At 41.5% G+C, this 72,089-nt stretch overlaps 1 protein-coding gene and 1 pseudogene across 2 annotated transcripts; both read right to left on the reverse strand.

The window, feature by feature from the left end:
- Window positions 1-9,948: 9,948 nt before the first annotated feature.
- LOC130874595 (zinc finger protein 844-like) lies at window positions 9,949-29,275 on the reverse strand (annotated as a pseudogene).
- Window positions 28,766-49,765, reverse strand: LOC130874504 (zinc finger protein 120-like). 2 transcript variants are annotated; one of them, XM_057769867.1, is made up of 4 exons: window positions 49,657-49,765; window positions 30,266-30,392; window positions 30,015-30,075; window positions 28,766-29,480 (listed from the first exon to the last, which is right to left on the reverse strand). In XM_057769867.1, the coding sequence occupies exons 1-4, from the start codon at window positions 49,681-49,683 to the stop codon at window positions 29,396-29,398; spliced, it is 300 nt and encodes a 99-aa protein (XP_057625850.1). In that variant the 5' UTR covers window positions 49,684-49,765; the 3' UTR covers window positions 28,766-29,395. The 2 variants fall into 2 exon arrangements, with proteins under 2 accessions (XP_057625850.1, XP_057625851.1); XM_057769868.1 differs by lacking the exon at window positions 28,766-29,480 and having other exon boundaries at window positions 29,912-30,075.
- Window positions 49,766-72,089: the final 22,324 nt, after the last annotated feature.

The following is a 72,089-nucleotide window of genomic DNA, read 5'->3' on the forward strand; positions in this document are numbered from 1 at the left end:
ATATTTTTCAAATAAATTTTCAGCTGATTATGCAGGTATTTTCTTCTCTGTTATTTGCCTTTTAAATTATATAGTTATACAAAATAAATTTAAGTTTTGAATATTTTAATTGATTTTTTTAAAAAAAAAATCTGTATATCTTTCTAAGAAACCTTAGCTTGATTTGCTGAGATTTGCCTCCGAGTGCTTGGGGGAGATTGTCTTGCTTTTTAATGTTTCAATTATTGTATATTGTGTGAGTCGCGGTTCCTGTCTCCCCTTTTGTATGTGTTGTTATAATTTTGCAATACTTGTTGAAACATTACCTTTTCCGTGTTAAATTACTTTGATACTTTTTATTTAAAAAAAAAAAACTCAATGGACATACGCCACATACCTATGAAAACTGACAACATTTCGAGACTCAGCAATCTGAAGGGTTGAGGAAGACTTGGGGCAACAGGCACCTGAGTTCTTTACTATGGCAGTGCACTGGGGTGTCACCGTTTTGGCAGTTTCTGACAAAATGAAGCCTGTTCTTACATATGATCCAGGAGTTGGCCTTCTTGGTATTTACACAAAGAAATCAAACTATATTCCTGTAAAACCACATACGGAGAAGCTGTTAGTAGCTTTGTTCACAGTTTCTAAACCTCAGACACCATTATGTCTTTCAGTGAGTCAGTAAATAAACTGCATCCAGGTGCTAAATGGAACTGAGCTGTCAACCTACACGAAAACACGGAGGAATCACAAGTGCATGGCATAAAGTGAAGGGAGCCGATCTGAAAGGCTGTGTGAAAATCTATGACATGTAAAAGAAAATGATGGATACAGGACGAGACAAAGAATCTGCGATTGTGAGGCTTAGTGGAGAAAGAGAAAAAATTAACCAGAACACTGAACGCTCAGGACAGTGAAGGCCTGTGTGCCCCACAGTGGGACGTGTGTGCTCTCTGCAGTAGTCACAGCGAGCAGACAGCACGGTGGCAGCCAGCACCTCTAGGTATGAGTGACAGTCATGCCGCATCCCTAACAGAAGTACCACTCACGCAGACGGGAGAGCGGTCCGGTGGAAGGGATCTTGAGAACTACTTAGTCCTTACTCTGATTTTGCTGTGAATGGATGTAACACCCGATTTTGTGTTACACCCTCGGTATAGTTTGTGCGCCACTGTACCTTGTGAGTTGAGCAAGGGCCTGGAGATTAAACATACAAAGAGACCAGGGTCATTTGAAAGGAGATTAGCCGAATATCGTTTATTTAGACTTGGGGAAGTCCTTAAGTACTTAACTGTTGCACAAGGACCCCTGCCCAGGCAGGTGGGAAGTTACCATATTAACAATGGAGTCAATGTCCTACAGTTAACCACCAGGCGGGGCAGGGAGAGCACAGAAACAGACCGGATGCTTAGTTAGCTGACCATAAACTGTCCCCGCAAATGCACCCCAGGAACAAGGGCAGATCCGGGCCCTACAAATGGAAAACTTGTGAAACATAAAGATGTGTGGAAGATACCAATTGACCACTTTCCTGGGGTTGCTATTCTCTAGACTGTGGATATCCAGTTTCTTAGCACCGTTCATGGAGATGCTTATCTTTACACCAAGTGTACTGCCGGAGGATAAAATCAGGCACGGTTCACACAGCCAGTTTCTTCCCTCATTCATCTGTTGGCATGCTGGTAGCCGGGGTCCTTAGTTTTGCATGTGTGAGGTGGGCAGCTGGAGCCCTGTGCTGTTTACTTTCTGTCAGCTTCCCTTCTGTCTTCCTTTGTGCTTTCTGATGTTGTTCTCCTCTCTGGAATAATCTACTCTGTTATCCCTACTGTTCCTGCTCACTGCAGCACATAGCATACCACAGAGGACACAGTGTCAGACTCTGCCACCATCCAGTGAACTCTTGTGATGCATTACTTTCGAGTCTTAGGACCTGCATGCACATCCACAGGCCTGCAGTGCTGTTACACAGCCTGCATTTGCATTTCCTCGCTGGGCAGGGCACTCCACAGTTTGCACCAGTGGTTAGTAACATTCCTTCAGGTTTTCTTTCAGTTACTGTGTTGAATGATTAATAGAGATATTGAAATCTTTTGTGAATTTATTCTTTTCATCCTCACTGCCCTTGAATTGGAGTGCTTAGCTCATTTGTGTTTAATGTTATTGATATGACCAGACTTAATTTTACCTTTAATCTTTCTTCCTTATAATATTTATGTGTTTCCATGTTCTCCAATTCTTGCCTTATTTTGGCTACTGAACTTTTTAAAAATAGCTTTTGAAAGATTTATTTATTTTTGTGAGTGTGTTTTACCTTCATGTATGATACATACCATGTACATGCCTCGTCCCCTTGGATCCTGTTGTTGGATCCCGAGAGTTGGGGTTACATGTGGTTGTAAGTGCCATATGGGTGCTGGGAGCCAAACTCAGGTCCTTTGCAAGAGCAGCAAGTGCTCTTGGCCTCTGCCCATCTGTCCAGCCCCTTGTTTGTTGTTTTATAAACAGTATCTTACTATATAGCCCAGGCTGGTCTGGAAATTAAAAGCCTCTCGCCTCTGTACCATGAGTGTTGGTTCCTGGTGTGCCCTGACATGCCTGTTTCCCCTTAGTTTTGAAAGCTAATTTCCTTAGTTACTGAGTTTTAATGACTTTTCCAGTGCTTTAAAGGCATGCTGGCACTGTTGAAAGCAGTATCTACAAGGAGGACCAATAAAGATCAATAGTAAAATCCCTTGAAGATACAGGAAAGGAAAGGATTTATTGCTGCATTATATAATGGCTTCCTTTGTTCCTGATTAGAAAACCTGCTCTTATTCTTCTCTTTATTCCATCTAATGTGTCCGCTTTATTTTCGTATCCTTGCTTTTAAATTTTGTTACTACTTCCTAGCTACTTCAATATATTTTGGAGTTCTGGGGAATTTTTGAATTTTTGATTTGTTTTTCAGCTTAGAGTTATTCACTATTTGTGGTTTTCATGAGATTTAGACCTTACTCTCCTGTTAGGCAAAAAGTAGTTTTTGTTCCTTCTTTTTGTGGGATTTCATCACGGCCTTTGGATGCTGTCAATCCTGCCTCTGCTCATAGGTGGGGTGGCTGCACTCCTGCTGGCCTGTATCCCAGGGGTTTCTCTGGCTCTAACTTCTTTTTCTAATCATTCCAGTACATTTTTTTTCAATGTATGCAATGTTCTGCCTGCATGTAGCCTGCAGGCCAGAAGAGGGCTCCAGATCTCTTTACAGATGGCTGTGAGCCACCATGTGGTTGCTGAGAATTGAACTCAGGACCTCTGGAAGAGCAGCCAGTGCTCTTTACTACTGAGCCATCTCTCCAGCCCCGGACACAATTCTTTTTTTTTTTTTTTTTTTTTTTTTTTGATTTTCGAGACAGGGTTTCTCCGTAGCTTTTTTGGTTCCTGTCCTGGAACTAGCTCTTCTAGACCAGGCTGGCCTCGAACTCCCAGAGATCCACCTGCCTCTGCCTCCCGAGTGCTGGGATTAAAGGCGTGTGCCACCACCGCCCGGCCCGACACAATTCTTATTTCAGATATCTTCTGTTTCATCTCTTTGAGTTGGAGTTGGATACTTTTAGGAACTGTCTTTATCTTCATAAGACTTTGTTTTTGAACAAATGAGACATTGTCATGGCCTGTTTTACTGTATTTGTCATTGGTGCTATTTCAAGGTATTTTGATATTTTTCTTTTTATAGATCATAGTCTAGCTTTGCTTTTTATTTTTCTTAGATTACAATTTTTATGCCATGTAATACTGATGCTTTTGTTTACTGCTTTAGATATTTGTTTCTTCTCTCAGCCTTCCTAATTTCTTCATGTCTGCATGCTGATTAGAACCAGCTTCTCTGAGACCGCCAGAATTCTCAAACTCTCTACAGCCTCTGTCTCTGAGTTCTTAGTCTCAGCAATTCTAGTTGCTCTGGCCCCTCCCACTCTAAAATCTTACCGTCTTGCCTCCATAAGACCCATGCCTGCTGTTGGCATTCTCTGTTAAGAGCAAGTGCATTCACAGGGCTCCCCTCTTGCCGCTTTGAAGGTGGTTTCTGTCCTATATTGCATGTGCTCTGCTGTCTAAAGGTTTTGCTTCATTCATTCATTCATTCATTCATTCGCTTTCTGTTTTCTTATTAGGGTCGGTCATGGTCTCTGCTCTCCTATATAGCTCAAACTAACTTGCTTTCCTCCTTCTCTCTCCTCCTTTCTAAACACAAAGGTAATTCCAGTCTTAGATAGAACAGATAATTCTGCACCTCGTTAAAGCATACATTTTTCTATACTGTGAGCCAAGTCATATGGTAAAAATGACATATTTTTGCATTCTGTTGTTTCAACAGTTTACAGTGTTATTTTCTTTTTTAAAAGCAAAATGGACAGTTCGGTTTTTGTTGTTTGTTTGTTTGGTTGGTTGGTTTTTCGAGACAGGGTTTCTCTGTGGCTTTGGAGCCTGTCCTGGAACTAGCTCTTGTAGACCAGGCTGGTCTCGAACTCACAGAGATTCACCTGCCTCTGCCTCCCAAGTGCTGGGATTAAAGGCGTGCACCACCACTGCCCGGCGGACAGTTCGGTTTTTAAGTGGCATTATCAACTTTATCTTCTTCAGAGAAGCATGCCAGGAGACGTATTCAGAATTTCTTTTGCAAAATGTAAGATTTAAGTATATTTGCTAGATACATACACATCAGATCAGCAATCTCATGTACAAATTATGAGTCTGCTTTGAAATTTTGTCACAGGTCCAATTATTGGATAATTGTTAAAATTGGATTTTGTTTTATATTTATACAAAGTAGACTTTAGTTTGGGAATGATATTTTGAAATGATATATTCTTGATAATACAGAAGATAGAATTTGATTGTAATGTTGTAGTTGAGACATTAAGAAATAGTTTTTTTTCAAAGTTTGCAAAGGTGCATAGTGTTCTTCAAATAACTGAGATATTTGAAATTTGCTTGTTTTTTAAGCAAGGTCAGGTTGGACTGTTATTCTTCTGCCTGGCCTCACAGATGCCATTCAATACTAAAACTTTATAACAGATGGATTTTTTTTTCATTGTACAACTGATATACTCTGTGGAGCTTATGGATGATTATTGGGGGCCTCATTCTCCTTACTCTTTATGTGCAAGTGCTGACCTCTTAGAAAATAACCAGGTAACATGAACCAGATCTGAGATTCAGCTACTTGGAACTGGATAGATTCTTAATTCAAGTAGGCTAAGTTTACACTCCTGAACCTGAAGACTCTCCAGGCATACACACACACGGTTGCATATACACTCACACCCAAGTATACACACACTCACACTTTCATTTGCCTATTTACTCTCATTTTTTAAAGACACAACACAGGCATTTCATTTCTAAGAAACCCGAGGGACCGCCCTTCCTGCCACGCCTGTGTTGGGACAGGTGTCATGGTCTCTGTTCCCATTACATTCAGTGCTTTAGTTAGTTGGTGTCATAGCTTTCCATTCATGACTGATGGCTTAAAGAAATAGAACTATGTTCAGGATCAAAAATATTCTTTTCTTGAAAATTACCAGCATCTAACACAGTGCCTAGCCATAGTAAGATGTATCTAGCAACAGTTGTGTCAGGTAAAGAAATTCTTGGGAATACGCTCAGAGGTTGCACCTAACCTGCACAGGACCCTGAGTTTACTGCCCAGCATTTTTAAAAGGAGCGGAAAAACTGTTCCTAACTTGTTTGTCATAAATGCCTGAACTTATTGTTATCATGTGTGTTGGGTGAGAGGTGTGTGTGTGTGTGGTACTTGCTCCTGAGTGTGTGGGTACATGCCCAAGAGGGTAGAGGCATGAGAGCTCCTCAGGTGTCTTTTTCAATCATACTGCTAGCCTCTCTATCTTATTTATTTGTTTATATATTTATTCATTTATTTTGGTTTTTCAAGACAGGGTTTCTCTGTGTAGCTTTGTAGCCTGTCCTGAAACTCTCTCTGTAGACCAGGCTGACCTTGAACACACAGAGATCCACTTGCTTCTGTCTCCTGAGAGCTAGCCAATGCCCGGCTTTCCTCTCTACCTTATACAACAAGGTCTCTCTGTGGACTAGAAGCTTGCGATTTGGGCTAATCTAACTGAGTATAGGTCTCTCTGGATTAGCCTGTGTATGAATATGGCCACCGGTCCTAGGGTTACAGGCATGTTCAAACTCTAGGTTCTGGGAATTCATTCTGAAGTTCTTATCTTATGGTTGCAGATCAAATGGGGCCTGGCTCTAACTTCTAACTTTTTATCTTTCTTTCTTTCTTTCTTTCTTTCTTTCTTTCTTTCTTTCTTTCTTCCTTTTTTTTCTTTCTTTCTTCTTGATGGTGGATAAATATTTTGCAGTCTGTAGTTTTTTTTTAATGCATTCTTACCTGTTAAAACATGCTAATACAAGATTAAATTGCATTCATAGAAGTCCTCTATGGACAAAATGCAGCAGTTGAACAGTGTGAACCAGGAAGCCATGATGAAGCTGGAGAAACTCAAGGAAGTGGGAGCTTTACAAATAAGACGAATCCAGCTTCTGGGTGCGAACCAAGCGGTGAGTAGTTGATTTCAGTGCCACCATCCACAGCCTCAGTTTCACTGTCTGCCTGAATAAATGGGAGGCTGTTTCAGTCCCCCTTTCTAAAAACAAATCTGTGTTTTCCTTCCCTGGCTCTGAGTTGTCACTGGTTCTTTCTTGTTAGTGCGTTGTCCACCTGCCCCACTGCGTACAATAGTGCAGCAAAGCTTTGCCCTGTGTGGAGGGTTGTTCACTCTCCAACCAGCGGGAGTCCCAGCATCACCCCTACTGCTCGCTGTGCAAAAGGATCAAAATCGGAAGTACAGCCAACTGAGTGTGTGCTGTTTTTCGCTATTGTAGAATGAAGTTGTTCTGCGGAGCCGTCATAGATTGAGGGCTGCCTGCCCTGACTGTGACAGTCAGATGTGGTTGGCTTGATTCTAGTCTACTGATGTCTTAGAGGTTGTCTGCTTAAGGTCTCTGGTAAAATTGCCTTTATAGGCAGCAGTAAATTAAGAGACTGGGAGTGAGAGACACATATTACAATTTAGCATGATAAAAATAAATCCCAAACTAAATCTCAGGACAATGAGAGCTGGGAGAGTGTCTGCAGCGTACAATGCAAAGCATTGCTAAGCTGGTGGCAGGGCTCATATTGTGTTCCTAGTATGTGAAGAGTTCTTATAGACGGGGAGAATAAATGTTAACTTTATAGAAACACAGGCAAAGGCAGAATCAAAATAAATGGCTAAAACTGTTGGGGGAGCCTGCTTGTTTGTTCCCGGCTGCTCAAAGCAGAAATAACCACACATAATCTATATTATTTGTAATATTGTTTGGCCAATAGCTTAAGAGTAATTTTAGCTAACTCTTATATCTTAAATTAACCCATTTCTATTAATCTGTATATTGCCACTTGGCTGTGGCTTACTGGGTAAAGTCCTGTTCCTGGTGGGGCTACTTGGCTTCTCACTGACTCTGCCTTCTTTCTCCTCCTCTGTCTGCTTGGAACTCCTGCCTTGCCCTATTTTGCTAAGCCACTGGCCAAAGGAGCTTTATTCATTAACCAATAAAAGGAACACATAGAAGGACTTCCCACACTACTTCCCCTTTTTTGTTTAAATAAAAAGGAAGGTTTTAACTTTAACAAAGTAAAATTATATATAACAAAACAGGTATCATTTGTGCCTAGCTCTATTCTGCCCCATCACAGGCCAAAGCAGTTTCTTTATTCATTAACCAATAAAAGCAACACATATACAGCAGGACTTCCCACACCATAATACCTTAGATAGTCTAAAGTAAAACTCAGACCTTTGGATATTGTCGTAGTTAGGGTTTCTATTGCTGCAAGGAAACACCACGACCAAAGAGCAAGTTGGGGAGGAAAGGGTTTATTTGGCTTACACTTCAGCATTGCTGTTCATCACTGAAGGAATTCAGGACAGGAACTCTTAACAGGGCAGGATCCCGGAGGCAGGAGCTGATGCAGAGGCCATGGATGGAGTGCTGCTTAGTGACCTGCTTCTCATTGCTCAGCCCCACCTTCCTACAGAATTCAGGACCAGCAGCCCAGGGATGGCACCACACACCATTGGATGGGTCCTCCCCCACTGATGACTAAATGAGAAAATGCCTTACAACTGGGTGTCAAGGAGGCATTTCCTCAGCTGAGACTCCTTCCTCTGATGACTTTATAGCTTGTGTCAAGTTAAGACAGAACCACTGAGTACAGATAAGTAGGTGCTGACGGAAAGGATGGTAGCATAGGAGAGTGGCTGGTCCCACACTGGGAAGTGTGTGGTGCTGAGAGCCAAGCAAGGCCCAGTTATGGAAACTAGCATTGACATCATAGGAATACTGTGGTCATCCTGGTGGGCGGGACGGTGGATGGGTGTGTGCATGTGGGGCCGATGAGATGGTATAAAATTGAAGGCTTTCATCTGATTATTTTTATTCCAGTAGAAGATAAAAGTCATCTATTAAATGGTTATCTTGAAGGTATATAATTCAGAAACAAGGGATCAGACCCTTTACTTCATTATTATATTTAAATTTAGGAATGCACACACTGTTTTGATCTTTTTTTGTGTTTAGTTCGGTTCCAGTTGAAGAGCAAGAAGAGTTCAAGCAGTATATGGATGACATTCAGGAGCTGCAGCACTTGCTGAACCAGGAGTTTAGGCAGAAAGCGGTATGTAGCTGGGGGGGGGGTACAGCTGTCTTTCAGTTACTGAAGAAGCCATCAACGTGTTGTTGTGCCTGTTTGCATTGCCAGGCTATATGCATTCTGGATGCATAGATTCTTGAGCATTCTCTTGTGTTTGGTTCTGCTGTGGCTGTGGTACCCTGGGCACTGCAGCAAATGCTCAAGGGGCATTGGGTCAGTTTGTGTATTTGTGGGAAATACGGTAGCATTCTACATCTAGCTTGCACTAGCTCAAAATACTTAGTTTCCGACTTCAGGTTAGCCTGTGGTACTTTCCCTGTATTTCTGTGAAGCTGGGGTTTGGGAGGTTTGTCATGATTTTAAAAAAAAAAATGCAAAAGGTGCAAATCAATGAGAAAAATATGATAATTTTCAGGTCTCAGCTGACTCTAAGTTGCCTGAGTTTTTGTGCTGCTCAGTAGATGCCACAAACATCTAATAATAATAAGTTACTGTTTAAAAAGGAACTTTCCCTGTCAATATGCATATTAATTTTTGAAGTGTTTCGGTGTTGCTAGGACAGATTATGCAGTTCTTTATTTTTTATGGCTAGAGTATTAGCGTTAGACAAGGGGAAGGTTGATTTGGGCTCACAGTCTCAGAGGGTTCAGTTCATCATGACAGGAAAGCACGGCAGAGTAGCTTATTGAATGGGAACAGGAAGCCGAAAGGAGTGCTCCCAGATGCCAAGGCAGTGCGCATCCTCCTGGGGCCTGCTTTCTGGGGCAGGTAGCTCTGCAGCCTCCTGACAGCCTGTTCAGGTTTGATCCATCCATTAGGTCAGAGGCCTCGTGAGTTAGTTGTCTCCAGAATCACCCTCACAGGCACAGCGACGAGCGAGCCTCACCAGTCCAAGGCTTTCTTAATCCATTTGTGCTTCTGCAAGACTCCCCATCAGGCCTGAGGATAAAGAAAGTTGAAACCATCTGATCTCCTCACTTCCTCTTTTTCTTACCTTTATTGAATGAGGAAGTAGCTAGTGGTTTAATTTTGGGGTTTCGAATCATTATAACACAGTTGTTTTTTTTTCTCTTAGACAGTGCTGCAAGAGGGGCATGCCCCCAAAAAATCAGATATTTAAGAGAAAACCAAGCGTTTGGTAAGCATCCCCTCTGTTACCTCGCTCACATTTGAAGTTTGAGTACCCTGCAGTGTTTGAGCTGTGTGACTGTCAGTAGTTCTCTGTCACCTTTTCCCTTCAAAGGTGTCCCACCACCTGGCAACTTTTCTCAACTTAAATCCAGAAACTGTTATAAAAGAAAAAAGAATAACATCAACACATAGAAATGTATGAAGAGAATAAAACGTACCCAAAGTTAACCAATAGGAATGCACTACACACACACACACACACACACACACACACACACCCTTTAGGTATTACTTTGGGTACCAGCAGAATAAAAGTAACTTTTTCAAACTCCAGCCAGGGCATGCAGTTAATATGAAAACACATCAAATACATTATGATTAAATACATGTAATATAATACATATAATAAATACATAATTAAAAATTATGATTTTTACATTGTGTGTTGTGCTGCTTATGGAAGGGATGTAGAGGATGAGAGGAGATTTTCAAGGATCCATTGATATTCTTAGGAACAGGATGTTGTGGATCTCAGAGATGCCCCTGAGGGTGTAGAAGGAGCTGCTGGCCATTTCCTGCCGCCCGGCTCCCACACGGCTAGCTTTACCCAAAATAATTACACAAAAAACTGTATTCATTTAAACACTGCCTGGCCCATTAGCTCTAGCCTCTTACTGGCTAACTCTCACATCTTGATTAACCCATTTCTATTAATGTGTGTATGTGTGTAGCACCACGAGGTGGTGGCTTACCGGGAAGATTCTAACCTACATCCATCTTGGGCCGGAGCTTCATGGCAACTGCCTTCTTCCTCCCAGCATTCTGTTCTGTCTACTCTGCCTACCTATGTTCTGACCTATCAGACCAAGCAGTTTTCTTTATTAACCAATGAAAGCAACAGATAGATAGAAGACACTCCTACATCTTGAGGGTGTTAAGTGTCACACAAAGGAGCTTGATCTGTAGCCACAGCCATAAAGCAGGCCAGGGTGGTCAGAATTCAGTTTTACCTGGTTATAGCAGGCATGAGCAATGCTGTTGGATTATTCAAACAGTAGTAACCAGTGTTGTTGTCTGGCCTGATTGGTGAAAATGTCTCTCAACAGAATGAACTAAAGTTGTCAATGGTTTCTTTGAAAGAAGCCCAAGACAGCTTAAAGAGTAAAATTGTGGACTCTCCCAAGAGAAGATGAAAGACACTGTCCAGAAGCTCCGGAACTCCCGGGTGAGCGCCCTGTGTCGTGTTACTTTCTGAATTACCTAGTGTCTGTACAGATTGTTCTCTTTGGTGGAGTGGAAAGGACACAGCTCCAAGGTAACTGCTGACTCACTGCAGCAGCTATGGCTCTGTGATGCTGGGCCTCGTGGAAGTGCTGTTGTGTTCCTGTGAGAACAAATCACTCCATTTTAGAGAAGAAAGGTAGTAAACAATTTTGCAAATAATTAGTAACTAAAAATTACAGTGTGAACTATGAAATTATACAGTGTGTTGGTGAGCACAAGGATGTAAGAAATCTTTGTTTCTCCTGATCAATTTTGCTTCAAATATAAAAGTGCTATAAAAAGTTAAGTCAGTTTTCAAAGTAGCATTAAAATAGAGGATGCTTGAAATAAGGAAACAAGAGAGCTCAGTCTGTATCTGTGGGACTCTGGTAGGAGAGGGCATGGGAATTTGTTTTAGCGTCTGATCACTCAAGGCAGAAGAAACATGTTCAAGACCAGGGGCTCCCATGAGAGGAGGAGTGAAGTGAGAAGGGACAAAGCTAAAGGTGCACAGACAACTTCAGTTCTGTTTTGAATCAATATTTTAAAGTTATCATATCCAAGTAATTCCCAATAGTGAAAATTGTCACTGATTATAAAGGAAAAAATCATCAGAACAGAAATGGAGCCCAGGAATAGATTTGACAGTTTCTGGAGAATGGCTTCCGTATTTAAAGCTAATGGATCTCAAGCCCTGGACCTGACCCCACCCTCTAATGAGAAGGGTTGTCTGTTCCTCTAGGAGAAAATAGCTGGTTATTTATGAAAACCAATCTTTATGTGGATTAGAATTTTAAAATTTAACAGATTTATAACATTCATATAATCTTTGACCAAATGAACACACACACCCTACCTCCACAGTCTGACGTTTTAGCCAAGACTAACCTGGAACTCCTGATTCTCCTGCCTCAGCCTCCTGATGGCTTAGATTATAGGCTAAATGTTTTTAGATTGACATGAAAACCTAAAGCCTATAGAGACACAAGACCTGCTGAAACAGTTTCTGTGCCTGTAAAGAGTTTTGTTTAGGTTTTATCAACTGAACACAAACCTGGACATATTTGGGAAGAAAGAATCTCAACTGAGGAAATGTCTCCATCAGATTAGCTTGTAGGACATTTTCTTTACTAGTGATGGATGTGGGAGGGTCCAGATTCACTGTGGGCAGTGCCAGCCCAAGGCAGATAGTTCCTGGGTTTTATAAGAAAGCAGGCTGAATAAGTCAGTAAGCAGTGGTTTGTAGCATTAGGTCCTGCTTGTTGGGATTTCTGTCCTGCCCAGTTCCCACAGCCAGCAAGTCCCAAAGAAAATCACACAGTGGTTTCCATAACTTATAAACTGATTGGCCCATTAGCTCAGGCTTCTTATTAGCTCTTGTAGTTTATATTAACCCATTATTCTAATCTATGTTAGCCACATGGCTCAGTGCCGTTTTCAGCGGGTAGGTCATATCCTGCTTCTTAGGTGGTCTGGGCAGGACTGTAGAAAGAGCTTCCTTCTTCCCAGAATTCTCCTGTTCTCATTGCCCCGCCTCTACTTCCTGTCTGGTTTTCCCACCTATACTTCCTACCTGGCTACCGGCCAATCAGCGTTTATTTAAAATATGACTGACAGACCACTGTGGTTCATGGCCTCTCCTTCAGTTCCTGCCTTTAGGTTCTTGCCTTGAGTTCCTGCCCAGACTTCCTTCCCTTCATGGTTGACTGTAAGATGTAGGCTAAAATTAACTCTTTCCTCCCTAGGTTGCCTTTAAAATTTATTTGTTTGTTTGTTTGTTTGTATTTTGTGTGTATGGGTGTTTTGACTGCATGTATCTCTGTGGACTGTGGGCCCGGTGCCTTTGGAAGCCAAAAGAGGGCATCAGACCTCCTGGGATTGACATTGCAGACAGTTGTGAGTCATCATGTAGCAGTTGGGAATTGAATGCAGTTCCGCTGGAAAAACTAGCGCTCTTACCCACTAAGCCATGTCACTAGACAACCCCAGGTTGCTTTTGATTGTGGTCTTTATTACAGCAACAGGAAGCAAACTAAGACTTGAAGGAATATTAGATCCATTATACACAAAGAGTGTTTAGAAATTCATAAAGTAAATAGAAATGAAAGGTGAGCAATACAATTAGGTCCTTTTCTGAGGAGAAATTTAACTGGTTAAACAGGTAAGGCAGGGAGTTGCTTAATGGGGATAAGGAAAGATGTCTGCAGTGGTATGTAGTTTGAGTAAATATACATTCCTTTTGTATTTTAAATGAAATTATCTTTTTTAAAGAATCTTCAGATGCTAATAATAGTCATTATATAAACAACTAGAAAGATATTAATAGATAATGTGGCTTCCCTAAAATATGAGGAGTAGTTCAAGAATGATTAGAACATGCCTGTGGATTGTTTTGATGGTGCTTACAGACAACCACGGGACTTTGTAGGCACAGACAAGCATTTGCAAGCTAAGCTGTGCCCAACCAGAGTAAGCTCTTCCCTACACACACAAAGAATCTTTGGAAAACTAGTAGTGAGTGATCAAGTATTCAGAGGTTGCCAGCCCAGCCAGGGAGTTGCAAGGATCACTTGGACTATTTAGGACGAGGCAGGACCAGGCAGGATGAGGCAGGAACACACTAAACTCTGTGTCTGTCCACTGGCTCCCACCCAGCCAGGGGATGACCCATCACACCAGCCGCGAGCCTCAGCAGGCCGCTCCACCTAGTCTGGGGACAGGGGCCCCTCACTCGCCAAGCCCAGCCACTCCACTACACATGGGGACAGCAGCCCCTCACTCACCAAGGCCGGCCACTCCTCCACACTAGGGACATTGGCCCCTTACTCACCTTGGCCCACACTTCCTCCCGTCTGTGGAGAGCAACCCCTCACTCACCATGGTGCAGCTGCTGAGCTGACATGCTCTCTCCCCACAAGGAAGCCCAAGAAGCAGCACATGAGAGAGATTGTGATTTCTTCATGAAGAGCTGAACTGGAAGCCTGGCTCCCAAAAGAACCCTCCCATTTGACTGGTTGGGTCTGCTGGAGGCTCTAATTGGCTTGTGAGGTCTGAGCCAGGTGAGCAGAAGGGACACAGCATTGTGTTCCCATCCCTGGCTGCTAATTTAAAGACAGACCTATCCTAGATTGGCTTGAGATTTATGCCAAATTCAACAGCAAGTCTCTTGTTCAGTTGTATAAGGAAGTATACAAATTCAGAAAGAGGCTAATCAGACAATGTTGTACAAGAGGAACTTTGGGTAACTCAAGAACAGTATAAACAAAGTCCGCAGCAGTGTTGGGACTGATAATGACAGCCCCTTCTGTGAAAAGTCTTGGATTCTAAGGCTCTGAAGCAACCCTTTCCCAAAGGCCCTGGCCCCAAATCATTACCAGCTCTCCCAAGAATATTCCCAAGATTAGAGGCAGAGCTCTAATTTGCTCTGTACATCAGGGTCTCAGAGAAACCTCTCAAAGCCTAGGCAGGTTGCCAAACTCATGGAGGCCTAGTTTCAAGTATCTTCTAGAAGTTCTGCACTTAGCGTTTGATATTTAAGTTTAAGGTCCATTTGGAGTTAATTTGTGGGAAGTGTAAATGGCACCTCACGTACTGTGTAATATACTACTAAGTTGCAACACAGAAGAGTAAAACTGGTGATATAAAGGATTGGCCAATGCCTAGGAGATAGTAAGTCACACAGAGTAGAATTTGGCTGAGGGAGGGCTGCCTCTGAAATCCCCCAAAGACAAGTAGTATGTTAATCAGGAATGTTAGAGATTTGGATGCTAAAATGTTAATGTTTATTTACCTTTTGTGTATACAGGTCTGTAGTGAAAACAACAAGTGAGAGACACCCTGTGTAAAGGATACTCTAGAGTAAGCTAGAGCATCATAGTTTTAAGAGGGATTTCTTAGTTATGTTGTACTGGATGCTGTAAACATCAATTCCATGAAGTTTTGTTATATATTTGTTGTTTCTTGGTATCAACTACATACATTAAAATCCAAAAGCATGGTTATAGGAGTGATGTCATGTATCATACAAAGAATGTCTTGTGTTTTACTCAAGGTTTAATACCTACAAATACAGTTTGTACCTAAGAAATATTAATTTGTTATATTATCTTTTATAGTTTTGATTCATCTTTCTTTCATTTAATTGTTATTACTCAGAACTAGCTGAAGACAATCAGTACCTTCCTGTGATCAATTGTGCCTGCTTACAAAGGATGACCACGACCAGGCTTGCTGACTGTTGATATTCTGACATGAAAGGTTTCCCCTCCAGCAAGTGTATAGTCTCTTTTCCAGGCAAATGTATACAATTCATCACTAATGATATGTGACCTTGTGGTTTTAGGGATGAGCAGAGTACACAGCTTGGGAAAGACTTGGGAGGATGTAGATTCTGTGTATGCACCTATGAGAAAGCCATCTTTAGAAGTGGGAATTTACCTTGAGTGCTATCAGGCTTACTTCCTACATCCACTGAGAAAAGTAATATTATAGAGAGTGTATGGCCAGTGGAAGAGTAGAGAGAAGGTAAGCTCCACATATGCAGCCATGGGAGAGCCACTGTACATACTGGGTGGAGATATTCCTGTGTGGCTGCTTTTAGGTATTTCAGTTAGAGTTTCTATTGCTGTGAAGAGACACCATGACCACAGCAAAACTTAGAAAGGAAAATATTTGATTGATGCTGGCTTACAGTTTCAGAGGGTTTAGTCCATTATCATCATGACAGAAAGCATGGTGGATACAGGTAGACACAGTGCTGGAGAAAGAGCTGAGAGTTCTACATCCAGATCAACAGGCAGCAGGAAGTGACTATGACATACATCCTCCAGCAAGGCCACACCTCCTAATAGTACCACTCTCCACAGGACACTGGGGGTCATTTTGACTAAAATCACTATCATATCAAAATCCTTGTGTCTTTTCAAGCATGCTCAGTAAGTGAGCTCAGTAAACTCCTTGGTTCCCCAGGATGGACTTTGGTGAAATTGTACTTTGCATCTTCATTGGGACTTACAGTTGGGATAGACATTGCTTCCCCCTCCTCCACAGGGGAGAAAAATCTCATGACAGATCATAGACATATATGTCAATGTTTCTATTTCTTATGATATTAGAAAAAGGAAGCAGTACATAAAAGAACATGTTAGAAGAACATAAATGTGTAAATGCCCTTAATGAAAAAAAGACTTAGATATATGAAGATAATGATGACTAGGTGGCTCCAGAATAAACAAGACAGGAAAGGTTTTGCAAGCTATGATGGTCTGAGTAAATTGTTTAAGGTATATAAAGGATGAGACTTAGAGATCATATATTTATTGAAGTTGGCAAGGTCAGATATCAACTGTTTCAAGGACTTGCTAAAATATATATCAAAGTTTATTAAGATGTATCTGGCTATTGAAATATTATAAAGTAGTTAAAAGTACAAAACTGGTGTAAAACCGACCTTCTAGGTGTTTAATAATCATTCTTAGAGGCTATTTTAATTCTCCCCTTTCCATACAAGGTCAATGAGGTCCCTAGGAACAAAGGCCATTGATCACTTATTGTCCAGCTCATGGAGGCCATGGAGAACCCAGTCAATGAATCTGAAACATCAAGTCTAAAATGGAGGATCAATGTGTAAAATATTTCCTCAAGGCTTTAAAGAAAGCCACAGTACATAAAGCACAGCCTTTCCATTATTCTCACATTGATAGACAAATGATAAAAGAGAGACTTGAAGAGTCTGAGATTCCTTCCAAGCCCAAGTGACCTCTGAGGACTAGTTGTTCAACTGGCCTTGACAACACAGAAAGATTAATTTTGGCAACCTGCATTGTTCTTCAGTACTCAAGGAGAAAATTTAATCAAAGACTAAGAGAATTGGTAATAACACAAGGGATTGCATTCCACGGATATTAGATATAAGTCTATATGAGATGTTATTTAGATAACAAATTTCACTAATACTTTCTTCTTGATAAAAAAGATATTGTCCAGATGTGAGACATCAGACCTTGGCTCCAGAAACACGTTCCCACAGCAAAGAAGGACAGGGCATTTTTTTTTTACCACTGAGTAGTACTCTAATGTGTATATATTCCACACTTTCTTTATCCATTCTTCCATTGAGGGGCATCTAGGTTGTTTCCACGTTCTGGCTATTACAAATAATGCTGCTATGAACATAGTTGAAGAAATGCTTTTGTAGTATGATTGGGCATCTCTTGGGTATATTCCCAAGAGTGGTATTGCTGGATCCTGAGGGAGGTTGATTCCCAATTTACTGAGAAACCACCACACTGATTTCCAAAGTGGTTCCACCCAAAAAGATGAATATGGTATGTACTCACTCATTAGTGGACTCTAGCCATAAACAAAGGGCATTAAGTCTATAGCTCACAAGCTTAGAGAAGTCAAATAACAAGGTGAGCCCAAAGAAAAACATATATAGATCCTCCTGGAAATTGGAAGCAAACAAGATTGCGGGGCAAAAGTTGGGAGCATGGGGGTGAGGGTAGGGGTGGGGTGAGGCTGGGGAAGTAGAGAGGGGGAGAGAGAAGGGAGAAGGGAAAGACTGGGGAGAGCTTGGGGGAGTGGGAGGATGGAGATTGAGGAAGGGCGGATATAGGAGCAGGGAAGAAGGTATCTACATTAAGGGAGTCATTTTAGGGGTGGCAAGAGACTTGGCTCTAGAGGGGATCCCAGGTGTCCACGGGGATGTCCCCAGCTAGGTCCTTGGGCAGCAGAGTAGAGGGTGCCTGAACTGGCCTTGCCCCACTATCACACGGATGATTATCTCAAATATCACCATAGAATCTTCGTTCGGCGATGGATGGAGATAGAGGCCCTCATCAGAGCAACGGACTGAGCTCCCAAGGTCCAGTTGAAGAGCAGAAGGAGGGAGAAGATGAACAAGGAAGTCAGGACCGCGAGGGGTTGGTCCACCCACTGAGGCAGTGTGCCTGTTCTAATGGGAGCTCACCAAATCCAGCTGAACCGGGACTGAACAAGCATGTGATCAAACTGGATTCTCTGAATGTGGCTGACAATGGGGGATGACTGAGAAGCCATTGATAAAGCCACTGGGACTTGTTTCTACTGCATGTACTGGCTTTTTGGGACCCTAGTCTATTTGGATGCACAGCTTCCTAGGCCTGGATGTAGGAGGGAGGGCCTTGGACTTCCCACAGGGCAGGGTTTCCTGCCCTCTCTTAAGGAGGGAGGGGGACAGAAGGGGGGAGGAGGGTAAGTGGGGGAGCGGGAGGGGAATAGGAGGAGGGGAAGAAGTGTAAATTTTTGAATGGAAAAATTAAAAAAATAAAAGAATATGTCAAGTCTAGTGCAAAAGTTGGCAATATGTAAACACTTTCGTATGCTTTTACTACTTGAATTTAGGATCACTGAAAGAAGCTCTGTTTTTCCACAATGCTTCCAAATACTTCTTTTCTTGTTTCCTAATTCCCAGTCATCTTACAGAGATATTTTCTTTAGAGTTCCAATGTTGAAACACCCCTTATCCAACCACCATATATTATCATCAATTCGTAGCACCATCACACAACTTCTTTTTTGTTCTTTGTTTGATTGTTTGTTTGTTTGAGACTGGGTTTTCCTGTAGCTTTGAAGCCTGTCCTGGATCTAGCTCTTGTAGAGCAAGCTGGCCATGAACTCACAGAGATCTGCCTGCTTCTGCCTCCTGAGTGCTGGAATTAAAACCGTGAGCCACCACTGGCCAACTTCACACAACTTCTTAAATCACACACCAGGACATATTAACAAACCATTGTGCATGCACTTGAAAAGCATAAAACAATGTTTGTGAAGAAACTGATATATTCAAGTCCATTTCTTCATTGTACCTTTTAAGTTCATAGTTTATTAAGTACATAGATAATTTAGCTCGTTTTTTAGGTGTCACATAATACCATTTTGAAACAACTTCTGAAAGTAGTAGTGAGGATAGATATCTCACAGTTCTTAAGTCAGGTATTCCTGTAGCCTTTCTACTAGAACCTAAACCCATTTGACCTTTTCTATGATTTTTCCATGGAAGAATCCAATGGGACAAAATAAAATTGAATTGATCTTTAAACTGCCCCACCATTGTTTTAACATGACTTCTCTTTCTGTAATAAATACCGAACTCTCTCTCTCAGGTGAATGAAAAGGGGTATTTATTATTTTAATTTAAGGAATATTTGTCAATGTCAGGGAACAGTATGCCATATCTCATTCATAAGCTGTATTTTATGGCATTACTATCTTGGATTATCTGTTGTGTGCTATAACTGCTTTTTATTCAACACTTGTGGTCACTGTGTGGTCCTATAAGAGTAACCTCTCAGTGCCAGGCACTCTATTTGGAAATCTAAGGTCAGTGAACAAGTTTTTAATCATCTCTGGTAGCTTCTGCTTGGAGACATGCTTCTGACCAGAAAAGTATCGCTCACACATATGACCAAGGCTACCTGATTCAACATAAAAAAGTTTGTCTCCAATGCTGGAGGTACTGCTATTCTAGAATTAATATGCCTTCCCAGGGATAAATCATTCACACACTTAAAGTTTAATAGACATAAATTCCTTTAATAACAGTATGCATTCAGCGGTGGTTAATGCTAAAAGAGGAGACAACCTGGGCCAGATTTTGCATTCCACATATGCTGTCATCCTTAAGTCTTTTTTAGGTTCAGGCCTGAGGTTATACATTGAACAGTGTAAATAGGGACAGGAGAAAGCAAGTCTAGCCACTTAGGCAGATGGAGATTTGCAAAGCAAAACTATCTTTTAGATTATGCATTATGATCAAAATAAAAATATATCATAATATATGATTTAAAAGATATATAGATCTTAATATATGATCTAAAAGATACATTTAAAAGATGTCTTGATGCCACAATCCTCACACACACAAAGGACATAGAACATAAATTTTAAAAAAATGTTATGGGAAAGTCACCTCTCCACATTGTGATTGTTCTTAAATCAACAGCTATTCTGAGCCATTCTAACCTCAGAATAAGCCTTCTTTTGCCTCCAAGCAAGCTGGCTCAGAGAAAGGCCACAGATGCTTCTTTGATGGACAGCCATGACTGATGTTTATCTCAAGTCTGTGATTTCTGTACAGAATTTTATTTTTTTAAAGTTTTATTTTATGTACATGGGTGTTTGCCCACAGGTGTCTGTGTGCAGTGCCTGCAGAGGCCAGATGAGTGAATCAGAATCCTTGGAACTGGAGTTACAGGAGATGGTTAGCAACCATGGTTTCTGGCAATGTAACCCGTGTCCTCCGCAACAGCATCCAATGTTCTTAATTGCTAAGCTATCTCAATCTTTAAATGAAAAGCTAAGCTGCATTTTCATTTAAAATTTATTTTTATACATTTTAATTAAAACATATTGTATAACTTTCCTCCTTCCTTGTCCTCTCCTTCTGTTCCCAAATTTTCCCCTTCTAATTCCTTCCTTGTGAAGTCTGTGTGAATAAGTAAGTGCAAATATATGAATAAAACCTGCTGGGTCCATTTCTGTTGGTTTTGTGTTATGGTTTTAGAATTGAACGTGCTGCTTCAGATACACCAAGAGGGATTTCATCCCTGCCTGAGGCTAATTCACCGAACTGTGGAATTTAATTCTTTATTGAGCAACATGAATCTGACCCTTAAGTGATCTAGGTTGACTTGGCCAGAAAACATTATCAAGAATAGAAAACTTGGATTGGTACATACCTCAGCTAACATTTGCTGGTGTCACAGCCCTGAAGTTCTAGGGCAGCAGGAATGACTATGGACACTATCCTGAGCAAATCACAGGCTCCCTAGGTTCAATGGGCCTCCCACCATACCCTACTGACCATTCTCATTTTGGATACTTTGAAATCCTGACATTCCTACCTCTACTTTCTAAGTATCATGGCTACACGTCTGTGCCAGCATGCTTGGCTTAGTTGGCTTCAACTTCATTTAATCAGTCATTAGAATAATGGGATGAGTAAGATGAGCAGTTAAACTTAATTATATTAAAACTCCACCCATCTCCGTGAGCCTGGGTTTCAACTATAAACAATAAATAAAGACAGTACTGTGCTCTAGTCCCTTGATAAATTATAATACAAAGATAAAGAAAAACAATATTGCTCATAGTTGGAAGACAGTAGACTTTAAGACTGGAAGGCTGCATTTGATGGAAGTCTTCTTCTGTTACTGGAGTTAGGACCATAGCCTGTGTCTTTGCTACCCCCAACAAGTCAGGCTCAGTCACTCACTCTTATCAAACCAATGAAAAAACCAAATTACATTAGTACATTACCCTTAGTGGTGGTACATATCTTTAATCCCTAACGCTTGGGAGGCAGAGGCATATGGATCTCTGTAAATTCAAGGCCAGCCTGGACTACACAGCTAGTTCTAGGACAGCCAAGGCTACACACAAAAAAAAGAAAAACCTTTCTTGAAAAGCCAAAAAAAAAAAAAAAGTCAGTTATCTGTGATGCACCCATCTATAATTCAGGTACACTGGAGACAAGGTGGGCAAATCTTTCTGATGTCTAGAAGAGCCTAGTCTATATAGTGAGTTCCAGGCCACCCAGAGTTTCATAGTGTGAAGAAAGATACCCTAATTTAATGTGGGAGTCCCTTCTGTTTGCTGTGATTACCATTAATAAACAAAGAAACTGCCTTGGTCTGTTGATAGGGCAGAACTTAGGTAGGCAGGGAAAACTGAACTGAATGCTGGGAGAAAGGTACCCTCACTATCATGTCAGGACATACCTACAGCTGTGAAGGAAAGTATACTGGACACCTACAGCTGTGAGGAGAAAGGAATCCTGACTGTTGAGAAGTCTGTCTAGAACTGAAGCTATGGAGGGAAGGTAGCCTGATACCTAGGGCTCTGAAGAAAAAGGTACCCTGACTGTTAGAAGTCAGGCCATACCTACAGCTATGAAGAGAAAAGGTACCTTTGTGGAGGTCCAAAACCTTGAACCTATTTCCACCTTTCCTGGAGGTCAGAGTTTGAGGTTGCTCAAAGTTGTTAACAGGCATGGCTACACACTCTGACCTAAGGTGTGGATGTTTTGCCTTTTGGACTTTAAAAGGGTCCATACAGATATATCTACTCCCCCTTGAGCAAAGGTGAGAGAATTCAAACATCCTTCTGCTCTTTCTTTTCAATTAAGAGATTTGACCCAGGGAATGACTCCCTTTAGGATTCACTGCCTGAATAACAGAATGTTTTTCTCAGTAATTAAGGACTTGATGGCTCAAAGTATTGAAGCAAGTAACTGTTCTAGCTGTCCTTTGCATCATGTTAAAGCAGTCTTTTGTCTTCTTCCCCCTGCTGTAATGGGTATAAATATATATGGAAAATTAAATGCAGGCAGATGTACAGTATTCACTGGAACTCCCTCCCGGTACTATCCTATGCTTCTGTTTTATTATTTTCACTTGTGTCTTCATCCTCTTATTTTTTTAATCCCTATGCCCCTACCCTGGTAAGTGGTATACTTGTCAAAGATGGTCCCTGACATATACTGACTATTGGGAAGTCTGGCTATACCCAAGGCTGTGTTCCAGTGGGAGATGTTCTCCCTGCAGGATGTAGCAATGCTGCTCCTCTCCAAGAGAGCCATCACAGCTGGGACCTGCTTCATTCTGCTAAGAGAGCTTCAAAGCAGAGACATCCATTGCTGTTCTGCTCCACTTCCCTAAGGGAATTTCCTAGCAGAGGTGTCCAATGCTTCTGTGTTCCACCCCACTAGGGAGTTTCCTAACAGAGATGTTAATTTTTTTTCTCAGCTTCAGCCCAAATTGTTACTTCTCTGCTTCACTGGAGTTAATGAGAAACTGTTGCAGAAATGTTGCAATCTCTGGTGAAGAACTGCTACGTCTGCTCTGCTCCTTTAAGGGAATTTGCCAGCAGAGGTGACCAAAGCTTCTCTGTTCCAATCCACTACAGAGTTTCTTATCACTCCGGTGAAAGTTCTTCACCCAAAACTCATTCAAGAAATTTATTTGGAAGGGAAGAATCCAGGAGAGGGGCTGCCTCTGCCAGGGCAGAAATGGGCAGATGCCAACTGAACAGGTACAAAACTTATACAGGAATTCCTAGGGGCAGAGTTTTCCCAGGGAGAAGATTCTCAGGGTGGGAACTAGTTAGATGTCTGATGGAGGTGGGTCTTGTATTAATCTGTTGTTTTCATTGGTTAATTAATAAAGAAACTGCCTAGGCCCATTTGATAGGCCAACCCTTAGGTGGGCGGAGTAAACAGAAGAGAATGCTGGGAGAAAGAAGCCGAGTCAGGAGTCGCCATGATTCTCCCACTCCAGACAGACGCAGGTTAAGATCTTTCCTGGTAATATTCTGGTGCTACACAGAATATTAAAAATGGGTTAGATCAAAATGTAAGAGCTAGCCAATAAGAGGCCGGAACTAATGGGCCAGGCAGTGATCAAAAAAATAGTTTCCGTGTAATTATTTCGGGTAAAGCTAGCCGGGTGGTGGGACGCAGCCCTGCCACAGCTCTTATTACTACAGAGTGGCACCCAACGTGCTAATGAACTCCACGTAAAACCTGAGAGGGCTTGAAAAGGAGAGAGAGAGAATTTAACACAGCTTTTTGCTGTTTGTGGGTTGCGTGCTGCAAAGAAATTGTCCTGACTCACCAGCAGAAAAAAACTGGCTGTTTTAAAATGCTGGCTTTCTGGGCTGTGCCGCCATCGTGATCTCTGTCTGGCTCCTGCAGGAGACAGAGCTTTTGAATGGAGCATTTGGAGTAAAGTGCTATGGCTTGCTTGATGGCAATGTGGACTGCTGTGTGCCTGGAACTGTGTGTGGCTCAGGGGCACCAAATGGCTCTGAGGCAGAAGGGCTCAGCTCCGCCATGCTGAACTGTGCTGGTCTCAGGCAGGAACTACCATAATTACCATAATAACAGCGCAATTAAGGTTTCGACTGGGCAGGACACAGGTGGTACCGTATTATCTATACATGGTGCAACTTAAGTTTTTAAGAAATGCTTAACATTTTAAAAAATGCTCCTGGATAGTAAAAAAAATTACAGATTCACAATAAAACTGATTCAGACACTGTTGGATAAATGTACGTAGGCTTGAGAAAAAAAATATATATATATATAAAAAAATAAAGTTAATGCCCTTAAAAAAAGGGGGATAAAGTCTTTAGAGAGTACAGATAATTATAGATTAAAAAAAATAAAAAAAAAATAAGCCACGTAAAAATGAAAAATTTACAGAGAGTCTGGATTATGTACATTGTGTTTTCTTTAAAATTTTTGACTACAAAGGAGCTAAGTACAGAGAGACATTTCATTATGTGGTCTGCCAAACTACATGTATGTTCTAAAAGTATCATGACTTCAAAATTTGCGTCTAAGGATATGATGCTTTGGAGAGTGGAGAGGGTCTTCTTTTGTTTTCACAGAGGATGAGACCCTGTGTATTGTGTCTATCCCAATATGGTATGATAGACCACGCCCTCCTAAAAGGTTGCTGTAAACACCTTCAAAAAATTACTTCACTCAACTGCCAACTGAGATGACTCTGACACACAGGTTACACCATGAAAGATCTGAATACAGCGCCCCCATTCAACAGGAAGCAGTTTGGAGAGAAAAAAACTGCGCCCATGTTCCCAAATATGGTTTATAAATGTTCTTTTACATTTAAAGGGGGATATGATATAGACATGAATAATTTACATTGGTGTGGATTTTAAGGTCAATTTTGTTATATGCATATGTATTTCTAATCCTGATTAAGGTATTGTGATTGTGTAGTTCATTTAAAAATGTAATGTATAATTAGGAAATATAGGTTGTTAATGGATAATCATCAATAATAGTCAAATTTGTAGTCATGTTAGTTAGATTTTCTAGATATATAGAGATATATTTCAGTTGGATAGGCATTCTTCATATCTTTCAAAGACTACAGAATATGGCATTTTAAATATTTTAATAACTTAGGGTTTTTCATGACAATGAGACACGTCTGCTCATGGCAGCACCAAGCTACTTCAAGAGGAAGATGGGCATCGAAGAGGCTCCTTATGGAGTTTGATAGCCATTTGGGCATGAAACTGCTCTTGCCTGGACTGATGCATAAACGACACAGAGTACCCTCAGAGAGAGGACTACTAAACTTGCCTAAAGGTGAGATGGTCTTTCGGGGTTCCTGACTCATGAGTCTGCGAGACATTCTGCAGGACACAGCAAAAAGTGACTGAACTGTCTTTGGAATTTCCTGCTTGATGAAAATGTCTGCTGGATACTATGGGCCTAAAGGCTAAAAATGGATGCCCCAACAGTACAAAAGAACTTTGGGTGACTGTCCAGGCAATGAGATGTCTCTGTCATTTCTACAGTTTTGGATCTCTTGTTTGCTTAGGTAATATTATATCCTTCTGGAGTCTTTGATAAAGTTAAAGAATGGTTAGTTATAGTTATAGTTTTCCTTAGTTATGATAAGAGAAAATAGATGTAAATATTGTAACTGTAATTCTTACTTGATAACTGTTTTGCTATATGTAATCTTACTATGTTAAAGTAAAAGCCTTTCTTTTTTGTTTAAACAGAAAAAAGGGAAATGATGGAGGTGGGTCTTGTATTAATCTGTTGTTTTCATTGGTTAATTAATAAAGAAACTGCCTAGGCCCATTTGATAGGCCAACCCTTAGGTGGGTGGAGTAGACAGAACAGAATGCTGGGAGAAAGAAGCCGAGTCAGGAGTCGCCATGATTCTCCCACTCCAGACAGACGCAGGTTAAGATCTTTCCTGGTAAGCTAGCTCATGGTGCTACACAGAATATTAAAAATGGGTTAGATCAATATGTAAGAGCTAGTTAATAAGAGGCTGGAACTAATGGGCTAGGCAGTGTTCAAAAGAATACAGTTTCTGTGTAATTATTTCGGGGCATAAGCTAGCCGTGCGGGCAGCTGGGTGCCGGGGAAGCAGCCCTGCCGCTCTTATTACAACAGATGTCAATCCCTGATTTTGAACAATGCAGAGATAGGCTGGATTTCATGCTCAGGGGTTGGTAGAGCTCAAGCTTAGGGATTAGCTAGTGTTGTGCTCAGTCAGTCAAGGGTAGAGTATGTTTCTTTAGCTCTTGTTTCAGGGCCAAAATGTGTTCTTTCACTGGCCTCTTATAACCTTTTGAGTCTGGTTTCAGGGTCAGGTGTTTATTTCATTGGCTCTGGATTCAGGAACAAAGTGCGTTTCTTTATCTTGGTTTTAGAGTCAGGATGTATTTCTCTGGCTCCAGTTTCAGAGTCAAAAATTATATATTTCACAGGCTCTGGTTTCAGGGTCAGGATGTGTTTCTTTGGCTGGCCCATTTACCCGACACATAGAGCTTCATAAATTCATTTTACCATGAGTTTGTAAGTATAAACAGTATAAAAAGGACATCATAATGCTTGAAAAGATTGTTAACACTGTCAAATTTATTTCTACAGAAGAAAAAGTCTTGTGTTGTGGGCGGAGGACTCTTGTTCATTCCTGGCTGCCCAGACCCGAAATAATCACACAGAAACTATACTAAGTAAAGCACTGCTTGGCCTTAGCTCAGGATTCTTATGAACTAACTCTGACATCTTAAATTGACCCATTCCTATTATTTTGTATTTTACCACAAGACTTGTGATTTACCAGTAAGGTTCCAGAGCATCTGTCTCCTTCAGCAGATACATGGAGTCTGACTCCACTTTCTTTTCTCCTCTATCTCTGTTTGGAATTCCTGCCTTGCTCTATTCTGCCCTGCCAGAGGCCCAAAGCAGCTTCTTTATTAAACAAGGTAACAAAATACATTCACAGAATACAGAGGGGAATCCCAAATCATTGTGTAGTCGATTATAAGTGTTTTGGCTAAAGATCTTACCAAATACTTTATAATAAGAAGTCCTCAGTATCTTTTTCAGGTTGTCAATGTCCATTGCAATATGCAAACATTTTAACAGATTGTTGCACACAAAAAGTTTTACTCTTATATAAAGTACAAAACTTTATCACACTGGATACATTTATAGGGTTTCTCTGCAGTATGAATTTTTTCTCATGATTTAGATTATTCATATATGCAAAGGTTTTACCACACTGATTATATTCATAGAGTTTATCTCCAGTGTGTGATCTTTTATGCATTTGAAGAGTACTGTGAAGTGAAAAGGCTTTACCACACTCATTACATTCATAGGGTTTCTCTCCAGCATGTGTTAGTTCATGTCTTTGAAGATGACTATGACAAACAAAAGCTTTACCACACTAATTACATTCATAATGTTTCTCTCCAGTATGGGTTCTTTCATGCCTTTGTAGATGACTGTGCTGTGCAAAGGCTTTACCACACTGATTACATTTATAGGGTTTCTCTCCAGTATGGCTTCTTTCATGAATTTGTAGATAATTGTGATAAACAAATGCTTTACCACACTGATTACATTTATAGGGTTTCTCTCCAGTATGGATTCTTTCATGACTTTGAAGATTACTGTGTTGTGCAAAGGCCTTACCACACTGATTACATTTATAGGGTTTCTCTCCAGTATGTAGTCTTTCATGCCTTTGAAGATTACTGTGATGAGCAAAAGTTTTACAACATTGATTACATTCATAGGGTTTCTCTCCAGTATGCCTTTTTTCATGACTTTGTAGAGAACTATGACATGCAAAGGCTTTACCACAATGATTACATTTATAGGGTTTCTCTCCAGTATGGCTTCTTTCATGAATTTTTAGAGAACTGTGACATGCAAAGGCTTTACCACAATGATTACATTTATAGGGTTTCTCTCCAGTATGGCTTCTTTCATGAATTTGTAGATAACTGTGCTGTGCAAAGGCTTTACCACACTGATTACATTCATAGGGTTTCTCTCCAGTATGGATTCTTTCATGGATTTGTAGATAACTGTGCTGTGCAAAGGCTTTACCACAATGATTACATTCATAGGGTTTCTCTCCAGTATGGATTCTTTCATGAATTTGTAGATAACTGTGCTGTGCAAAGGCTTTACCACAATGATTACATTTATAGGGTTTCTCTCCAGTATGGCGTCTTTCATGATTTTGTAGATTACTGTACTGTACAAAGGCTTTACCACACTGATTACATTCATAGGGTTTCTCTCCAGTATGGATTCTTTCATGATTTTGTAGATAACTGTGCTGTGCAAAGGCTTTACCACACTGTTTACATTCATAGGGTTTCTCTCCAGTATGGTTTCTTTGATGATTTTGTAGATTACTGTGCTGTGCAAAGGCCTTACCACACTGATTACATTTATAGGGTTTCTCTCCAGTATGTAGTCTTTCATGACTTTGTAGATGACTATGACGTGCAAAGGCCTTACCACACTGATTACATTTATAGGGTTTCTCTCCAGTATGGCTTCTTTCATGCCTTTGTAGATGACTATGACGTGTAAAGGCTTTACCACACTGAGTACATTCATAGGGCTTCTCTCCAGTATGGGTTCTTTCATGACGTTGAAGATTATTGTGCTGTGCAAAGGCTTTACCACACTGATTACATTTATAGGGTTTCTCTCCAGTATGGCTTCTTTCATGTATTTGTAGATAACTCTGATAAACAAATGCTTTACCACACTGATTACATTCATAGGGTTTCTCTCCAGTGTATGTTCTTTTATGCATTTGAAGATGACTGCAATGTAAAAAGGCTTTAACACACTCATTTTCTTCATAAGGTCTTAATCTAGTATCTGTTTTTTTATAACTGTGAAGATGACTGTCATATGCAAAGGCTTTAACACACTGAGTATATACAGAAGTTTTCTCTCTAGTTTGACTTTTTTCATGCCTACAATGATAATGGTATATGTGAAAGCATTACTACATTTAATACATTGTTGACTATTTTATCTGTATAAATTAATTTTACAATTTAGTACTATTTTAAAGAGGAATTATATGTTTATAATCTTGTTTTTCCCCTTCATTAAGGCTTGCTTTTTCATCTTTGAAGAGAACAGATAACAGTCTTTATTACATGGTTCACATTTACAGAATCTTTTTATCTGCACAAGAATTTTCATGTATTTGAAGAGAACTGAAAAAACTCAGAGCTTTACCACTCTTATTGCATTCATAAAGTTTCCTATACTGTGAGTGATACTACATTTGCTAAGTGAACCAGGGCAAACAGAAATATTTACACAGTCCGAGTACTCATGGTGCTTTTCTGAAATGTGAGTTTGTTGATATCTTAACAAGGAGACTAGAAAACCAATTACTTTTATACTTGTACATCAATTCAACAAGTATACTCAACATGGGGACTGCTACATATCTTCTATTGGTTCTGAGGGAGAGGTATGTTATATCTTTTCACATCCCTATGCTCATGTAGCTTGTATCCAGAGTAACATATGATATACCTAGTAAAGGAAGAATAACAAATATAAGGTTTCCACACTGAGTTCACTCAGTTTGACTTTCTGTCCTCATAGATATGTGGTATCTGGATTAAGGCTTCTCTACAACAGTTACCCCTTGATTTGTGACTCAAACTGCCTTCTCACTAAACTTAATAAATATATAGGTTAAACGACCCTTTCTATAGACTAATAGTGTATTAGAGAGTTTTAGATATACTTATCACCTTTTCAAAATGTATCTTTTATAATATGAATAATATGAAATAAATGGATTGACAATTTTACAGTATAGCTCTCATTGTATTATGATTCAAATGGTAATACAGGTTAAGACATTGTTTCCTTGACTTCTTTCTTAAAAGAATGACTTGCAAATGCAGCCTACCTATCTGAAATTAAGGTATATAACTTTGTGAGAATTTAATAATCATCAATGTACTTTATTATTTACACTGTTGTTTTTGTTTAAAACATATAGGATACATTACAAATTCTTCAGAGGTACATTTGTATCAGCTTATCCATGAAAATTACCTTTCATGTCTTCTAGAACTTTGACAAAGTTCTTCAATATGATGGTCTTCCCAACTGTATCCTAAAATATAGTGCCAGAAAAATGTATGTTATATATTAAAACTTGTAAAAAGTTTAGTTACCACTTGAAGCAAACCTTAAAACCATGCCTGACTTATTTACCCATTCTTCTTTCTCAATCATATTACAAAAGAGCATCATTAAGCAATGAACAGTTGTCCCCTTAAACATGAAAGATAGTTCAGTCTTACCTATAGTAGTGAGGTTTCTGTAGGTCTCCAGCATCACATCTTTGTAGAGACTCTTCTGGGAAGGATCCAGCAAAGCCCATTCTTCCCAGGTGAAGTCGACATGCACGTCATCATAGGTCACTGTATTCTAAAATATCCCATACATGTGTACAACAGAAAGCATGAGTTTGACAACACTGTAAATATATACTTCTTTGACAGTATAGTCATATAATTCTGGTGCTCCTCATACTTATTCCATGACATAGACATCATAATTTAATCACCAAGTCACTTTAGAAGCAAACTGAATAGGAGGTTCACCTCTGCCATTTCCGAACCCTTTGAATGGGATATTACCTTGCAAGAGAAATGCCTACTAACCAACAATGAAAGATACATAAACAGATCAAGAGTACAGAGTATAGATAAGAGAAATTGTATGAATGATTAATCCCTAACTACAAAAAAAAAAATGAGATGAAAAAACTGGATGCATTGAATCATGCCTTAATCCTTGCACTCAGAAGGCAGAAGCAGGTATATCTATCTGCCTCTGAGTTGAATACCAGCCTAGTCCATGCAATTACTTCTAGGAAAGCCAGAAATACATATTAAATACCTGTTTCAGATGAAAAAAATTAATCTAACAAATATAAAAAATAGAAATAACATAGGTTTGCGCTGAAGTTTCAACAAAGTGTTATGCATTCACTTCAACTCTTTATTCATCTACCAGAAACCTGAAGTGTCCCAATTTAAACTGCAACATAAATAAGATTTTACTAAAAGGCACTGTGTTTAAAAAGTTACACATGGACAAATGAAAACAATAGCAATTAATATGCTCATTACAAATAATCAACACAGAGCAGGAAAGGTGGCTCAAGAGAAAAGAGTCCTCCTAGTCTTGCATACAGGTGGGCTCAAGGACTTACATGGGGCATCATAACTATCCATTATTCCAAGTTCAGGGTTTCTAGTACCATCTTTTGATCAATGTAAGAACCAGGTACTCACATGGTGCATATCCATGCATACAGATAAAATACTCTTTTTAAAATAAAAATTCAAAACAAACAAAAACAGGCAGGAAGAAGGTTATGCACCTACAATCCAATGACTAAGAAGGAACAGGCAGTATTAATGTCATGGACACATGCCATCCTGGGAAACATAATGAGATACCCTCTGTCAAATTTTGAAATCCAAGATATAGGTGAAGCTCAGTACAACAGCATATGTTTGATAGGAACAAAACCATCATACAACAATTTAAAAACAAAAAAGCCAGGAATGCTGACTCACCTTTAATCCCAGCACTTGGAAATCAGAGTCAGAGGATCTCTGAGTTTAAAGCCAGCCTGATATATAGAGCTACTTTCAGGACAGCTATGTCTACACAGACAAATCGTGTCTTCAAAAATAAACAAACAAAAATGAAAACAGTAGGCTACCAAACCACCTTAGCACCAAATAGCAGTTAGTTCTACTGAATCTTATGTGATTTAGTGATAGAGTTTATGATGGTGTGTGGAATGGAGGCTTAAAATAAATCTAACACTATCTCAGAATTGAGAAATAGATATTTATTTAGGGGTAAACTCACAAATAAGAATTCTCGGCTTGAACGGAGAACAGAGATTGAATGCAGCAACCCAGCAATCTGAAAGAGCAGCCAGGGAAGTAAAGAAAAAAAAGGGGCAGATGCAGGCTCTGCATCCGCATTTATAGTATAAGAGGCCACGTCCCAGTAGGTGGGTAATCACAAGCTGTAAGATTTCTTACAGCAATGGTGGGGAAGTTATAATAGCAAAAGAAGAAAGCTGACTGATTAGTTTCAACCACAACACAGTAGGCACAAAGAGCAGGAAATGGGTTGAGACTATAGAAATGCATATTGTGGTTTTCCCCTCTGTATGCTGTGATTATGATTGGTTAATGAAGGAACTGCTTTGGAACTATAGCAGAGCTATAGGACAGGACTTAGGTAGGTGGGAAAAACTAAACTGAATGCTGGGAGGAAGAAGGCGGAATCAGAGAAGTCATGTAGCCCCGCCAGAGACAGAAGCTAGAAACATTACCTGGGAAGCCACAGCCAAGTGGCGATACAGATTAATAAAAATGGATTAAATTAATATGTAAGAGTTAGCCAATAAGAAGCTAGAGCTAATGGGCTAAGCAGTGATTTAATTAATACAGTTTCTGTGTGGTTATTTTGGGGCTGAACAGCTGGGAACTAACAAGTGGCTTCCCACAACAAACTGGTGCCCATGTGGCCAACTAAAGTCCACTTAAAATCTTAGAGAGATTGGAAAGGAATTCTAGACACTAAAAAATGACATTTAGTTGCATTTATGTCCCCAAATGGGATTTGCTTACTGGTGACATACTGCGGCTCCCTTAAGAGAGGTTTTCCTGATTTAGAGGTAGCAGAAAAATGCTGCACCATTTTGAAATGCCAGCTTTCTGGGTGGTGCTGCCAGCACAAACTCTGACTCTTTCTGGAGGACTGGCTATGGGGTCTGTGAACAGATTGCTAATGGCAACTTAGACCCCCTGTGTGCCTGAAAATGGGGCAATGTACATGGCTCTTGGAGGCAACAAACATGCTTCTGCCATGTCAGACTGGGTGGAGCAAGCAGGCAGGCTGTACTTGCTCTACCAATGGCATAGCTTAAGTTCATAAGAAGTGCTTAGCATTTTAAGAAGCACTCCTGAACAGTAAAGAATTACAGATACACAATAGGACAGATGCATGCATAAAAGACCTCTAAATGGGGCATAGTGTGTTTAAAAAATGTACATAGGCTTAGGAGAGAGAAGAAAAAAAGTATAGAGAGTTATAAAAAGAAGTAAATGGTTTATAAAAAGATGAAACCAAGTCTTTAAAGAGACAAGAGTACAGTCATAAATTAAAGGAGTAAAGATAATAAAATAATAAAATAAATATTAAAAAGTAATAGAATAAAACCAAATAAGCCACGTAAAAATGGACTATATACAGAGTGACTGGATTATGTATATTATTGTGTTTTCTTTGAATTTTTTGACTATAAAGGAGCTAAGTAACCAACATATATACTTTAAAGGTATCATGTCTTTAGAATTTGGGTCTAAGGATTTGTTACTTTGGAAAAGATGTTCTTCTTTTGTTTCCACAGAGGATGATAACCTGTGGAATCCTTCCAGACTAATGTGGTTTAATGAACTAAGACCACCCAAAAGGTTGTGAACACCCCCCAAAAATTACTTTGCCAAATAAAAAGCAGAAATCAGTTTGGAGAGAACTATGCCCATATTCCCAAATACTGTTCATAAATGTTTGTTTACATTTAAAGGGGGGTATGCTATAGAGATTTGCATTGGTATGGATCTTGGTTTATTGATATGAATTTAAGGTCAATTTTATTATATGTATTTCTGCTCTTGATTAAGGTTTTGTATTTGTGCAGCTCATTTAAAAATGTAATGTATAATTAAAATATAGGTAAATAGTCATCTATAATAGTAATAGTCAAGTTTGTAGTCATGTTAGATTTTCTAGATGTACAGAAATGTATTTCAGAGAGATAGGGATTCTTCAAATCTTTCAGAGACTTTCAGAATATGGCATTTAAAATGTTTTAAGAGCTTAAGACTTTTTATGACAAAGAGACACATCTGCTCCTGGCGGCACCAATCTATTTCAAGAGGAAGATGGGCATCGAAGAAGCTCCTTACGAAGTTTGTTAGCCATTTGAGCAAGAAACTGCTCTTACAGGAACTGCTTGATGAACTAGACATGCAGGACCCACAGGGAAATGACTGCTGAACTTGCCTAAAGGTGAGGTGATTCTTTGGGGTTCCTGATTCATGAAAGAGTCTGCCAGACATTCTGTAGGACACAGAAGAAAGCAACTGATGGACTTTTCCATTGCAAGGCAGAACAGGTCTTCAAATTTCCTACTTCGTGGAAAAATCTTCTGGATACTGTGGGCCTGTGGGCTGAAGATGGAAGCCCCAACTTTGGGTGACTGTCCAGGCAGCAAGATGTCTCTGTCATTTCTAGAGTTTTAGAAGTTGCTCACAATGCATCTCCTGTTTACTTAGGTAATATTATATCCTTCTGGGGTCTTTGATGGAGTTGAAGAATTTATAGTTTTCCTAAGTTATGAAAAAAGATGAAGTAGATGTAAATATTGTAACTGTAGTTCTTGTTTGATACCTGCTTTGTTATATGTAATTTTACTATGTTAAAATTAAAACCTTCCTTTTCATTTAAAGAAAAGGGGAGGTGATGTAGGATTCCTGTCTGTATGCTATGATTATCATTGTTTAATAAAGGAACTGCTTTGGGCCTACAGCAGAGCTATAGGATAAGATTTAGGTAGGCAGGGAACTAAACCGAATGCTGGGAGGAATAAGGTGAAGTCAGAGAGAAGTCATGTAACCCTGCCAGAGACAGATGCTGGTAACTTTACCCTGTAAGCCACAGCCACATAGCGGTACACATATTAATAGAAATGGGTTAAATTAAAATGTAAGGGTTAGCCAATAAGAAGCTAGAGCTAATGGGCCAAGCCGTGATTTAATTAATACAGTTTCTGTGTGATTATTTTGGGGCTGAGCAGCTGGAAACAAACAAGCAGCCCTCTTTACTACATCATATCACATCCCCAGTGAGAGATTTCATCCAGAGAGGCTCCAACTACTAGTGGTTTCACAAGCAATCAAATGAAAGTTACCAAGAAGAGGCACGTGTTAAAATACATCTTCCTATCTAGGAGGTTTTTCATTCAATCAATTACATTCTCACCTGGATCACTATAGGCTCATGGTCATCCATGAAGAAAATCAATTTAATCACTTCAATGATATTCATATTCTGCAATAGTCCCTATACTGATCAAATGTTCAAAGTCTCTTCTGATGCTCAAGACAATCACTTGACAGTGACTTGTTGATAGAGGTTTCTGTCCTGCCAGGTCCCACAGTCATTCAGTCCCAAAGAAACAAACAGAGGTCTACATTAATTATAAACTGGTTGGCCTATTAGCTCAGGCTTCTTATTAACTAATTCTTACATCTTACATTAGTACATAAACCTTGTCTGTGTTAGCCACATGGCTTGGTACCTTTTATCAGTGAGGCATTCTCATCTTGTTTCCTCTGCATATGGGTGACGACTGTAAACTGAGCCTTTCCTCTTCCCAGAATTCTCCTGTTCTGGTCACCCCATCTATCCTTCCTGCCTTGTTACTAGTCAATCAGCATGTTATTAAACCAACACAAGTGACAAATCTTTTTTTTTTTTTTTTTTTTTTTTGGTTTTCCGAGACAGGGTTTCTCTGTGGTTTTGGAGCCTGTCCTGGAACTAGCTCTTGTAGACCAGGCTGGTCTCGAACTCACAGAGATCCGCCTGTCTCTGCCTCCCGAGTGCTGGGATTAAAGGCGTGCGCCACCACTGCCCGGCTTACAAGTGACAAATCTTTACAAGTTACAAGACCATTGTCCCACAGCAAGTATCATCTTGTAAAAATTAGAAAACAAGTTACATCTTTCCAACATATAATGGTACAGAATACCACTCACACTCCAAAATAGAGAAATGGAGACATAGTGAGGCAAGACTGAAGCATAGCAGGACAAACATCAAATCCTGTAGGTCTGTTTCAGATGCACAGGGCTTCAGTTTCAAAGGGCTTAGATGGCCCTATCCCTGCATCTTCTCATACATCTCTCTCTCTGGTTACTTCTACTCCCTATATTCAGCTAGTTCTCCATAGAAGACGTCTTATAGTTTAGGCATCTCAATATCTTGTGGTATCAAAATGCAACCCTGGCTGTGTGGAATATTATTGTAAGATGTATTATATTCATTTATGTTGTGAAACAATTGTTTCAATGATACAAATATGTGTTGCATTCTTTTATGTGGCATTTGTTTAATCCTGTGAAGCTGTGATACTGGGTTGGTCTAAAATATCTGTTTGGCCTAATGAACAGTCAGTAGCTTGGTAGGAAAGAATAAGAAGGACTGGAAGGCAGAGAGAATAAATAGGAGGAGAAATCTCGGAGGAAAAAAGGAAGGATGACCAAGAAAAGGAGAGGAAAGCATGGGCCAGCCAGTCAGCTACACAGCAAAGTCACAGAGTAAGAAGTAAAAAAAAAAAAAAGTGTATACAGAATAGAGAAAGATAAAAGCCCAGAGGCAAAAGGTAGATGGGACAATTAGTTTAAAAAAAAAAAAAAAAAGCTGGCTATAAACAAGACAACTTAAGACCCGGAATTTATAAGAAATAATAAGCCTCAATGTATGTCATTTTTTGAGAGCTGGGTAGCAGGTCCCCAAAAGAGTAAAAACAACAACAGGTTTCATCCTCACAGCTTCATGAAATGAACTCTCACAATCTCTTCACTGGGTTTCTGACTCTGCCAAACATGAACGCCAGTAACAATCCTGAGTTGTAAAAAAAAAAAAAAAACCAATCCTGAGTTGTAACCACAAACTAAGAACCCATTACCTTAAATTTTGATTCTTTCTTATTTCCAGGACCAGCACATGATAAGTGGTCCTGAAAAGATTAACTTCGTAATTGATAGACAATAACACACTTCAATCACAGGTGTAGCAGGTTTTGTATGAAGTTGTTTCCTAGGACTAGGAATCACTTTGCTTACTCTTTACATAAATTGAAGGTTTATGTGGATGGAGTCTTACTCCTGGAGCACCTTGTTAGACTTCCATTCCATGGCAAGGGCCTTCCCTATAATAGTAATAAACTCCTTGAAAATCCCTGCTTGTTCCAGTAATTGGCTGCCACCTGAAACTACCTTTTCATTTTCATTTATTTCAGCCCCACTTGTTTTCTTTTTACCGTAGACCTGAAGGAATTATCATTAATAAGCATCCAACAGATCCAATATTTCATTTAAGGAATCAACCCACTATTTTTTAATTGTGCTTTACTAAATTTCTAGGTCATGGGCAGACAAAAAAGATTTTGAAGCCAAAATACCACACAAAAAAAACCACATAACTTAATCTGTTATGGAGTTTATCATTTCCCATTGAAATCCTATGATCTCAGTCTCTACTTCCTGGCATTCCTCTTAACATTTCCATTTACTACTTTCTATATTTTTTGCCACCTAAAGTCTAGATATCTTCTACACTCCTTCAAGAGACATCATTCTCAGGTTCTGCCTAGCAACAATATTACTTTTGACTTTCCATATTTCGTTCTAACTTGCATTTATGTTGCTCTGATTAAATCCTCTAACCAAAAGCAGCTCAGACAATGAGTGGGGTAATTTGACTTCACCATTTTCAGAGTTTAGGATAGAAAATCAAGCTAATAGTTGAAGGCGAAAACCCATGGACAACGATTGTTTCCTGGCTTTCTCTCTTACCTAGTCACTGTCTCATTCATGCTAAGATAGCTCCCTTTTGTAGCCCAAACCCACTTTCTTAGGGATATTGCCACCCTCAGTGGAGGAGCCTTCCCACATCAATCATCAATCAACACAATCTCTCCCAGATACAGCAGTCTATGGCTTTTATGAACAAAGCCACTATGAACACTGTTGAGCAAATGTTCTTATGGTAGGATCTTTTGGGTATATGTTCAAGAGTGGTATTGCTGGGTCTTGAGGTAGATTGACTCACAATCTCCTGAGGACTGCATGTTGATTTCCATATTGGCTGTACAAGTTTGCACTTGCAACAGCAATGGATCCCCTTGCTACATGTCCTTGCCAGTGATAGCTATCACTTGTATTATGGATCTTAACAATTCTAACAGGTGTAAGATGAAATCTCAAAGTAGTTTTAATATTAATTTCCCTAGTGGCTAAAGATGTTGAACATGTCTTCAAGTGTTTCTTAGTCACTTTAGATTCTTTTACTGAGAATTCTGTTTAGAGGTGTTCCCCATTATAATTGGATTATTTGGTTTGTTGTTGTTTAGTTTCCTGAATTCTTTAATATCCTAGGTGAGGAAACCCAGAATCACATAGAAAAATATGGTATTTACTCACTTATAGGTGGATATTAGCAGTTAAGTAAAGTATAATCACAGTTAATCACAGTACAATCCATAGACACAGAGAGGCTAAGTACAAGAACAGCTCTAGGGGAGATGCATGGATCTCCCTTGTAAGCAGAAATAGAATAGGTCTTGTAGGTGTACTGGAGGCAAGTGGGAATGGGAAGAGGAAGGATTAGGTGAGCAAGGAAGGGACAGATGGGGAGAAGACAGGGAGAGATGACTGGAATAGGGGAGCTTTTAACAGGGGATGTGGAAACAGTGTAGGGAAAACTTTCTGGAACCTATAAGTGTGACCCTAGTGAGGACTCCTAGTAATCAAGAATATGGAGGCTGAACTAGCCATCTTCTGTAACCACATAAAGCTCCCAGGGGGACTGGGACACCAAGCCAGCCGCAAAACATTCAACCTACACTTGTACTACCTGCAAGATATGCTGGGGCACTGGTGACTCGGAGCTTTCTTAGTGGCCAATAAATGACTGGTCTAACTTGAAGCTCATGCTGTGAGAGGAAGCCCATAACTGACACTGCCAAAATGGTAAGGAACTAGAACTTGAATGGCTCAGAGAAAAGGGGTAGAACCAAATACAGTTGACCAAGAAAAATATCAATAAAATGATTCATAACTATTTACTGCTATAATCATAGGTTGGTACCTGGCCCACTTGTTATGAAAGAGGCTTCTTCCAGGGTCTGATGGAAGCCCATGCAGAGATCCCTACCCAAACATTAGCTTGAGTTCTATGAATCTTGTAGAAGGAGGGTGTGAGGACTGTAGCATTCAGTGGTTGAGGAAATCAGGAGAACATGGCCCACACAATCAACTAAGTAGGGCATATAGTGGCTCAGAGAAACTGGCGTAGCAATCACAGAGTCTTCATGGCTCTGTGCCAGGTTCTCTGCATACATGCTATGGTTGTTTAGTTTAGGGTGTTTGTGAAAATCCTAACTGTAGGAGTCATGGTGTCTCTGACTCTTTTGTCTGTTCTTAGGACCCTTTTCCTTCTATTGCATTGCCTTGTTTAACCTTGAAATAAGAGTCTGTGCCTAGTCTTACTGCACCTTGGTATGATTTATTGGTTGATATCCCTGGGAGATTTGCTCTGTTTTTGAATGGAAAAGGAAGCAATGGAGCTGTGACAATGGGGATCTGGTGGGGGAGGGACTGGAATGAGTAGAGGAAGGGGAGAATTCAATCAGGATAAATAGTATGAGAGAAGAATAAGTACAAATAAAAATAAAAATGCATTTAGTCTAAATTCAATAATCCTTATAATCTGTAGCAGCCCAAATATCACAAATGTCCAAAGTATCTTCTGACACTTAAGACAATCTCTTGACTGTCACATCCTGTAAAATCAAAAAAAAAAAAATTAAAGGTTGACAACATATAATGGTAGAGGAGATATTCCCATTCGTAAAAACAGGAATATGACTGTGTTACAGCAAGCCCTAAATATTCCAACACAGTTGAAGCACAATTAAGACCAACTTTATAAAGATGACAGAAGTCCTTAAAGAGGAAGTAAATGAATCCCCTAAAGAAAGCAGAGAAAGGATAAATGAAGTATTGGAGAAAATTAACAAAACCCTTAAAGAAAACCAGAAAGTAAATGAGGAAACAGTTGTCAGAAATGAATGAATATGTTCAAGACCTTAAAATAGAAATAGAAGCAACTTAAAAATGTGAACTGAAGGAATTCTGAAAATGAAAATCTAAGTAGTGGAGTAGGACCTACAGAGGCATGCTTCACCAAACGAATACAAGACATTGAACAGAGAATTCCAGACTTCAAAAGCAAGATCAAAGAAATGGATATACTGATCAAAGAAAATGTTAAACCTAAAATTTCTTGAAACATAACATCCAGGAAATCTGAAACACTAGGAAAAGACCAATCCTAAGAATAATAGGAAATGGAGAAGAATCTCACCCCAAAGGCACAGAAAAAATTTTCAAAATAAATTCATAGTCAAAATCTTTCCTAACTAAAATGACACAGGAGAACGCAGGCCACAGAATCAACTAAGTAGGGCCCATAGGAGCTCACAGAGACTGAAATAGCAATCACGGAGCCTGCAGGGCTTTGCACCAGGTCCTCTGCATATATGGTATCATTGTGTAGCTTGGTGGTTTTGTGCAACTCCTAAGTAGGAGTGGAGGATGTCTCTGACTCTTTTGCATGTTCTTGAAACCCTTTTCCTCCTACTAGGTTGACTCATCCAGCCTTTGATATGTGCCTAGTCTTAGTTCAATTTGCTATGTATGGCTTTATTGATATCTGTGGGATATCTGCTCTATTCCGAAGGGAAATGGAGATGGATTGGATCTGGTGGAGAAGGGAGAGTGCAGAGGACTGAGAGGAATGAAGGAAGGGGAAACTGCACTTGGGATATATTATTAGAAAAGTGACATGTGATGTGCTTCTGTATAAGTGTTGCTTTTATTGGTTAATGAATAAAGCTGCTTTGGCCTTATGGCAAGGCAAAATACAACCAGGCTGGAAGAGCAGGCAGAGACTAAGAGATGCTGTGTAGCTGCCAAAGCAGAAAGACACCCCACAACCTTATAAGTAGGCCACAGCCTCGTGGCAATACAGAGATTAATAAACATGGGTTAAGATTAAAGAGCTAGTTAATAAGAAGCCTGAGCTAATAGGCCAAACAGTGCTGTAATTAATAGTTTGTGTATGATTATTTGGGTCTGGGTGCCTGGGAAATGAATAAGCAGTCTCTGTTTACAGGAAGAATAAATTTTGAAAAGAGAAATGTGGGCACAGTGAGGGAAGATTGGTTCATGGTAACACTAAAACTCAGCAGGACAAACAACAAACCTTTTAGCTCTGCCTCACACAGGTGGGAATTCACTTTCAAAGAGCTTAGATAGTGCTATCCATGAAAAATTTTATATATATATCTCCCCTTTGCTACTTGTATGTAGTTCTCCATGACAGATATCTCATAGCTTGGGTATCTCAACATCCTATCATCTAAAAATACAACTCTGTCTTCATCTTCACAGCTTCATGCAATGAAGTCTCACAGTCTCCTCACTAGGTTTCTGACTCTGCCAAACATAGATGGATGCAACAGTGTTAAACTGAAACTAAAGAGTAAGAATCTATGACCTATAAATTTTGTCCACAATTTGGCTTCTAAGTTGTTATGGATGCTACCATGCTTGGATCAGAGTTCCAGCAGCTTCTGCATGAGGTTGCTTCCTCGGATTAGGAATCAAGCTGCCTATTCCTTTGAGAAATTGAAGACTTAGATAGATGGAATCTTACCCTAAGTTATCTTCCTAGGCTTCAAATGATAAGAAGGGTCTTCTATTTAATGGTTCTAAACTTCTTGAAATTTTCTCCCTCTTTTTCACCACAGGACTGCCATTTGAATCTTCCTAGTGTTGCTTTTCTCCACAAAACTGACTTTTCATTTCTTTCTACACCACTTTTTTTCCTGCTGTAGACCTAAATAAATCATTAGTAATAATCACCCAATTACTTTTTAATTTTGCCTTATTCAATTTCTCAGGGAATGGAGAAAATTGGAATGGTTTGGGAACAAAATATTATACAAATGACCCATAGATAAGTTTTTCATGAAGTCTGTTTCCCACTGAAATCCTGTGAACTCAAGCTCCACTGTGTGCATTACTTTCAACACCCCCAAATTCCTAGTCCTACAAGAATAGTTAATTAACCTTTGTGTACAGTTTTCTATGGCTTTTGCCATCTAAAGTTCTAATATCTTCCATATTCCTCCAAAAGACAACGTTCCCACATTCTACCCAGCAACAAAAATCATTTTTGGTGTACCACATTTTGACCTAATTTGTTCATTTCTTGCTGTGATTAAATTCTCTAAATAAAAGCATATGAGGTAGTAAACAAGTTTGCTTGACTGATATTTTCAGATCACAACCCACATTGTGAAAGCTTAGGATAGAAATTCAAGTTAGGAACTGAAGGCAAGAGACACAGGGAAAAATGTTTACTGGCTTTCTCTCTTGCTTAGTCACTCTCTCATGTTCAGCTAGCCTTCTTATCCCTCTCAGTCCCACTTGCTTAGGGTATTGAAACCATCAGTGGAAGAGAAGAGCCTCCCCACATCAATCAACACAATTTTCCCTAAACATAGTAAGTAGCAATTTTGATCTGGGCAAAGCCTCAATTGATGTTCTCTCAGATGACTCTATAATCTACATCATGTTGACAGCTGAAGCTACTTAAGGTAGAGATGATAATATATGAGAAGAAGATGGAGTTGAAAAAAGGACAGTTATAATTATAAAAGATAGATTAGATATAAAACTTCAGACTCACAAAGACGGAATAGATGATAGAGTATTTTCCTTAACTTGCCAAACATAAATAGACTAAATATTGTAACTATAATTCTTGCTTGATAATTGTTTTGTTATATGTAATACTGCTATATCAAAGTTAAAACCTTCCTTTTTATTTAGACAGAAAATGGGAGATGATGTGTAATTCCCCTCTGTATGCTGTGAATATGTTTTATTCCCATTGGTTAATAAAGAAACTGCTTTGGGCCTATGGCAGCACAGAATTGAACAAGGTTGGAATTCTAAGCAGAGATAGAGGAGAAAAGGCAGAGTCAGGGAGATGCCATGTAGCCACTGAAGGAGACAGATGCTGAATGGAACCTTACTGGTATGCCACGGCCATGTGGCGATACACAGATTAATAAAAATGGGTTAATTTAAGATTTAAAAGTTACTTAATAAGAAGCCTAAGCTATTGGATATGCAGTATTATAAAGTAATACAATTTCTATATAATTACTACGGGTCTGGGCAGTGGGGAAATGACCAAGCGACCTCTGTCTATACTGGGATATAATGAAGTTTGCAAGCTATACAACATACACAAGATTAATGTCAAAGTTCAATTGTCCTGTTAAGCATTCGTGATTCCTTGACTACTAAGGGATCAAACAAAGAAGCACAAATCAGTCTGAATGCTTCATTGCCTGAGGAAATTCAATAGTCTGTCAGGAACTGGGAGGTATATTGTGACCCAGGGACCATGGACTTCAACCTGAAAATCCTATGACACAGGTCTCTCAAGGCAGTTAGGTCAGGCCAACTCCGTGGTTCCCTGCAGAGCCTATTGCTGACTAAAATCCTATGACCTTGACCTCCATTGTCTGCCATTACTCTCAACATTCCCATCTTCTAGGCCCTACAAGAACAGCTCTTTGTCTAGTTTTCTGATATCTTCAGCATTCTTATAAGAGTCAATATTCCAAGTTCCTTTGCAGCAACAAAATCCCCTTTGAGTCCCATTTTTTTCCAACTTTCTTCCCTGTTGCTGTTATTAAAGTATGCAATCCAAAGTAACTCAGGTAATGAATGTGTTTATTTGGTTGTTAAACCTACTTTACAATTCCTCCTTATGAGAGTTTAGGATAGAAACTCAAGTTAATAACTAAAGGCAAATGTTGTAATATGAACGGCAGGGCTGCGTCCCCGGCACCCAGCCGCCTGCATGGCTAGCTTATGCCCTGAAATAATTACACGGAAACTGTATTCTTTTGAACACTGCCTAGCCCATTAGTTCTAGCCTCTTATTGGCTAGCTCTTACATATTGATCTAACCCATTTCTAATATTCTGTGTAGTACCACGAGCTGGCTTACCAGGAAAGATCTTAACCTGCGTCTGTCTGGAGTGGGAGAATCATGGCGACTCACTGACTCAGCTTTCTTTCTCCCAACATTCTGTTCTGTTTACTCCACCCACCTAAGGGTTGGCTATCAAATGGGCCTAGGCAGTTTCTTTATTAATTAACCAATGAAAGCAACAGATTAATACAAGACCCACCTCCATCAGGCAAAATATGTAGAACCATTGTTTTCTGGCTTTCCCTCTTGTTTTGTCACTGTCTTGTGCTCAGGCTAGCTCTCCTATCCATCCCAGGACTGCTTCCTCAGAGATATTGCCCACTCAGTGGAAGAGACTTCCTATATCAATCAAAAATCAACACAATCTCTCTCAGACATTCTGATCTAGGCACACTCTCAATTGGTATTGTCTCAGATCACTCTAAGCTATGCCATGCTGAGAGCTGAGGCTAATTAGAAGAAAGAGACAATAATATACAAGAAGGTTTTAAAGACCCAAAGGCAATGTACTAACCACATCAATCACTTAAGCAGCAAAAACACAAACATGAAGATAGATATGCCAGGAAATGGAAAGAGGCAAACATCTAAGATAAAGAAGAGAAAACTAAAACTGTCTCTCGACAGAAACTTCCCAAACCAACAAAAACTCAAGGAACTCATAACATGAGAAATCTGAATACAAAATTGGTGAGACCATTATTTTTCAGAAAATAAACAATATACTTAGATAACAATGAATAAAATCAACAACATAGGTGGGTAGCACTGAAAACAAAGACACAAAGATATATTATGCTCCTTTAAATAAAAAATTACAAGATTCTAACCAAAATCAAACTCTAAGAAATAACTGACCAGCACTGATTTCAGTTCTCTCTCCTTTACCAATAACAGAAAATGGCTTGGGTGAGGAGGACTGTTCCACCAAAATTGGGGAGATTCACTAAACCTTCTCATGCCTTAAGTTCATAGAAAATAGTTTTGAATACTAAAAAAAAACTCATTATCTTATAGTAAAGAAAAGGATGTCTGTTAGGATCACTTAGACACCATTTTGCTCCGCCTGACTGATGATTGCCTGTAAGTCTGCAATCAGAGTGAGGAAATAAAAACATTTTAAAACAAAATGCAAGATAACAGATTTTTAAAAAATCAGTACACCTAAAGCAACCTGTTTTACTCTAATTGCTTTATAAGTCACAAGCACTTTTGAAAACAAGTTTATTGCTATTTTTTGGCATATGTTTGTGCATGAATGAGACTGTCTTCCATATGTATACAAGTAACATACAAAAAAGAGGGGTTCAGATGCCCTGGATCTGAAATGGTAGAGTTATGAGCCTCACAACTTGAGTGTAGGTATCTAAACTCAGGTCACCTCCAAAATGAGTATGTGCTGAGCCACCTGCCAACACTCATAATACCTTTTATCCAATAAACCAAAAGTCTCTCACAGATTAACAAGAACAATAAAACCTAAATAAATAAAGAAGTAAATGAATGATCCCTGGAAACATGATGCATCAAAATTAAGATGATGTATACGGTAAATTTGCATAAATAAATAAATGCAGTACAATGACAATGCCCAACAATTTGTAACAAGAAAGCTGATTACAAAGCTACATTCATATTGGAAGCACTCAGAGTAATTAATGGGATTATGGAAAAAATAGTACACAGATCAAGATGTGAGAGTTAGCCAATAAGAGGCTAGAGCTGATAACCAGGTAGTGTTTAAGTGTTTAAATGAATACAGTTTCTCTGTGATTATTTCGGGGGTTAAGCTAGCTGGGGGGGCCAGGACCAAAAGTGGGCCCCCTCTCTCCCACAACACACAGACTGGCATGATATGACTTCTTTCTGGGCGGTGGTAGAACATACCTTTAATCCCAGCACTCAGAAGACAGAGACAGGAGGATCTCTGTGAGTTTGAAGCCAGCTTGATCTACAGAGCGAGTTCCAGGACAGGCTCCAATGTAGAAGGAGCTGTGGGCTGGCCTGGGAGCTGCAGGCTGCATTCCTGCCACCCAGCTCCCAGCTGCCAGCTAGCTTATGCCCCGAAATAACAACACACAAACACTGTCTCAGGGGGGAAAATTACCACAAAGCTGGTCAATCAAGAATGTGTACGATATTTGGGAAAGAATGAAGAGGATGGAGAGAAAAAGCCACACAATGAAGAGTCTATGGGAGGGCACAGAGGCAGGAAAGAGATAGTGGAAATAATGTATTTATAATCCCAAAAAATTCCATTCAAAAGTTGAAACAGGCTTTATGGCCATGTGCTCCAGAGACTAGGGATTTGTATTAGAGCACACCAAGTATTACTTATGTGAGACCCCAACTCATAACGCCTGCTTGCAGCCGCTTTTAGCACATGCCCTAGATAGATGGCAATCGGCAATGGAAAAGCACCAAGCTTGCAAAACTTGCACAACATCTCCAGTTGTCGCTTGCACCTTGACCGCAGGACCTTGTGCCACCCACCAGTCAGGAAGCATCTGGTGCCAAAACTAGGACAGACAGAGTTTGTGGTTGATGTCAATATCTTTCATGGTATTTCTGGGAAATTTGATGAAACAAACAGCTGTGGCCTAGCTTGACCCAATATGCTAATGTTGTATCCAATCATGCTGCACCCCATACCCATTATACTAATGTCATGGTTTTTGCCTATAAAAACTTGCTGGGATCACTGTTCGGGGTGCTCTACCTCTTTGGAGACTAGAGACACCTGGTGCCGCTATCGTTAATAAAGCCTATTGCTTCTTGCATCTGCTGGACTGGTTGAGTCGCGGGGCTGCTCCCTCTTGGACCTGCACCCAAGTGGGTGAGGGTCTTTCACTCACATCATTTCTCTCGGAGCATACATCTTAAACCTGAAAAATACAGTCATGATAGGCAGGGCCACACCATTTTATCCAGCTCCACTTTACTTGAATTACTGTAACTACAGTAATTAGGTTTAATGATAAGTTCAATTCTTATATAGATGCTTGTATGCATGGTCTGTGGGTCCACGAAATGGCCAGTCAGCACATTTGTGGAACATCTAAAGTTGATTGCCTCACTACTCATTGCTAATGTCAACTACCGTCATAGCAGGAAAGCTTTTACCCTCCTTCTTGCCCATCCTTTTTCTGTTGTGAATACACTGGCTTTACAGTTGGTCAATGAACTCAATTCTTACACAGGTCCCACTTCACTTGTAAATTCACAATAAAGTCTACAGAAGTTGGAGGATACTCATTCACTGATCTCTTTCTCCTTCACACAGGCCAGTCAAGGTCCAGCTTGGAAGGAGTTGCTGGACTGTCTTTCCAGCACTGGGTAGCAGAGGCAGGATTAGGTGTTCAGAGCAATTCTCAGTTGCATGGTATGATGCAAGCCTGAGCTATAGGAGACATTAATATAAACCAATTGTTCTCAATCTTCCTAATGCTGTGGCCCTTTAATACAGTTGCTCATGATGTGGTGACCCCCCCACACCTATAAAATTATGTTCACTGCTACTTCATAACTATATTTTTGCTACTGTTGTGAATTATAATATAAATATCTATAATTTCTGATGGGCTTAGACCAGTCCTGTGATAGGGTCATTTGATCCCCCAAAAGGAGCTGTGACCCTCAAGGTTGAAAAACCCTGCTCTAAACTGATATAAATATATAAATAAATAAACAGCACTTAAGAAAAAAATAGAACGAAATTATTTAACTTGGAAACATTGAATAAATAAAGCAGCAATGCATTTAAATAAAATGAATGTTAAAAATAATACCAATAATTGATGTTTTAAAATGATAAAAATAGTAGGAAGAACCCTTATCTATAGTGACTATGATATAGAGTAGGCCCTTCCCTGATAGAGAGAATGCCATTCCGAAGAGACTAGTCGGCAGACTAGGGGTAGTGTGCCCACAGGAGGTCAGTTGTGAAAGAGTGGGCACAGACCAGCAATGGACGAGGTTGCTCAGCTTCCATGTAAAATGTTAGCCACTGAGTGCTGTAATCTAATATATGGAGTTACATTCAACTCCTGTTTCTCAAACATCTCAGTTGCTTAACCATGTCAACCAGGAGTGTACACATCTGCACAGCTTTGCTAACTGTAATTCAAGCGACCCTCCCTAAATTGTACACCCACCAATTCTGTCTGTCTTCATTCACATGGAAGGAATTAATACCTGCAGGGAAATTACAGAGAAAGTCACTCACCATGCCCCATCAGTCCTTTGTAATGGAGAGCCCTGCAGTTCACTGCCTTCAGCTCCAGTCTGTGACCAGGCTATTATCTAATCTGTTTTCTCCCGGCAGTGTTCCTCCTCTTCTGGTCTGAATGGAGGAGCCAGTGCCCCCCACACAAATCCTTTCCCTGTTCTGCAATGGACAGTCCACTGTGTGGCTCAAACTGGGAATATTAGAACGCTGTGGTGCTGCAGACATGCAATCCAAGGTTTAGTGTTTAGTCAAGAGGACAAGAACAGCAATGCCAAAAAAAAAAAAAAAAAAAAAAAAAAAAAAAAAAAAAAAAAAAAAAAAAAAAAAAAAAAAAACCAGCAATGCCTTGTGGGGCTACAGACAGGGTTCAAATACACTCCAATCAACGTAGGAGACCTTGACTCCAAACCAGTTTTCAAAAACACTAGGAATGCCAATGTTCTAGAATTAATATACTTTTATGGCACAACAGGACTTAATGGGGTTGTGACCCTGGAATGGTCGCTTGAGCAGCATTAAGAGGATGGTTTTTGTTTTTTTTTTTATAAAATACATTTATTTATTATGTATACAGTATTCTGTCTGTGTGTATGCCTGCAGGCCAGAAGAGGGCACCAGACCCCATTACAGATGGTTGTGAGCCACCATGTGGTTGCTGAGAATTGAACTCAAGACCTTTGGAAGAGCAGGCAATGCTCTTAACCTCTGAGCCATCTCTCCAGCCCCAAGAGGATGGTTTTTTAATGGAGGGTTGGGTATTTCTGCTGGTTGTAAAACAGGGTTGTCTCCTTGGTTTTGGGAATGTAGCTGGTTGATCCTGGGGAACAAACATTTACATCTTATTCTAATCTCTAACACGTGCGGTTAGCATACCACTCTGCTTTGGAATATTTGGGATGCAGCTCACCCTTACCTGATTTCTACTTTGTGACTTAGTGTTTCCTAAGAACTGGTAAGTCCTTATACCATCAATCCTACTCTTCTACATCACAGTAGCAGCGGAGTGCTACGCTATACAAGAGATACTGTTTACAAGCTCCACAGAATTAACTCCAGATGGATCCTAAACCTAAATGTTAAATGTTAAAAGTGCAGAACGTCTGGAAGATACTAGAGGGGCCACGGCTCTCCGACCTTGGCAAATCTGTGTTACAGAGAGCCAATACAAGCACTAAGGGCGCCGGCATTTCATGGTGATAACAACAAGGATATTTCAAAGCACTGTCCTGCTCCCAGTGCTCTGCACAGACGCAGTCAGGAGAATGAAGTTGCTCAGAGACTGCCAGTTGGCCCAGGAAATACAAAGAACATGCAGGGCCACTCAGACCATGCTGGAGTATTAAGAACCAACAGAAGCACGCTGGATGATGCAGGTCCAGACAGGGATATACTGAACTCTGCATCTGGTCACTGGCTACCACACAGCCAGAGGAAGATGAACCACACTTGCTCCCGTGGCTCAACTAGCCGCTCCTCCCAGTCTGGGGATAGCCCCAAGCTCACCATGTCGTGGCTTTCCAGCTTTCCCATGTCCTCTGCTCAGCTGCCTGCAACAACACTTAGCACAGCACACAAAACCACCGGTGTCAGCTTCTCTTCAAGCTTGAAATTGGGGCCGGAAGGACCCGGCACAATTTCTGACTGACAGGTCAACTAGAGAATCTGATTGGCCTGAGTGACAAGAGCACCTCCCATAGGGTTATACTGTGCTTAAAGACACAGTACAATGTTTCCAGACCCTGTCTTTCATCTGAAAACCCTTTTCTGAATCAGCAGAGATGCGTTTCCATAGCACTTGCCCCTGGCTCCAATAGCAGACCCTGCTATCTTCCTGCTCTCCAGAGGCACTTCCCCTTCTCCTTGACACAAGGTGACTCACTAGTTTGCCACTTGTAGCCAGTTTAACTTCCAAGAGTAGCCATCACTGAAAGACCCTACAGACCCCCTCCTCAGAACCCGCAGCTAGCAGGCTCCCCGGGAGAACGTCCTGTTTGCTTGAAAGATTCTCAGGATCAGCAGCTAGCCTGCTCTCGTGAGAGGAAAACAGGATATCTATAAGATAAGACATCTACAAAGCAGGATGACTTCAAAGGACATCTACAAAGCAGGATGACTTCAAAGTAGGATACCTATAAGATAAGAGCAGGATGTCTGCTGCCGGACATCCAAGCTGGGAGAGGAAAACCATTCATGCCCCCCCCCCCCCCCGCCTCATTCTGATAACCACGCTTCTGCTTCTGTAAATTGCTTTTTGCTGCCCTCTTTCCTATAAAAAGTCCTCCTCCCAGTCTGCAGGCGCGCAAGTCCTCCGAAAGACTTTGCCGCCCGCAGGTACCTGTGTCTACCTAATAAACCTCTTGCAGTTTGCATCCGACTCGTGGTCTCGGCCTGGTCTGTGGGTCCGGGGTCTCCACCTGAGGGAAGGTCCCTACCGGGGGTCTTTCAATCACAACAGTCAAGACAGAAGAGAGGAGAAACATCCTTAATTGCAGGAAACAGGAAAAGCATGGGAGTTATTTCAAAAACAAAGCTTTTCCTGAACAAAGGAAGCATGTAGATTTTACTTAGGGAGTCTGTACATATTCAAGTAGATTTCAGACTATTCCTAAGCAGACTCTGCTAACAAACCCATTTCTGAACATATTCACAATGTAAAAGTGGAGACATTTCGGGGCATTCTCGCTTCAAAGTCATGCAGAAACATGTAAATTATAAAAACGATGGAAAGAAAAGCCTCTGGCGTGTTCATCTTGTACCACAAGTGTTAGTATTGAGGCATCTGTACTGGCCTGCCCTTGGGTTCCTGACAGATGTGTCCTCAGCTGCAGCCACTAGAAGCACCTCCTGCACACTTCCCATACTTTCTGTTTGGGTAGAAAGTTCGCATCCCAAGCCCCTCTCCTGGGAGTTACTTCAATACAGCCTCAACCCCCAAGAAAGCCTACCAAATTATGACCCCTCCTCAGAGATGCCCAAGACCACTCCCACCGGGTATATAAACAGCAACCTGGAGAACAAACATGTGGGTTTTTTGGTCTTCCTTCCCATTTTCACCTGAGAGCACCACTTTTATTAAACCTAGGCTTTTTATAATTTGGTTTGATTTGGATTATTGTGTCAGTACAGAGGTTTGTTGGGGCACAAAAACATCTCATCTGGAGCTTCCATCAAAGGGGCTGTTTTTCCCACTGGCCCAGGGCCATGTGTTGGAAAACACCTTTCTCCCCTGCACCTGCTCTCTACCTGGCTAAGATCAGCTTCATCTGGGTAAGTTCTGAGTTTCAAGTCATTGCCTTAGAGGCCCAGAGCCTCACACAGTTTGGGCCATCCTGTTGAAGCTACGGCCATGCCAAGTGCCTAGCCTGACTCGACAAGGACCTGCCTTATTCTGGGGGACAAAGGCCTGCCTTGTCTCTGTGGAGTTCCTTAAAAAAGACATATCCTTTCAAGGAATTTCTCACACCTCTCTTTTTTTGATCCAAAGTCTAGTGGATGCAGTGCACTAGGTTTTGAATCCCGAGTTCTGGCATAGACTTAAAAGCAAGAAATGCTTACAGTTCAGGGACTGATCTCCAAATGCCCTTGGGCTGCCTTTTACAAAATCTTTTTTAAATTGGGGCTATCTGGCACCTTAGGTCCCTTAACGCCTAAAAATTTTTGCCAGCATGAAAGAAACAAGGCCCCCATATGCCCATGGTTTCTGAATGCTGTGCTCCCACTCCCCTTCCCTGATCCCTCTCCCTGCTTCTCTAACTGTTTGCTGTTGCATCATACTGGGATTCTCTCCAATGGATCCATTCCCCTGGTTCTTCCACACTAAAACTGCATAGGTTTTCCGACCTTATGGTTTTGCTCTCCCTCACAGCATCTGCTAATCTGGTCTTTAATGGGACCACCTGTGTGTTTGCCTGGCTTCTGCAGCCTACATCAGGATTTGAAGTTGATCAGCTGACAACAGTTTCCAAAAAAAAAAAAAAACCTTTGTCTGTTAACATATGTATAGATAATGTGACCACAGTATGCTTGTTTTATGTCTGTGTATGTGTGCTTGTTTTAAAATCTGTAAAAACTTGTAACTCCAGATTACAACAGCTCTGGAAAAATGCAAACATGTGAATAACCGCCATTTTGGTTAAGGAAAAATCCTCCACACCATCTTGGTAAGAGTATGGTATGTGTGCTGGCCCTACCAAGGAGACATTCTGATTCTCATATACTTTGACTTACTAAAATATTCCTTCTAATCTTCTTTCCTCTACTAGCACCAGTAAATTTAACTTATTGGGTAAACTATATGTCTAAATTGAACTTATGTCTTATTTGGATATACCAAACGGGTAATGGTACCCTGATTCTCAAATGCCTTTACAAATCTCAGAGTATGGATTTTAACAAAAGAGCTTTTTATGACAGAGACATGCTCCTGCAGCATCCTCTAGCTCCTCCAAGAAGATACATGGTTACAGAAGACCTTCCACCTGGAAGCTTGCCTTTGGATGTGGCAAAACAGCAAAAAGCCCCTTCCACCTCATCAACTTCCTGGACACCACAATGAGGGATCTATCATCTTATCTTGCCAAGACAGGTCGACTAAACCCTATGCCCACAGGAAAAACTTTGGGCCTCCTGGACTCAGGAGCTAAAGGCAAGTACTGCTTCTAAGACTGGTATTCGCCAGAGATTATAGAGAGACTTGGGATTGCCTGCGTAACTGAAAAAAAGCTGTCTCATTTCTGTTTACTTACTTCTCCTGCTCAGATCTGTTTGAAGGCATTTGATGACTTAAGGTACTGGTAGTTCATTATTAAGTTTCCTGTTAAAAATACAGACAGGTGTGCCTCTTTCACGGGCTTCATAGCCCAGGATTAACAGGTTTTAAATGTATCTTTAGAGGCTCAGAGTTTCTAATTTTCTTTATCTGGTCCAGTAAAAACTAACAGTCTCCACAGCCTATTTTAGCCCCACCCATATTTGACAGGTCACTTCTGCTGTCTGGGCCAAGACCAACTTATAGAGAGCTCTCCAGACAATGTCAGCACCTGCACCAGCTCCTGGGACTTTACCATTGGTACCACCTCTCCTGGCTCAAATGGACACCTACCTAACAACTAAAATCTGGTTTTAAACAACTTATGCACTCTCTTGTCTCACTTATTCACCCGTGCCTCTCCTCTACAACCAGGGCACTTCTCTGTCCCATTCTTTCTGGAAGTTAATGACCCTTCCCATGGCTAGCCCCATTTATAGGGCCAATAATAACAATCTATTTTTTTCTCTTAGCCACCTACGTTCTCATTTCCCTCAAGGAACAAATGTCTAAGGTCTCCAGGATGGCAGTTAACTGGATGCCTCTTCAGTTACACATCCTGCTGGTTTGAGCCCACCAACTCCCAACTCTCTCCTCCCCCACGTCACCCCATACCTACAGAAGTAGCCAAACTTAAGTCGGTGCCCCTATACCCCAAAAGTCTGGAATGTTTGGTTTAAAGTGTCACTCAAACCCCTTGCATTCATACACCCAAAGAGTCTGGAATGTTTGGGTTAAGCCTTCCCTTAAAGAAACCACGTAGTTCTTGCCACTAAAGCTGAGTGAGAAAACCTCTTAAAGGAGCCATGGCTCTGCTTGCCACCAGCAAACAGAGAATGAAGTTGTGTTAAACTGTTTTTTGTGTCTAGAATTTCTTCCCAAACTCTCTTAGGTTTTAAGTAGATTTAATTGGCCATGTTGGCACCAATTGTTCACTTTTCTATCCCACCTGGTCCTGCAGTGATTCAGTACCAAAAAAACACACAGAGGCCTATATTAATTATAAACTCTTTGGCCTATTAGCTCAGGCTTCTTATTAATTAACTCTTACATCTTACATTAACCCATAATCCTTGTCTGTGTTATCCACATGGCCTGGTACCTTTTATCTGTGAGGCATTCTCATCTTGCATCCTCTTCATCCGGGTGATGAATGCAGACTGAGCCTTTCCAGATGACCAGGGCTGGCAAGGGTTAGTGCGCCCAAAGAATTCTAGCCTAGAAATGTGAAATCCAGTTTGGGAAGAGAGTGAATATGCTCAGAGTCCTTGTGCAAGATCTCATGGTCTAGTCCCTGGCATCAACTTCATTTGTGGAAGGAGCCTGAGACAGGACCTGCTTTGAAGGAATGGGTGTTCCTGCAGCAGCTGGCAGGGCCTGGTCCCACATGGTGCCTTGCAGTGGGTGATGGAAAGGCCCAGGGATCATCACTGCTTCATGAATAACTGAGCAAGCCATGATGTCAGAACAGTGCTGGAACCTTGGGAGTGTGCTATAGAGCACAGGCTCTTGTGTTTACCTACCCACAGGGACTCTGGAAAGGTGCTGTTTCACCACCGCTCCTCACTGACCAGCAGGTCAATGACAAGGTGGAGAACCTCTCCATTCAGTTAAGGCTGATGACCAGGAATGAGCTATGCAAGCTCCTGGCTTTCCCCACCCATGTATCCAACTTTGACAAGAGGTAGTCATTTCCCCAATTCCTGAGCTGACACCATTTTGTCTCCTTGAGCCACTTTCCCTTAGCCCCACGGTTTCTGGAGGCATCAGTGTGGCCGCCTCGACGGGTTACTCTGTCTAGGGTTTGTAACCCGCCTGGCTGGCCAGTTATTCCAGGGTCACGGAGAGGCACCACCTAAAAGACACAGGCTGATGAGAGAAAGGAGGCTCTGCTTATGTTGTCAAAGCCTCCGTTTATTAGGGTCATGGTTACAGCTTATATAGCCCCTGGATCAGGAGCTTGGGGGGCTGGAGCACGGGGTCTTGCCACGCACGTCACGTAAACCAAGAGGTTACAATGGGTCAGGTCACGATTCCTTGGTCAGGAAGTCACAAGGTGACACACCTAGTTGCCTAGATAGTTTGGAATGTAAGGCAGGTTCCCTTAACAGAGGCTCTCTATTAACAGTTAATTTGGGTGTGAGATAGGGTGTGAGATAGGCTTGCTCAATAAGACTATTCTCAATACAATTGGAAAGTGAAGCCCTCTGCAAAAGCTCCTCGCAGCGGTGTTTCCTGTAAATTTTGGGGGGACACGGCTCCTGACATATCCCCCTTCCTTTTATAAAAGCAGGCATCTATCAAGTGGAGGGCACCAGGTCAGAGTCTAACCCTGGTGTCAGATCTAAATGAGAAGGGACTGGGACAAGGAGGGACCCTTCTCCCGGATTGGTCGAGCAATTTACCTCTCCTGGGAACAGAGGGGTGCCTTATGAGTCTTACGCCGAGTGGGGACCAGGTCTTTTTCCCCCTTACCCGTCCTCGGGTTCCCAGGACCCTGTCTTAGGTTGGGGGATGTCCTGCCATAAGTTGCCCGTCCCTGGAGCTCCTCAAATAAAAGGTATCTAGCAAGACCTAAAGTAAGCAGATCTTTGACCACAGGGCACCCTGTCTTAGGCCATGTGGAGGGCGATCCTCGTGCCTGGCACCATGTCTTGTTGAGCCGGTTTCTACAACCTCTGTATGGTGTGCTGTTTAGGCGAGGGTCCACACTAACTCCCGTCATTGGGCCCCTGTATCTATCATTAATGAAAAGACTGTGAGGAGCTCCTCAAATAAAAGATATAATAATATAATTTTGGGCACCAATAGCTCCATCTTCCAGACAAGAAGAAAGGGCGTTTTCCAAACCCAGTATTCACCTTTAGTCTGGCCTAAGGTATATCCTCCTTCCTAAATGCCTACTCCACAATAAGATTATGAGTGCTGCCTGCCAACAATTAGGGCAGTGTAAAGGGATCAAAATCTAAAATTTTTAACATATGCATTAAACCTAAACATTTTACAGCATGTGTCAAAACCTTTTCCAACATCTATAAGCAGTTACAAATATCATTAAGTCAATTCCAGTAAGAATACATACATTGTCAGACATTGTTATCAAATATCACCAGTTCCAGTCTCTGAACAACAGTCAAAACCCTGATCTTCCCCCTTCTTAAGTAAAGAGGGGTTAGTATTTTAATTAAAATGAGTTTTGTGTCCCAAAGTTTAAAACAGTCAAATGTTTAGTCTACACCTCAGCTGCAAAGCAAACAGAATGCAGACTGCAGAAGCAGTTCAACATTTGTGCTTCAGGGCAGGTGGGCTTCCTGGGTGAGGTGAGCTGGAGTCAGCTATCTGAAGCACATCCTGGCAATCAGCTCAGGTCTCCTTGGACCCTCTAAAGGCAGCATGATGTCCTGCAGAGTGGCGTAGCAGGTTCTGTTATCAGGCACTCCTCCTTGGGGGCAGAGAAGACCGACCGGACCAAGCATTCCTCTCCAATCTCCTCCGGGAAGTCCTCTGTGGGGTGTCTGCAGCCACGACATCAGGTTTAGCTTTTATATTTTCTTTTTGTGAAAAAAGCATAAACATCTCCTCGACCCCAAATATATATAGGTCGGGTTTTTTTTATAATGCATTGCAAGGGCCTTTTTACCTTGCCTTAGTAAAGGTTAGCTTGGTGTCATCATGCTAGATCCGTTTGCATCAGGATCTGCGTGCAACTGTTATAAGTTGCTGTGTGCAACCGTTATAAGTTGCTTTCAAGGAGCCTTGGTACGCTCCATATTTTCTTTTTATTAATTATTAGCCATATGTGTAGTTTTTCCTTGGAAGAGCCATTTGTAAAATTTAGCATAAAATCCTTTAAGGGATTTTTAGCTGTAACATTAGCAAAATACAGGTGTGTGAATCGTAGCAATGATCATCTGGGAAAAGATTATTGTTTTGGCCTTTGAATTGAGCAAAGGCAATTGTCCAGGAATCAATCTTAAAATTATCAATGAGTCTATTGTTTAGTATAAGAAACATTGATCATAGTCAATATTCTGTTAAACCATCTCCCAGATTTTATCCTGCCCTTTTGTATCAGACAGGCTACTATTCTAAATTAAGAGTTTTATATCTTAACTGGCAAAATTGAGAAGGTTTAGCCATAAACAGCATTTTTTATAAAACTGTTGTAGAACAAGTTTTACATTTAATATACACACTTGTCATAGCTGTATTATAATTAATATACTGTACCTGTTGGTTTATATTTTACCTGTTTGAGTACCTGCTTGGCAGCTTTTTAAGCTCTCTATTGGACACTGTTCTTTGTAATAATTTTACCTAGCGGCTCAAGATCTCCTATAAGAATATTATAACTAGAGCTTTAACCATTGAATATCTAATAAAAAGCTTATAAGCTATTTTCTTAAGTTGCAAGTCTGCCCCGCAGATAAGAAAATGAAAAAAGAAAGTATTTTAACTAATGATGTTGGCCTCATTAGACACCACCATGTAGAAGAATAAAAATAGATCCATATCCATCTCCATGTACAAACTTAAGTTTAAATGAGCCAAAGGCCTCAGCATATAAAAATTTTGTTGAACCTCACAGAGAAAAATTTTTGAAGTACATTTTGCCACATCTCAAACATAGCCTCAGTGGCACAAACATTGAGAAACCATAAATTATTTTTCCTGAATTGAGAAACTTTTGTATAACAAGACTATAGAGTGAGAAAAGATCCTTACTTATCATAAACCCATTTCAAAAACATATGAAGAACTCAGAAAATTAGTTATTAAAAATTTTAATCCAATAAAAATATTTGTTACAAACCTAAATTGAAAACTCTCAACAGACGAACTTAAAAATGACTGAGAGACAGTTTAAAAAAAATGTTTAAACATAATATCCTTTAGCCATCAGAGAAATGTAAATTAAAACTCTGAAATTTTATTTTCTCCTTGTAAAAATGACCAAGATTAAAAATTATTATTAACAACTTATGTTGAAGAAAATGTGGGTAAAGAAAAAACTTCTTTGCTGGAAGTGCATACTGGCACTAGAAGTGTAAACTGACAGTCACTTTTGGATCATACACAGTATTGAAAGACCTGGATAAATCCAGACTTCCCCAGCAGGAAGAAAAGAATCAAAAATCTAGGGCCAGCCTGTTCAGCGACCCTGCCCTAGGAACCAGCTGAAGACAAAGCCAGACTGCAATCCTGATAAACAATCCCGAAAAACAAGGAATTTTCCTCCTGTGATTATCATCACACTGCTCTAGGAACCTGGGAGTGGTCCCGAGAGGCAGGGAGCTGTCCCCCTGCGACCATCACTGGATTTTTGGAATTTTTATGACCCTCCTGGACCACAGGGCTGTGGTCTCTTTTCTAAAAATTTCCTCTCCAGGTCACTAGAGGCCAAACTCTTCCCCCACGTGGGTCACGAGCCTCGTGCGATTGTAGCAAGGACGGTCTCCTGCAAGTCATGGGGGGGGGCGTGCCCTCCCGAGACCTGAGTGAGAGTCTCCCCAGCTTTGGGAGTCCCTCATTACGGCCATTTTTTAAAATTAGGCAAATATCTACCTTAAAACTTATCAATACCCCTGTTGGGCCTAAATATAAAAGTTTTTTGACCATAAAAACATGTGCTCAGCTATGTATACAGCAGAACTACTTTATCATAGCCAAAATCTGAAAATAACCCAAGTGTATCTCTTTTACACCTAGGATAAATGAGACATCATCCTTTTAAATATCCATGAATACCATAAAATATCTTGGAGTAACTCCAAGCAAGCAGGACAGAAGTTTTTGGGTCCTGTTACCTCTGCTTGTGAAGGCGGAAATGTTTTTTATTTTTAACCATTATCACTTGTTAGAGTATAACTCTGGCCCTCGATAAATTTAGTGAGAGGCCTGAGTCTCAGCAGTTTACCCTCAAGCAACACCTGGCAGCAGTAAAGGACCACAAGCTGAGACAATACAACTCCCACCCAAGAGTGGGCGTACAAATGAAAAAACTTGTATGATAAGAACTTTAACTCTTTTAAGAAAAAATTTAAGACATTAGAAAATAAAGATCTCCTATTTTCTTGGGAAAGTAGAAGAAAACATAGCAAAAATGACAATTTCACTGAAAGCAGTCTACAGACTCAGTGCAAATGTCCATCAAAAACCACAGCAACATTCCTCACAAAACTCACATACAGATCTACTATAAATGCACATCAAAACTATAGCAACACTTTTCACAGAACTCGAAAGAACAATCCTCAACTTTATAAGAAAGAAATAAAAATTCAAGATATCCTAAACAATTTTTTAAAAATCCTCTGAATGTATCACAGTCTTTGATTTTAAAACTTTTCTACAGAACCACAGTACTGAAATTAATCTACCTTAGATATAAATTTATATGCCTACAAACTAAAGATTTTTGACCAAGAAGCAAAATTTTTAGAATGGAAAAGAAGCACATTTATCTCCTTTTATTGTCCTGAAGCTGTAACTTTTTGAGTCCAGACCTCCTTATAGCAAACTGTCTGGCTGCCTCAGCTCCACATGGCAGGCAGCTAAGACACAGGCTCTCTAGCCCTAGGGGGTCTTCTGTGGAATCAGGGTGGAGCTCAGCAGCTTTCGCTTGTCTAGCTCCGTTTGCCCATTTGTCTAAAATCCTGTCTTTTTCCATAGTGAATTGTAAGTCCCGAATCTGAGAGGAGAGGTCTGAGAGTTCATGCTACAATGCAAGAACTTGTTTGAAACCTTCTATTTGGGCCTTAAGGGCAGCTTTGTATTGAACAATTTCTGAATCAAAGGCATGCTATCGGGAGCCGGAGCCGTCAGAGCATAGGGCAGTGGCTGCGGAGTCCTTTTTGGCTGACTAAGGAAGACGCGGAGAATAGGGTGTATTTATGGGCCTGTTAAAACTAACCAGGGGCATATTTTATCTATAAAACAAAAAAATGGAACTAAATCTCTTTTTTTTACTCTTACTCCTCTCACCCTGAGTGATTGTTTAAATTCCTTTATGAATTTCTCTTCCTTTGAAAGCGAATGGCCCATGTCTTGTGGGACGACAGCGAACCTGCGCCTACCTTATCCTGCAGATCTGTCCGAGTTCTACAGCTGCAGAATCTTCTTTTTCTTCTTGTTGTCCCGGGACTGCGCGTCGTCGTCCGGGAAGTTAACCGTGCTCCGAGTCAGTGGTTCGGGCGCCACTGTAGCGGCCTCGACGGGTTACTCTGTCTAGGGTTTGTAACCCGCCTGGCTGGCCAGTTATTCCAGGGTCACGGAGAGGCACCACCTAAAAGACACAGGCTGATGAGAGAAAGGAGGCTCTGCTTATGTTGTCAAAGCCTCCGTTTATTAGGGTCATGGTTACAGCTTATATAGCCCCTGGATCAGGAGCTTGGGGGGCTGGAGCACGGGGTCTTGCCACGCACGTCACGTAAACCAAGAGGTTACAATGGGTCAGGTCACGATTCCTTGGTCAGGAAGTCACAAGGTGACACACCTAGTTGCCTAGATAGTTTGGAATGTAAGGCAGGTTCCCTTAACAGAGGCTCTCTATTAACAGTTAATTTGGGTGTGAGATAGGGTGTGAGATAGGCTTGCTCAATAAGACTATTCTCAATACAATTGGAAAGTGAAGCCCTCTACAAAAGCTCCTCGCAGCGGTGTTTCCTGTAAATTTTGGGGGGACACGGCTCCTGACACATCAGCTCTAAGGTGTACCCTTATCTAAACCTGGTGCCCTCAGGATGCTAGCCAGTTGCAAAACCTTAAGCCAAGGTTGGGGCAAGGTTCTGTTTCTTTGTCTCGGTCTCTCTTTCTCTGTGCGTCTGTGAGTCCAGACCTCCTATAGCAAACCTGTCTGGCAGCCTCTGCTCCACATGGCAGGAGGCTAAGACACAGGCTCTCTAGCCCTAGGGGGTCTTCTGTGGAATCAGGGTGGAGTTCAGCAGCTTTCGCTTGTCTAGCTCCGACAATAGCCATCTAGAGTTTGCCTGTTTGTCTAAAATCCTGCCTTTTTCCATAGTGAATTGTAAGTCCCGAATCTGAGAGGAGAGGTCTGAGAGTTCATGCTGCAATGCAAGGACTTGTTTGAGACCTCCTATTTGCGCCTTAAGTGCGGCTTTTGAATTAAACAATTTTTGAATCAAAGGCATGCTATCAGGAGCGGTCAGAGCATAGGGCTGTGGCTGCGGAGTCCTTTCTGGAAACTAAGGAAGACACGGAGAATAGGGTGTATTTCTGGGCCAGTTAAAACTAACCAGGGGCATATTTCATCTATAAAACAGAAAAATGCAACTAAATCTCTCTCTTTTTTTTTTTTAATCTTACTCCTCTTACCCTGAGTGATTGCTGAAATTCCTTTATGAATTTCTCTTCCCTTGAGAGCGATTGTCCTATGTCTTATTGAACGACAGCGAACCTGCGCCTACCTTATCCTGCAGATCTGTCCGAGTTTTTACAGCTGCAGAATCTTTTTTTCTTCTTGTTGTCCCGGGACTGCGCGTCGTCGTCCGGATAGTTAGCCGTGCTCCGAGTCACTGGTTCGGGTGCCACTGTCTACCGCCTTGGCGGGTCACTCTGTCTAGGGTTTGTAACCCGCCTGGCTGGTCAGTTATTCCAGGGTCACGGAGAGGCACCACCTAAAAGACATAGGCTGATAAGAGGAAGAAGGCTAGGCATATTTGTCGAAGCCTCCCTTTATTAGAGTCATGGTTACAGCTTATATAGCCCCTGGATGAGGAGCTTGGGGGGCTGGGGCACGGGGTCTTGCCATGTGGTCCACGTCCGTCACGTAGACCAAGAGGTTACGATCGGTCAGGTCACAATTCCTTGGTCAGGAAGTCACAAGTTGACACACCTAGTAGTTTGGAATGTGAGGCAGGTTCCGCTAACAGATAGCTCTCTATTAACAGTTAATTTGGGTGTGAGATAGGCTTTGTCAATAAGACTATTCTCAATACAATTGGGAAGTGAAGCCCTCTGCAAAAACTCCTCATGGCGGTGCTTCCTGTAAATTTTGGGGGGACATGGCTCCTGACAGAAATTTAGGAGGAGTCTTAGTATCTGTCCCCTTCGCAGAAGGGTTTGCTTATCCCACCAGCATTCCCAAGAAAGCCTGTTGAAGTTCAAGATGCAGGGTTCCCTTCTCTCCCTCCAGATCCTAGGAGACAGTTTCTGTGGTGGGACCTGAGAATTTGACTTTCTCTCAGTTTTCATGTGATACCAGTGCTGAGGCCTTGGAGCCCCACTTTGAGCAGCACTGCTCCTGGCTGGTATGCTCACCTAGATATCACCTTGGAGTTTATAAAGTCATTCTGATGTTGGATCTCCTGTCTGGAAATACTGACTATGTGCTCTGGGAATTAATGCAGAAAGAGGCACCCAGGATTGAGAATGCCTGTTCTGAAGAGAGGAAAAATATTATCACAGTTTCTGGTGGGCCCAGCCCTTTGGCATGGACTCCTGGGAAATTCTTAGAGAGCTGGTCTGCTCCTTCATGCCTACAGAGGGAGCTCATGAAGCCAGGGCTTCCTCCATGTGCAGGCTGGGACTCTGTTGCCTGAAGCCAGAACTGCAATTTTAGTAAGCATCAGGAAGTCTCAGTGCACAGGAACCAGAACCTGGCCTCCACTGGGCTGGGATAGCCTAGGACACAGCCTAAAGTCATGAGATCCTTGATGCCTGTGTTCATGAGTTCTTTGCTCCTGGGGTCAGACTCTAAACTCACCTACTCATCTAGTGTGATGTCCTTGCTGCTTTCTGCTCACTTAAGATTCTTAAAAATAATTATTATGAAACTACTATAAATCCGTACAATGTTTGCAAGTGTGTTAGAGTGAACACCCAGGCCCACAAAAGCTCCATAGCCGGAGTTTATATTAGCAACAGGGCCCAGGAAGCCTTGTTTTAAAATAATGCGGCTTTTTTTTTCTGCTATTGCTGCGTCAAAAAAATCTCTCTGTGGCACGCCCCAGCAAACAGCAAAAACTCTGTTTTTTCTGTGTGTCTAGAATTAAGGTCTCTCAGGTTTTTAAGTGAATTTAGTCTATCACATTGGTGCCAAACTGTTGCATGGAGCGGACCCTTGTTCTGTCCGGGCCACCCGGCCGCTTAGCCCTGAAATAATCATACAGAAACTGTATTAATTAAAACACTGCCTGGCCCATTAGCTCTAGTTTCTTATTGGCTAATTCTTACATCTTAATTTAACCCATTTCTATTAATCTTCTATCACCACGAGGTTGTGGCTTACCAGGAAAGATTCAGCATGTCTGACCTGGCAGCTCCATGGCATTTCTCTCTCTGCTTCCTGTCTCCCAGAATTCAGTTCTGTCTTCTCCACCTACCTAAGTTTTGCCCTATCAACTAGGTCAAGGCAGTTTCTTTATTCATTATCCAAAGAGAGCAACACACAAACAGAAGGACCTCCTACACCAGTCTACACACTCCAAGCTCTCCTTAGGTGGAGAAGACTCTGGGCATTGAGGCTGCCTGAACAACCATCATCAACGTACATGGGAGTTGACCATGACGTGAGCAACAACAGGAGGCACGTGATGCTGCTTTCCCACCTGATGACCTACAAGGTGAGAGAGAACAGAGGCTCCAGATTGTCAGAGTTGTTGAAACCCACTGTCTTCAGAGTCAGAGAACATATATGGCATATAAACCACACTTCTGTGAGTACTGACCTGGACAGGAAGTAAGGTGTTACCACAAAAAGATTCATGTGAACCAGGTGGTGGTGGCGCACGCCTTTAATCCCAGCACTCGGGAGGCAGAGGCAGGTGGATCTCTGTGAGTTCGAGGCCAGCCTGGTCTACAAGAACTAGTTCCAGGACAGGAACCAAAAAGCTACGGAGAAACCCTGTCTAGAGAAAAAAAAAAAAAAAAAAAAAAAAAAAAGATTCATGTGTGCTGATGGGACCAGATGTTTTGGTAATTTCTCAGTGTGAGAATTTCAACACAGCCTGTCACTGGAGGAGAAAAACTTGAACATGGTTTTTATCCATGTCCTGAGTCTTATTCTAAAAAAAAAAAAAAGTCACTGCCAAACCAGGATGTCCATGGTGACTTGCAGTGTTGGTGCCCTAACCCATTCCAGTGCTGTTTCTGTAGCCATTTCCAGAGAGTAGGACTGGGGATGTAGCTCAGTTATAGAGTGCTTGCCTAGCATGCGTGGCCCTGGATTTTATCTCCATTAGCACACACGTGCATACAAACAAACACACACAGTAAGTTACCTGCTCTTAGGTAGGAGTGTGAGGAGAAGCTGCTATGGGTGTTTGCTTCCTCCCCACACAGTACTGCACTGTGTTTTCATGACCCTTTCCTGATAAGCCTCTAATGCAGTACAGGACTTTATGGAACCAGAGTTGTAGAGCAAATCATGGTAACTATCTCATCCCTAGCACCAAAAAATAAACTACACTGAAAGACCCCCGAAAGACCCCCATCCCCAAGTACACTGTTAAATTCTGCCAAACTGAGCTGAGCTATAGATGGAAAGTCCCCAGGCTCAGCTGATGATAAAACAGGAACTTAGATGAGCTATAGACGGAAAGTCCTCAGGCTCAGCTAATGATAAAACAGGATATCTATGGGTTGCAGACTCACTGACTGGGCAAAGGAGAGGGAACAATCAGCCCCCTGGGACACTTTATCAAAACTGTCAACTTGCTGAAGTATGCTTGATCTAGCCTTATGGTTTTTCGGGGAAATTTTAAGGACAGACACGGGACTGTCCCCAGCTTGAGCTAAGCCCACCATTTGAAGAACCAATGAAATTGCTGTTGCTATGCACCCCCATTATGTAACCTGTAAAATCTTATAAAGGCTGCTGAAAAGTTTGTTCAGGGTGCTCAGGTAACCAGAGCTGCTGTGGTCAGAACTGCTGCTGAGTCACCCTCAAGCGCTTGTGATCAATAAAGAAGCCTCTTGCTGATTGCATCCGCTGTCCTGGTTTATTGAGTCTGGGGGTGTCTCTAAGAGCCCTTGAAACAGAGGATCTTTCAACACAATGTGTTGCTGTGGCAGTCCTGAAGCAGAGGATGTCTGGAAGTATTTCCTTCTGCTCTTATTTTTTTTAATGTACTCATGTAAATACATTACAGTTATTTCCTGTGTGACAGCATCAGGTTTGTCGTGGGCACAGCACTATGCTGGCGCCATGGATATTACTCAGCAGTTCAGATGGCCATACCCTCTTCCATTTGGTCTCTATGTGGACCTAAGGAAAGGCAAGAATAAGGGCCTTATATTAGAAAGATCACTTCACCTTTTCCCCCCCGTCTCCCTAAAATAAAAGAGTGGTAAGGAGAATGGTAAGTTCTTTTCAATCGAAAGGATTGGTAGGGGAGGCTTTGGAGATTGGGTATGTTTCTGTTTTGTTTGTTGTGACAGGGTCTCATGTCTCCCAAGCTGTCCCCACACTAGCTTTGCAGGTGCACCCTTAGCTTAGATCATCCTGCTTTCACTTCACAAGGGCTAAGATTTTAAAGAGGGCCCCCAAGGACAATGAAGACAGCACTAGTCATTGAACCCAGGACCTTCTACATGCTAAGCAAGCACCCCGCCAACTGAAGCCTGTCTGAAGCTGCTGTGTCTATTTTCCCTCTACTGTTTCTTTTTCACCCAAAGGCAGAATCTCCCTATAACTCGCAGAGGCCTGTAACATATCCCTCTTTGGTGTCTTTGGTCCAGAATGAAGAGCACCACACTCAGCCTGAGAGCTTGTTCTCTTGATGGGTCCATTATTTCCATTTCGTCTGCCAATTGATCATCACACTTTTGCCAGCACCCTGATAGGTGCCATCTCTATGTGCTAAGGAATCCTGAGGCTATTTTCTAAAGCTAAGCACATGGCTTCCATGACTGTACAATTAACCCAAATTCTAAACTGTAATCATCCTTGCAGGTTATTCCTGAATGTGCTTTCTAACTCTTGTACTTGAGGAAGGTGATCTTTCTTCATCTACCTACATCCTAACATGGCTTCTCGGCAATATTTAATTGTTCATGTTGATGAATAGAGGGATTTTGAAGAAGGAATGAGACATTTCTGCACTTTTGTTTGGAAAGTATAATTCAATTCCCAACATGGGAAGTACTATGGGCCTTCCAATCAAGCTAAGGGAAATCTGGCTTTGGAAGGATGAGGTGCTGAATGGCTTCCTCTATGTTCCAAGAGAGGCACCTGGAAAGGGAACCCGGGTTTCTGGCCAGTTCAGGGAGAAGTAATTAGCAGGGCAGTAAAGGCTGTTCCCCGTGACATCAGCAGTGCCTTCTCTGGAAATCCTATTGTATCCTGGAGACCTCTAGGAATCCCTGTGATGTCACTAGTGTTGTAGCAACACCAACTGCCCTCAGAACATTCGTTCAGTGCCCCTACAATTCGCCTATAAACATGTTGTCAAGGCTGAGGAGTCTACTTGGGAGAGAGAAGGGACCGTGTGGAGAGACCAGAGAAGGGCAGAAGGAAGCAGGCCCTAGGTCTCATGGGAAACATGGAGAAGTAAATGGTCCTAGGGACAAAACAGTGAGATCAGGGAAGGGACTAGAGAGCTTTCTGGATGTGATGGCCTTGATCCTTCCAGGGCTAGGGCTCAGGAACTAGGGGCTTCTGGGACACTATAGGCCTATCTTGCTTCTCTGGGTTTCTAATGGACCAGCCCACATCAGGGATTCATGATGGTTGGTTTGACAGAGTCAGGAATTGACAAGGCAGACTTTGTGCTGGGGATCCTCTGCTCTCCCTCTGAGTGGAGAAGGCGGTACAGAGGAATTAATGAGATTTCAGTACCACCGCTGCGCTTTGCCCCCACTGGATCCTTTAGGTTATGTGCAGGTAATAATAGGGAAAGAGGACTGCCCTAGCAAAGCCTCAAGTTTTCCCGTTTTATATCACAGTCATTAGCAGGGCTGAGGCACCAAGTGCTGCTGTCTACCAGTGAGACCTAAGGTTTCTGATTCCCCAGCTCTGGGTGGCACACAGTTCTCAATTCAGCCTGAGGGCAATTCGATCCAGTAGACCTAAGCAAAGAGTCTCCCTTCTCGCCAGCTCTAGGTGTCCTGGGCTCTCAATGAGGATGGTTTTGTGAATCTGATGACTCTGTTCTGCCCCTGAATGACTTCTCAATTAACATGAGAGTCTAAAACATCAAGCAAGTGTTTGGGGCATCCCTACAGTACCTGAGTGATTTTGATAGTAGCAATTCTTTACAGGCTTCTGAAAGCACATGCCTGGGGTCTCTGAAGCCAAGGTGCATCCTCTGTAACCATGAGTCAGCTTTAGAAGACTGTCCCCTGGGTAACCTTGTTCAGGAAGACAGAAGAAACCACATAACTTCTGAGTTATGCCCACCTCCCTATAGAAATAATAGAGAATTGACATCCACAGAGGGGGTGACTCACGTTTGGTCTTTCAGAACCTGCTGGGGCAAAGTCTCATCTGTCAGTCACTTCCTGAGCATCCTTCACACTGTCAGGTTTGACTGAGATGAAATACCTAATCTTGTCTAACATGGTTGCCAGTGTGATATAAAATCTGAATAGACATAGTTTACCCCACATCACTTACTTGTTTGTGGGCCCAGCAAATACACTTCTAAAGGCACAGTTAAGACTGCTGGTGAATTTTCAATCCAGGCTGAACATAGTGCTAGCTCTTTATTTCAGAAATACCTGTAAATTTAAGAGTGTGAAATGGAAAAGGTCTAGGGCAAAGGACCCCAATTATCTCTCCTTTTGTGCCCTTTGCCTGACCTTCTCATGCCACGATAAATACTGTAATTTAAGCTGGCCATGTCTCCTTTCCTAAGGACGTGTGCATTGACACAGTTGGCTCCAGATCAAGGAAGTTTGCTTTTGTGTAGCTCTAGGTGAAGATCCATAGGAGTAACACACTGTAAGCTCTCCCCATGGCTAGGAGGGATTTGATTTTCAGAAAATGCCTTTGCATATCTGTGTGTGGTCTCTCAATAGTCGTTCATCTTTCCTCAAACTCAAGTGCAGAAATGAACCATCACCCTTCTTGGGAGTGTCTGCTCCTGTGTTGAGGGCTCACTTGGGGAGCCCCAGGTCTTAGTATCTCCAGCCTGACCTGTCACAGGTTGATCACACATTTGCTAATTTATGATAACTGGAATGCATTCTGCTGAAGTTTTGTGGTAATTTTTATCAACTATGGGATTTATCTTTGTTCTGACAGGACACCCATAATCTCCTATCACACCAACACATTGTAACAGCATTATGGGTCATCCGTAATGTGCTTGTTGCCTTCAGGGGAATAAACTTTGCTCCCCAGAATCCTGACTTAATTAACTAGAAGTCTTTGTTTCTCATGTTGTTGATTAGAGATCTCAAGAAGGGGATGAACCACCTTCCTGAGATGTATTTGGAAGTGAGTCTTCAACTTCCAATCCATGAAGTAGGGACTATATTCTAGTGAAGTAGAGATGAGTCTCTGGCTTTGTAACCAGGAGGTGATTAAGGTCTTCCTTTGTGTTTCTGGGAAGGCTCCTGGGAAGCGCAGTATAGCTTGGACTGAATTACAGAAGGTCTGATTTCATGTGAGGACCTGCTGCTGGTGGTGCCATTATTCCATTCTCTGGACCTTCTATTGTATTCTGGGGAGCCCTTCATATTCCCTGTGATGTCACCGGTGTTCGGAGAAAACCAAGTTACTGTGGGGTATTCTTTTGGTAATCAAAGACATGTTGGCAAGACTGAGCAGGCTGCTTGGGAGAGAGAATGGAGAACTTGGGGAGACCATAGAGAGGTAGAAAGAAGCTAACCTCTATCTTCATATAAAACATGGAGAAGGAAATGGTTCTAGGGAAGGCACAGTGAGTCCTGGGAAGGGGTGGGGAAGTGCCGGGAGGAGGTAGAGCTTGAGCTGGGCCTTTCAGTGGTAGGGTTTGGCTTCTGGGAAGCAATGGGCTTACCCTACTTCTCTGAGTTTCATAATGCTTGCCCTGAGTAAACAGTATCTGATGGTTAGTTTAGGAGAGCCATAAACTGTCAATCGTGCAGCTGCTTTTCTGGGAGATCCTAAAGCTCATTCTGAAAGGAAGGTCAGCAGGAACAAAGGAGTGACCAATTAGGTACCCCTCTCTGGGTAAGGTGTTGCTGCACTTCATCTTAGTGGATTCCTTCGGTTTCCATGGGAATCTGATGCTAATAAGAAGGGAGGGAAACGCCCCTGGCCATGCACCGAAGTCTCAGATATTCAGATGTTATTGTCCTGGCACAGGTGATCAGGACTTCATGCTGCTAAGCTTTAGGGACAAAAGGACTTACCTGCGTTACATCAAGTATGAGGTGACACTATTCTCCAAATCTACATAGCCAAGCTAGCTTACGCCTTCCAGGTCCAACAAACTGCATTAGGGAGTGAGGCACATGCCTAGCCATTGCGGTTGAGAATAGAGACATAGCTAAAGGACACCAGTTTGAGGATAGCTGTCCTGCCCTTTGGGAAATTCACTGGGTCCCAAGCATTTCCTCTTCCTTGGGCTTCTTCTTGGGACTCTACCATCGGGGTCTATGGGACTGATTCTGGGAAGGAACAGTACTATCTTAAGAGGAATTCAGATACACCCAGGTATTGTGGATTCTGACTATCAGGGGGTGAAAGACCCTACAGACCCCCTCTCAAAACCTGCAGCCAGCATACTGTCATGAGAACACCCTGTTTGCTCGAGCCTGCTCTCATGAGAACATCCCGTTGGCTTAGGAAAACAGGATACCTGTAGTCAGCACATGTGCCAAACTTAGAATATTAGCAGTTTACAAAAGGAACAGTCGCCCCTATGAAAGACCCCAGCTTAGCTGCTGTAACGTCATTTTGCGAGACTTTGACAAACAAATGTAAGTGCCGAGTGAGGTCAGGGCCCCTGGCTGCAAAGCAGGATATCTGCAAAATAGGACCTCTGCAAGGCAGGATATCTGTAAAAATAGGACCTCTGCAAGGCAGGATATCTGTAAAATAGGATGTCTGCAAAACAGGATATCTGTAAAATAGGAACAGGATATCTGTTGCCATACATCTGTGCTGGGAGAGGAAAGACCATACATGCCCCTCGCCTCATTCCAACCGACCAATGAGATCCCTGTAACCACGCTTTTGCTTCTGTAACCTGCTTTTGCCGCCCTCTTTCTATAAAAAGACCTTCTCCCAGTCTGCGGGCGTGCAAGTCCTCCGAAAGACTTTGCTGCCTGCTGGTACCTGTGTTTACCTAATAAACCTCTTGCTGATTGCAGCCTGTGGTCTCAGACTGTTCCTGGGATCCCGAGGTCTTCTCCTGAGGGAAGGTCCTCTCCAGGGTCTTTCAGGGGAAATCAAGATTATGACATCTGTCTAACAAGGGGTTGTGGTCATTCCTCAAGGTGAGCGTATAACTCCATTAGTACTAATTCCTTATCTGAATTCTGAGAATGCAATTAGCAGACAGAGTCTCAGCAACCTGGGATTTGGATCCTCAGGGCCAGCTGCCTTTTGGATTGCTCAACTGAGTGAGTGACCCCAGCTCAAAATAAATATAGAAGGGAAAACTTCTGAGGGTGTTTTGGATTCTGGAGCAGATGTATCAGTGCTATCTATGAAATTTTGCCCTAAGGCTTGGCCCCTGGATGGCAGCGCTTCACGATTACAAGGAATAGGTCAAGCAACTTCTCAAAAAAGTTCAAAAATACTGAGATGGCATGATGGAGAAGGACATGAGGGTGTGTTCCAGCCATATTTCTTCCAGGCCTGCCTGTCATCTATGGGGACATGGTCTCTTAGCAGAGATGGGGGCTGTCTTAACAATACAACCTATAAAGGTATCCTCAGGAAAAGCCACCTCTCTGATGAAAGCTATGGGGTGGCCACCTGGTCAGGGCCTAGGCACTTTGCTTCAGGGACGGACATCACCTTTAATGCCTGATAACTAGGTTACTTGCCTTCCAGGGGACTGTACTGAGCTGGGGCATTTTTAGTGCAGGTCACTGTCCCACTGCCAGCACCCATACCTATCACATGGTTGTCAGATGACCCCATATGGGTGGAACAGTGGCCCCTAACTGAAGAAAACGTGTGGGCATCCCATGCTCTAGTACAAGAACAATTACTTGCTGGGCAAATAGTGCCATCCATGTCCCCCTGGAATACTCCCATTTTTGTAATAAAGAAAAAAATCTGGTAAATGGGGACACCTGAGCCTGCCATAGATGCCAGGCAGCCTAAGAAATTAGCATCCCTACCTCGTGTACCTGTCCCTATGCATTCCCAATGACTTCTCTCTGTGGTTGCGGGTGATCCCCATAACTTATACAGCACCTAGGGTTTGAAGGACAAAAGCCAAGAGCAGAGGCTGAGAGAAGTTTCACAGCTAAGACATTTGCTGTTCTCTCACGGGGCATCTTAGAACCATCTATGAATGGGGATCCAGTGCCCTCTGCTGGCCTCTGTGGGAACTGCATACTTGTGGGGCAAATGCAAACTCAAGGTCAACAGCCTCTTTAAAAAGCTCCTTCTGATGGTGGCACACGCCTTTAATCCCAGTACTCAGGAGGCAGAGGCAGGCGGATCTCTGTGAGTTCGAGACCAGCCTGGTCTACAGAGCTAAAGCCACAGAGAAACCCTGTCTCGAAAAACAAAAAACAAACAAAAACAACAACAAAGAAAAGCTCCTTCCCAAAGTGACCTGTGCTGTCTGCTTGTCATGGATGCTGGGTTGCAAGAAAAACAGAGGCAGATAGGTCTTGGTTTCCTGATTTCTTTTGTATTTCTGCAATGAATGTTTTTATTGCCTGAGGCTCCATAGAGCAATAAAGGTGCATTTCTCAATAATGTGGTCCTTATGGCCAATTCATAAAAGTGTATCTAGATAGTACCATGTTTAGGTGTAGTTAAATACATGACAGCAAGAATTCAGTATGGATACTGACTCCACTCTACGGTGTGTTTCCATGGAGTAAGCCATGCTATCAATACCCAAGATACAAATCTGCTGTGTCAGCCTGGCTGGCTGGGAACTCACTATATAGCCCATACTGTCTGGAACTAGCAGAGATCCATCTGTGCCTGTAAGCTCTGGGGTTATAGCATGTGCCACCACACCAGAATAAAGAAGATAGGTTTAAGTGT

This window comes from Chionomys nivalis, chromosome 5 (genome assembly GCF_950005125.1).
Source record: "Chionomys nivalis chromosome 5, mChiNiv1.1, whole genome shotgun sequence".
Taxonomy (NCBI): domain Eukaryota; kingdom Metazoa; phylum Chordata; class Mammalia; order Rodentia; family Cricetidae; genus Chionomys; species Chionomys nivalis.

Bases quoted from the DNA above. Each gene is read 5' to 3' on its own strand.
- LOC130874504 (XM_057769867.1), bottom strand. From the start codon at position 49,683: ATGGGAAAGCTGGAAAGCCACGACATG. The intron at 30,393-49,656 runs GTGAGCTTGGGG...GGGATATTTTAG, and splicing joins AGCTGGAAAGCCACGACATG to AATACAGTGACCTATGATGA. The intron at 30,076-30,265 runs GTAAGACTGAAC...ACTATATTTTAG, and splicing joins CAGAAACCTCACTACTATAG to GATACAGTTGGGAAGACCAT.